Source organism: Lathyrus oleraceus, chromosome 1 (assembly GCF_024323335.1).
Source record: "Lathyrus oleraceus cultivar Zhongwan6 chromosome 1, CAAS_Psat_ZW6_1.0, whole genome shotgun sequence".
Taxonomy (NCBI): Eukaryota; Viridiplantae; Streptophyta; class Magnoliopsida; order Fabales; family Fabaceae; genus Lathyrus; species Lathyrus oleraceus.
The window spans coordinates 27,040,071-27,112,159 of record NC_066579.1 but is presented as its reverse complement, the minus strand read 5'-3'; the positions used below and the strand labels follow the sequence as shown (position 1 = coordinate 27,112,159).

Below are 72,089 nucleotides of genomic sequence, written 5' to 3'. Positions count from 1 at the left end.
ATGCCTAATCATGACAAGACGGTTAATGCCGTGGATGATGACGATCACGTTTCCAATGTGGCGGACTTAACATCTCCTCTCCCGATCATAAAGAGGAATTTATTGCAAGCTGGTTTATTTCCAGGTTGTGCTGAAGATTGCAATCTCTGCATACTCCGGCTCGAGGACTGTTTGAAATTGAAGAATGGTATTCAACGGCTGATGGACGATCGTACAGTTCTCTTCGAAAGGATTCCTAAGGCGGAAAACCCTATTGAAGAAATATCTGTGATTGCTAGGTCCAAAGTTCCAGTGAAGATTACCGCTACCAGGGCGCCTGTGAAGATTACTGCTGAGCCCAGGGTTGCTCCCCTAATCATCACTGCACCTGGCCCGATCCCGTATTCCTCAAGCAAAGCTATTCCGTGGAATTATGGCGGTGATGTTTACGTCCATGGCGTGAAGCAAGTGGATAATGCTGCTAATACTAGTGGCATTGTTGGGACTAGTAGAATTACTCGAAGCGGAAGGATCTTCTCTCCAGAAATCTCACCTCCTGTCCTTGAAACTCGAGGAAAGGAACCAGTCAATCCTTCTCAGTCAGAGACACCGGTCGAAGTTACTCCCGAAGATGTTGCCAAACAAGAAATGGAAGAAGTGCTGAAAATCATCCGCAAGAGTGATTTCGATGTGGTAGAACAGTTGGGCCATACCCCGTCTAAGATCTCGATGTTATCCTTGTTGTTATCTTCAGAACCTCATGCCAATGCATTGATAAAATTCTTGAAGACTGCTCATGTGCCTCAGGAAACATCCGTCGATCAGTTCGAAAATTATGTTGCTCACTTGGCTGTTGACAATGGCCTAGGCTTTTCCGATGCTGACCTGACACCAGCGGGAAAGAATCACAATAAAGCCCTGCATATCTCCATTGAGTGTAGGGGAATCACTTTGTCTCATGTGTTGATCGATAATGGCTCTTCCTTGAATGTGCTGCCAACAGCTGTGCTGGATAAGCTGGACTGTAAAAGCATCGAACTGAAACCTAGTGACATTGTGGTACGTGCTTACGATGGTGCGAAGAGTGTTGTCCATGGCGAAGTAGTCCTTCCTATCAAGATAGGACCTCAAGTCTTCAACACTACCTTCCATGTAATGAACATTCGTCCTGCCTATTCCTGCTTACTGGGACGCCCTTGGATTCATGGGGCAGGCGCTGTAGCCTCGTCTCTCCATCAAAAGTTGAGGTATCCCACAAAGGGCAAAATTGTCACCGTGTGTGGAGAAGAAGAATACATTGTCAGTAGTGTGCATACCTTCAGATACGTCGAGATGGATGGTGAATTCATTGAGACTCCTTGTCAGTCATTTGAAGTAGTTCCTCCGACCAATCCTGTCCTTAAGCCAACTTCCGGTGTGCCCAAGGTTATTCGTGCTCCTCCTGCTATGATTTCTCTGAAGGACGCTCAAGCCGTGGTTGAAGATGGTGGTCGTACTGGCTGGGGTCAATTGATCAACGTACCGTACAAGTCTGACAAATTTGGCCTGGGGTTCAGCTCTGACAAGAGTCAAATTAATGCTGTAGAAGATGCTGACAGCGATTGCGACCTGGATAGCTGGATTTTCCCAACAATTGGTGACGGACTCAATAATTGGAAGGCTGAAGACACTATCCCGATTTCCTTTAGTCAGGAGTAATTGTTATTGTCTATTTTAGTGTTGCAAATTTTTTTTTACAATTGAACTTCTCCAAGCGTTGTGTCTATGCCCGGGGCACAATAGCTAATTTGTTAAGGGTTTTGTCATCTTCATAAGCATATTCATATTCAATAAATCAATGGACTTTTTGCATTCAAATATTGCGCTCTTTATCTTTTCTGTCATCTTCCAAACGAGCTATGTTTTCTTACACACACTCACGTAACGAATTGCAGATCCATACCCACTCTGGATCCTGTTGACAATAGTTCTACTACTGTTCATTATGACTTTGAAAATCCGATCTACCAAGCCGAGGATGGAAGTGAGGAAGATTGTGAAGTACCTGGAGAACTTGCCAGACTGTTACTGCAGGAAGAAAGGACTATACAGCCACACGAGGAGTCAGTTGAGACTGTAAATCTGGGCACTGAAGTAAACAAGAAAGAAGTCAAAATAGGAGCAGGCTTGGAAAACAGTGTCAAGAGAAGGTTGATTCAGATGTTGCATGACTATGTAGAAATTTTTGCTTGGTCTTATGAAGACATGCCAGGACTGGATACCGATATAGTAGTGCATCGACTGCCAACGAGGGAAGAATGTCGTCCTGTTAAGCAAAAGGTTCGTCGCATGCGTCCTGAAATGTCTGAGAAAATCAAAGCCGAGGTGATGAAACAATTTGATGCAGGTTTTCTGGCTGTTACTTCTTATCCTCAATGGGTTGCTAATGTGGTACCAGTGCCAAAGAAGGATGGTAAGGTGCGAATGTGTGTAGATTACCGAGACCTGAATAAAGCGAGTCCCAAGGATGACTTTCCACTCCCGCACATTGATGTTCTGGTAGATAACACCGCTCAACACAAGGTGTTCTCATTCATGGATGGATTCTCAGGTTACAACCAGATTAAGATGGCGCCTGAGGACATGGAGAAAACTACGTTTGTGACGCAATGGGGCACGTTCTGTTATAAAGTAATGCCATTTGGTTTAAAGAATGCAGGGGCAACGTACCAGCGTGCTATGGTGGTTTTGTTCCATGATATGATCCATCATGAAATAGAAGTATATGTGGATGACATGATAGCCAGATCTCATACTGAGGAGGAACATCTCGATCATTTATACAAACTGTTCGAGAGGTTGAAGAAGTACAAGTTGAGATTGAACCCGAACAAATGCACCTTTGGAGTAAGATCCGGTAAACTCTTGGGCTTTATTGTCAGTGGTAAAGGGATTGAGGTTGACCCAGCCAAGGTGAGAGCTATTCAAGAAATGCCAGTTCCCAGTACAGATAAAGAAGTCAGAGGTTTCTTGGGACGCTTGAATTACATTGCCCGATTTATCTCCCATTTGACCGCCACCTGCAAACCCCTCTTCAAGCTACTGAGGAAAAATCAAGAGATGATATGGAATGAGGAATGTCAAGAAGCTTTTGACAAAATCAAGAAGTATCTCCAGGAACCTCCGATCCTGATGCCACCGGTTGAAGGAAGACCTCTAATCATGTATTTGACCGTGTTAGAAAATTCAATGGGGTGTGTGTTGGGGCAACATGACGAGTCTGGTCGAAAAGAGCATGCCATATACTACCTTAGCAAAAAGTTTACCGACTGTGAAACAAGATACTCACTGCTCGAGAGAACTTGCTGTGCTTTGGCCTGGGCTGCTCGCCGACTGAGACAGTATATGTTGAATCACACCACTTTATTGATTTCTAAGATGGATCCTATCAAATACATATTTGAGAAACCCGCTCTCTTCGGAAGAATAGCAAGATGGCAGATGATCTTAACAGAGTATGACATCCAGTATACTACTCAGAAAGCAATCAAAGGAAGCGTGTTAGCTGATCATTTGGCTCATCAAGCGGTGGATGATTACCAATCTATGAATTTTGAGTTCCCAGATGAGGATGTCATGCTTGTTACTGATTATGAAGAACCTGGACCGGATGAAGGACCCGAACTAGGATCCCGATGGACTATGGTTTTCGATGGGTCTTCTAATGCATTGGGCAATGGTGTTGGTGTGGTAATCATTTCTCCCGAGGGTTACCATACGCCTTTCACTGCTAGACTATGTTTTCATTGTACCAATAATATGGCTGAGTATGAAGCATGTATTTTGGGACTCAAGGCTGCTATAGACCGGCGGGTCAAGTTTTTGAGTGTGTACGGAGACTCAGCATTAGTAATCAGTCAGATCAAAGGAGAATGGGACACTAAGCATCCGAATCTCATCCCTTACCGAGAACGGGTGATGACATTAATCCCATACTTTGAAGAGATAACATTCGAACATATCCCACGAGAAGAGAATCAGTTGGCAGACGCATTAGCTACCATGTCATCTATGTTCAGAGTCAGATGGGACAATGAAGCTCCCAGGATCACCATTGAGCGACTAGATGAACCGGCATACTGTTATGAACTTAACACCGAGGGAGTACGGAAAAACCTTGGTTCCACGAAGTAAAAAGATATTTAGAAACTCAGGAGTACCCTGAGGGGGCATCTATCAATGATAGAAAATTCTTGAGGAAGTTCTCTGCTAAATTCTTTTTGAGTAATGGAGTATTATACAAACGTAATCATGACTCAACTTTGCTTCGCTGTGTGGATAAAAAGGAAGCAGAAGAGATTATGGAAGATATGCACGACGGTATTTTCGGGACTCATTCTAGTGGACATACGATGGCCAAGAAGATTCTGAGATCAGGGTATTATTGGTCTACCATGGAAGCTGATTGCCATCATCACTCCAGAACCTGTCACAAGTGCCAGATATATGCGGATAAAGTACATGCACCTCCTGCTCCATTGAACGTGTTGACCGCACCTTGGCCCTTTGCAATGTGGGGCATTGATATGATTGGGGAGATTAAACCTACTGCTTCTAATGGACATCGCTTCATCCTTGTCGCTATTGATTACTTTACAAAGTGGGTAGAGGCCGCCTCATTTGCTTCTGTCACCAAGAATGTGGTGGCACGATTCATCAGGAATAATCTCATTTGTCGGTATGGCATCCCTGAAAGAATTATCACTGACAATGGTACTAATTTGAACAACAAGATGATTACTGAACTCTACACGCAGTTCAACGTAAAGCACCATAACTCTTCTCTGTACCGACCAAAGATGAATGGCGCTGTAGAAGCTGCTAATAAGAATATCAAGAAGATCATACAAAAGATGACGGTGACGTACAAAGACTGGCATGAGATGTTACCGTTTGCTCTTCATGGCTATCGCACTTCAGTACGCACTTCGACAGGAGCAACTCCCTTCTCTTTAGTCTACGGAATGGAAGCCGTTTTACCAGTGGAAGTTCAGATTCCCTCTCTAAGAATCATGAAAGAGGCGGGCTTAGATGAAGAGGAATGGATTCAGACTCGACTCGATCAGATAAACTTGATTGATGAGAAGAGACTTGCGGCTGTTTGTCATGGACAGATATATCAGAAGCGCATGACCCAGGCATTTAACAAAAGAGTCAAGAGACAGGTGTATCAAATTGGCGACTTGGTGGTAAAGCGCATCACTCTACCACAAGGTGATCCCAGAGGCAAATGGATTCCCACGTACGAAGGGCCGTTTGTAGTTAAGAAGGTATTCTCTGGTGGAGCCATGATACTAGCCACAATGGACGGCGAAGACTTCCCACATCCCGTGAACGCAGACATAGTCAAAAAATACTACGCATAAAAGAGACCTGCTAGGTCGACGTACCTAGGCAAAAGTAAGGGCATCCCGGCGAACCAAAAAGTTCGGGCAAAAATTAGGGATAAACATAAAAAATGTGCACCCGGCAAGTCGAAAACCTGAAAAGGCGGCTTGGGCAAAAAGGGGTATCCTGGTGGATTGAAAACCTGAAAAGGCGGTCCAGGCAAAAATTAGGGATTAAAGTGTATGACTATGTCCCGTTCTCAGACAGCTTCATCCAAGTTCAAAGGACTGAACAAGCTAATCACTTCTATCCGACAGCAGGAGATGAGAGGCTTGAAGACATAATGGCAGTAGTGGAATTAAAGTCAATAGGACGTTTTCCACATAGCTTTCTCTTTGTTTTCTTGACAATTTCCTCTTACTAGGATTTTTGTCTCCTTGTACACAAATTGCCTGTTTATAGGCCCTCTTTCAAAATCAATATAATTTTAGTTTCAAAAAAAATGCTCTTGTTTTACTTTCTCTGTTTTGTTTGCATAAACGTCCATTGATTTAATTCGAATTAATATATGCATTTGGATATGATCGGTGTTTACCAAAAATGCGTGCATAAAATAGAAATAGCGATTACTACTAGGCTTCAGGATCGAGGAGAAGGTCTAACCATGCTTTCCAATGAATCTGTTGCTAATTCTATTCCCCAGCAAAGCCAGTTATTCCCCAAAAGCAATTGGCATTACTAGACAAATTGGTCATCCCCAGCCAGGCTTCTGTTAAATATTTCTACCCTCAGACAAAATCAAGTATCCCCAGCTAAGAAAGGATCACCGATACCAGTATCTCCAACCAGAAGATTGAGATTTGTTTTCCCCAGTAGAGTCCTCTGGAAGAACTTTTCAGATGCATAATTCATTCATTACATCATTTCACAGCATACGCATGCATACATCGTTTGCAGTTATTTTCGAAAGCGTAAAGCATCTCATGCATCATGACATGGCATGAAGCTGACTTTATTTTTCAGGTTAATTATCTTCCTGATACAGTCAAAATAGAGAGTCATTCAGACGGACATCTTCATCGATTACGTTCAGATTCAAATACATCTTTCAGATACACTCCATGACAACATTCATCCTGACGTCCTCCTAGTGACGGCATCTATAAGCCCATCCCAGACATTTATTGCAAATACAACGTATACAAATACTATCAGATATAGCCTAGCGTACGGTTCATTCTGATTCAGCTCAACATATGACTCTTTCAACTCAGATGCGATCTAACGTACGATCCATTCCGACCTTCAACAACTCCAATACGGTCCAGCATATGACCCATTTGGACCTTCAAGACCTCAGATGCTACCTAGCGTACGGTACATTCTGAAGTGTAGTCTGGCATATGACTACCCCTTTATTATCAGATGCAGCCTAACGGACGGCTCGTTCTGCTACTCAGAGACGGTCTAGCTTACGACCCGCTTGGATGTTCATCCCCTCAAATGCTACCTAGCGTACGGTACATTCTGAAGTGTAGTCTGGCGTATGACTACCCCCTTCATCACCAGGTACAACCTAACGGACGGCTCAGTCTACAACTCAGATACGATCTAGCATACGATCCATTCTGATCCTTCACCCCCAGTAACGATACAGCCTAACGGACGGCTCGTTCCGCAACTCAGATACGATCTAGCGTACAATCCATTCTGATCCTTTATCCCCAGCAGTGTATGACTCATTCGGATTCTTATCTCATCCTGATTCGGCACAGCATACGACTCCTCCAACAAGTCCGATACGGTCTAGCATACGACCCATTTGGATGTTCTTTCCTCAGATACTACCTAGCATACGGTACATTCCGAGGTGTAGTCTAGCGTACGACTACTTTTCGTCAGATGCAGCCTAACGGACGGCCCATTCTAAATCCCCAGGGAAGTCGACGGCCTAATGAATGACCCACTATACGGTCTAGCATATGACCCAGTGACACCCATGACTTTAGATATCTTCTAACGTACGACGTACTTTGAAGCTCTCATCATCAAACTTCCTAGATGGCATCTTTAAGCCCATCTCCATCAAGACTAATTGACAAGCGCAAATTTTCGGGGCATTCTAGTGTTCAATAATCTTCCACCTCCAGACCACGAATGGTGCACATACCATTCTACTCTATCGGTTCAAGAATATTGAACAGGGGCAGCTGTCATACCCCAAAATTTGCCCATTAATATTTCAAGACATTTTTCAGGGCACTCCGACTCATTTTTATGACACTGATCTCAAAGGAACAAAGACCCAACTCACGAATGGCCCAATCCAGAAAATGGCCCCAAACTGGCCTGTTCGCTACGCGTTCGCTACACGCTCGCCTAGCGAACGTTCGCTACACGTTCGCTACACGCTCGCCTAGCGAACGTTCGCTACACGTTCGCTACACGCTCGCCTAGCGAAGCTGACAGACAACAGAAAATTTCGGGCTTCATTCTGAGCCCATTAGGTCATGAAAAAGAGCATTATAAATACCAGCACTTCAGTAATGAAAAGGGGAGAACGAAAAAGGACGAAAGGAGAACCCTAGCAAGCAAACCCTCGCGCTCACAGACGGAAAACCCTGGAGGCTAACCCTGAGAATTCCGAGAAACCCTGAAGGAAAAGCCGGCGGCAGCAAGGTCACTTCCGCTCAATTCGATCCGGTCGGCCAATTCAAGGTTACAATTGCTATTACTACCTTATGTTCTTAATTTGCATATGGCATTATGATTAAATTTATGAAAATATCTTAAGTTTGTCATGTGAATTGTAGTGTGCACTTGAATACCTTAAATGATTAGCCATATAATTGTTGTAATGAAAGCCATAAGGCATAAAATTGGTTGAAATTGTACTGATATCAAAACCAGAATCCGCAGTCGCTCGCTAGCACGTCGCTAAGCGAGCATGAAGCGAGTATTCGCTAAGCCTTCGCTAGGCGAGGCAGGCGCGAACCTGACAGTAGCCGACTTTTCTATTCTGATTTTTCACTCATGTTTTATCATAGCCAGGCATTGTTTATCTGATCATATTACTGTTGTGATTTCTTTTGCGGTGTAATCCTCGATTGCACCCTGATTTGGTATTCTAACCCGTTTGCTGAATGTTGCAAAGGTTCACACACCCCAGGAAAAGATTGTTGTTTAGGTCTTCCACTTTATTTGTGGGATACCCTTGTGAAGAGCTGCCCTAAATTGCTTAATTAATTTTAATGTATTAATTTTAATGTATTATTTTTAATGTATTGATTTTAATGTGGAGATTCACCCTAATTACCTAATTAACTTTAAAACATGGCCTCTAAATATGTGATCTTGGACCTCTCTTTTGCCCTACGGTATTACGGTATAACGGTCATGTCCCGCGAATGTAGGGATACACTTAGCAACGGCCCTTCGGTTAAATCATCATAAAATAAATCATGGTCCCTCGGATGTTGCCTTCGAAAATACGATTTTGTCCCTCGATGACCCTTCGGTGTAGCCTACGGTTAAATGATGATCGTCCCTTCGAATGCTAAGGTATCCTTACAACTGTTGCCTTCAATGACCTATCGATGACCCTACGATGACCCTTTTACATCCAAAGGATAAAACTACTTACTTCTCAATAGTAAGGACAGTTTTACCCTCATAAGGATAGGAAACGTTCATAACGACCTTAGGAAGGTATAACTCTCAATTGCTGGATCATAACCTAAAACATTTTCCACCCCTCACACTTTGCAAATCCTAGAAAATCACCACTTGGTATACGTTCATACTAGAATCATTACCAAGTTACATTTTTCTAAACCGTTTTCAAAATCAAGCGAGATAAATACTTTGTATACATTCATACGAGAATCATTACAAAGTTAAACTCTCTTTTCGAAACATTTTTAACAATTCACCAACACTTTTCAAACAAAAATATAAGTGATCCAGCAATTAAGAGCCCATGGATAACCATGGATACAAAGGGTGCTAATACCTTCCCTTTGTATAATGTACCTCCCGAACCCAAAATCTATTGAGGTCTTTCCTGTTCTTTTCCACCTTTCCTTATTGGATAAAAGAAAAGTCGGTCGCGACTCTTGCTATCCGCGACATTGCGATAAAAAGCAAAACACACCAAGTCAGTTCACCGTATGACACGTTGTATCCAGATTTTAGCCTTGAGTTAAGAAACCTTAGGCTTGGACTTGTCACTATTTTAATGAACCTATTTGGTAATATAGGTACTAACCATACATCATAGCCTGTACTTCTCATGATTTACAACTTATATTTGTGGTTGTGCATGAAGTGCAAATACATGTTGTTATCTATATGACGTTTTCGAGACCAAGACAACCTGGAAACAACATAGATTTTTATCTAAGTCCATTGATTTAAGATTTAAGAGTTTTGTGGGAGGAAGGTGTTGATGTTGATGATGCGTATTCATGTGAAAAGTTTAAGATATGTGTCGTGTTAGTTTGCATAATGAATGACTTTCCACCCTTGGTAATTTTTATGGATACAACGTCAAGGGACATAAAGCTTATCCTATATATGAATCTAATACATTCTACAACAAACTCCAATATGGAAAAATTCTATTTATCTTGGGCATTAGAAAATTATAAAAACCAATCATTTATATCATAGATTGCATAAGGCTTTTAATGGAGATCAGGAGTTTGATACAACTCCTAAGCCCTTAACTTGGGAGGAATTTTATAAACAACAACATATTAATGTTGTGTTTGGAAATAACCAAAAGGGCCCGTTGAGAAAAATATATGGAAAATTAGGTCAGTGTTCTTTGATCTTCCATATTGGTCTAGTCTCGATGCAAGACATTGTTCTAATGTGATGCATGTAGAGAAGAATGTGTGTGATAGTTTAATTGGAACAATTATAAACATTCAAGAAAGATAAATATGGTAATAATTCCCGTCTAGATATGGTGGTGATGGATATACGACAAGAGTTAGCCCCGAAAAATTAGGAAAAATAACATATTTGCCCCCGACATGTCACATTCTATCTAGAAAAGAAAAAAGTTTTTGCGAGTGTTTTCATGGTATAAAAGTTCCCCAAGGGTAATCGTCAAATGTAAAGGAAATTGTGTCAATGAAAGATCTCAAGTTAATTGGCTTAAAATATCATGATTGTCATGTATTGATGCAACAATTTCTACCAGTGACTTTTCGAGGCATCTTACCAAAAAATATAAGGGGTAACTATAATCTGAATGTGATTACTCTTCAATGATATAAGTAATAAATTCTTTTATATAAACAATTAGATGAGTTGGAAGATGAAAATGCAATATTCTTGTGTCAGTTGGAGATGTATTTCCTCCATCATTTTTTGACATTATGGTTCACTTAATTGTTCATCTAATCAGGGAAATTAGTTTTTGTGGTCTAGTTTATTTAAGGTGGATGTATACAATAAATAAATTAATTAAGATCTTTAAAGAGTATACGAAGAGTCATCACTGTCTAGAAGCTTCAATCATTGAAAGGGACATCACAGAAGAAACTATTGAGTTTTGTTCAAACTATTTGTTAGAAGCAGACTTTATATGAATTCCAAAGTCTCTTCAGGATGGAAGATATGATGATTGAGGTACTCAAGGTTTAAATGTTAAGTAAATGGATCGGGATGTAGTTATTTATGAAAATTTGTATATATTGAATAATATTGATGAAGCTCGACCTTAATTATCCTCTCACAAAAGACTTATCAAGGAAAAATTTCCCCTGATGAGTGACAAGTGATTGTTAAAAGAACATAACAAGAGTTTCATAAATTGATTTAATGAAAGGTTTCTAATTATGGGAGTGCATCCAATATAATTAAATGTCTTTCATACATGCCTAAATTAAATGTAATAACTTGAACTGCATACGACATTAGTAAATTTTCTTATTATAGAAAATAAAAGGATGATCGTAGTACAATGCAAAATAGTGTGGTTATGGTTGAGGTTGTATCTATATACTTCTCTAGTTGCAAAATGAATACTTTTAATAATGGTTATTATTAACAACCGTGGTGATAAAGTAACAGATTTCACCATAATTACTTATCGACCATAGGGAAATGTTCTATAAGCTTGTCTATATAAATGCTCAATGTGTTTATTCACATTTTCAATAAACCTAACACATTATGCCTCCTAACTTCATCTTGTATTCTTGTTGCGTTGTTGTATCACTAACCCTCAAGGTTTAGAATTTGATGATACCAAAATAGTATATTGAAAAACTTGGTTTGGAAATTAGTTCCATGTTTCACTTTATCAAGTAAACGTTGTGCTTGTACCTTGACATTGATCTTCAACACCAAACTTTTCAAGATAGTACAAATGAAAGAAGATATTGTAATATAAAAGTGTCTTAAAAATGAATGAAAAACTAAATTGTATGCATTAGGATTCGAAGAGTGTCCCTGAGAGGGACATTTCCCCACGGTTGGAAAATCTGATCGAGGTGAAATGTGATTTAATTTTGATTTTAAAATTAAAAATGAAAAGCTCGCCATATTTTCCCTTGGTTGTAAAATTTGGTCGTGGTGAAATGTGTCTTGAAAGTAAAGAAAACAAATGCCTAAATGAATAGATTTTACCACGATGGACTATATGGTCGGGGTAAAAGTATGCTATGAAATCTACATTTTGTGATAGTGTATGTTTAGTTCAAAGCGCATTTATTTAAATGCAAGTGGATTGACAGTAACTGGTGTATAAACTAATTAGTAGGATTCACACGGGTTGACCTTTGAAAGGCAGCTTATATGAACAAACTATTCATCATGGCATCCCAAGTAAAACAAGTATTTTATATCACTAATCCTTCTAACAACATAAGGTCAATTGATCTCCAAGGAAAATACATTGCTCATAGTGATGAAAAATAATATTTGACTCTTGATATTACTGAGACCCTCTTCTTTTGCAACACATATTCCTACTTCATATGAAGAGAATAATACATATGATGTGTATGTTATTCGTTATGATAATTAAGAAGACATATGGGAAAACTAAGTAAATATTTTTTATTATTTATTCATAATTTTTTGTTTGCTATGATTTATAAGATTTTTTTACATGTGTGCCTACTGTTGGAAAAGTAACAAAAAAACAAACTTCTACGCGCGGAAGCGTACCTACAAAAAGAAAAAGTGAAAAAATAATTCAAAAAACAAAAACTCATAAAATCATAATTAAACTTATAATCTTTACAAACAAAATTACAAACTCTCATTAAATTGCAATTTTTAAGGAGAAAATTGTAAACCCTTCGAGCTGCAATTTTTGAACGAAAAAATTACAAACCTTTTCTCGATTACAAATTTTGAACGGAAAGATTGTAAAACTTCTCTCAATTACAATTTTTGAACGAAAACAATTGCAAACCCTCTCTAAACAGACAACTACTCAAATCCCCACTACACTCAAAATGCTACATTTTGTGGTTGTGTAGAAAACTAAAACTAACTATCTTTATTTATATTAATACTAAAATTATATTTTCCTTCTACAACTCGATGTAATGAATATACGATTTGACCCAACAAATCCTCCCTTCATCCAAAGGCTCATCTATCTCCACTTTGTCTTCAACTTCATCTTCAAAATAATTATTATAATTATAATGATTCATCACATTTGTAATATTATTATTCTTCAATATTTTTGTCTTCTTCCTCTCTTGAATATAATGATTGTTACTCATCCTTTTTCCTTGATTAAAATTTGTGTTACTCTTCCTTCCTCCCTTGATCAAAACCTTACCTCTGATACCAGTTGTTGAGAAAATAACAAAAAACAAATTTCTACGCACTCGAAAGCATACCCACAAAAAGAAAAAGAGTAAAATAATTCAAAATACAAAAAAAAACTCATAAAATCATAATTAAACCTCTAATCTTTACCAATAGAATTGCAAACTCTTTCATTAAATTGCAATTTTTAAGGAGAAAATTACAAACCCTCCTGTCATACCCCAATTTTGTCTGGGCATTTTAAAAATTTCATAAATTCGATTTTTATTTCAATTTGCATCAGTTGTACAACATAACATGCATTTCATCATAAATAATACCTAAAATATCAGTCAGGATAAATTTATTGAAAATACAGACAAATTGGTTAAATCATTTTTCAAGTACGTGCAAAATCAGCGGGTAAAAAGTTTTGAAATTAAATTTGCAGACGTCAGTATTATTAATCTACGGTTCACGTAGTTTAGGCTGGTGTGCTCGTAATATTTTTCGGCAACTTGTTCAGCTGCATTTTAATCCGTTTGAGTCTTTTAACCGATGAAATTTTATTTCAGAATTTGAAGAAACACTGTATTTTTTCAATAAGTATATTTTATGTTGATCATTTTAGTGTGACCGATTTAATTTTTTGAGCAAATTTTCGCCCGACATTTATCAATTTCTAGTCATTTTATTTTTATTCTTTCGCCAAAATATTCACAAAAAATAAATAGAATTTTCCATGTCTTCATTTTATTTTTATCATATTCATTTTTGAAGTTGTCAATTTTATTGGATTTAATTGATATAAACTATCTAAATCAATTAAATCATCTGAGAGGGGCATTTTGGGCATTTTAAAGGTTGGTTGCAATGTGTGTTTCTTTCAATGGATCTCAACCATTAAATCATAAGTAATCAACGGTCCATGTTAGCTATCCATGTGCATCTTTATTCACCAATAAAAGAATGAATTAATAATAATAGTAATTATAAAAAAAATAAAAAGGAGTAAATAAAAAACGGCTTTCTCTCACTCTCCCTCACGTTTACCACATACTCACTCACTCTCTCTGTACAAAAAACGAAGAAAGAAAGAAAACAAGAAGAGGACTTTTCCTCTTCATCTCCAACGCACCTCCACACAAACACTCATCACTCACATTTCTCTCTTTTCTCCCTCACAGAAAAACCCTTCGTTCCCTCATCCTTCACCGTCCATCAACACCGCCTTCCACCATAACCTTCATCCACCTTGTTCAAACCACCGTCAAAAATCTGAAACCGCCTCCTTCCTCCCAACGGTGCCTTTGCCGTCGCCGACCTTCAAACAATCTCGCCGACAAAAACCCCCTCCTTCATCATCCACCACCGACGAACCCTCATCCGCCGTGAACCAAACTCTCACTGTCCTCCTTTGGCGACCATCACAAACTCTCTCCTCTCACTAAACTCCACCGTATAAAAGACCATAATCATCTGTCCGGTGCAACAACCTTCGTCGGATCTTTGTTGCTCGCCTCCCACGACAACTTCTGCCACGCCGTAAACTCGCTTGTTGCCTTCACAAGTCCACTTGACAACCTCGGCAGCGATTTGGCTTCAACGCAGCTGTTGAGTTTTGCCGGATATCAACTGATACTCGTTCGACAATTATTGATCCAATGTTTCTGAGACTCATCGTCTATTGCAACTTGTTTCCACTTGTGGATTCCATTTTTGCAGGTCATTTTATTTGTTGTAGTTTTGGATCCAAACCCTGTGAGTTGCAAACTTTTTACGGTTGCCGACAACACCGGTTCAAGAGTGCATCATAAGCTCGGTAAAGCTCTCCACACTAGCGAACAAGTCAAGTTGTTACCACGTTCAAATCGAGTTCCAAGTCGGGAACGACGACTCGGTTACGCCGTATTGGTGTTGCACTTTTGATTTCCTATACACAGGTACACCAAACAAGTATAGCAGCAAACCTGTCATGTACATTAACAATACAATAACATTGCGATAACTATTTTTTATCATAATTATATTATGTTGATGTTTGTTTTAGTGTATGAGTTTGTGTGATTTCGTTTAGATCCGGCGATGCTGTTGATGGTTTCCTTCTCTGTTATCGTCAATTTTAATCTATACGAGTCAACATTGTGATTTTTATTTGGCATGTGAACCTTGTGATTTTCTGCATTTGAGAATATTGGTGCATGGTTGTTGTTAGTATTTGATCATACTTCATTTGGCTTTGGATTGTGATATACACTGCAATTTAATCCTGTGTGTTATGATGTGGCTTGAAATGCAGAACATATTATTTTATAAGTTACAGTATTATATATTATTTTATAAGTTACATTGTAGTAAGGAGGTTGAGATAAAGAATTGAATTTTAAAGAGGTTTTCTTGGTTACCGTAGAAAACGTTGTCGGTTACATTTATTTTACAAGTTTCAGTAGTAATGGCTAGAAATGCATGTCAATATTTTATCTTAAAACATATGCTAATACTATGGTTAAAGTGATCACCAAAAACCATAATTAATTTTTGTTGGGTTTTCAATTACTAATTGCTTATGTAGATTATCTTTTGGTGAGATTTGTGACATGCTGAGAGCAATCTTGTAAATAAGATTGGTGTTGGTACTATTTAATTTAATTTTGAATCGGGATTTTAAACCGCGGATCCGGCAATTTCATGTTGGTATATCGCCAAAACCTCAATAAATTAATAGAATATTTTTTACCGCGTTTGGATTTCGCTAATAGCATTAAACGTTGTTATCTCACATAAACCGGTTTGAGCACATTACCACCAATTCAATTCAACCTTTTTAAACCGACATCGTCACCTACTTCTTTCTCTTTTAATTATAATTAATTAATTAAATTTTGTTTAATTAGTTAATTACGATTAATTAATTTTAATTAACTTGATTATTTGATTCAATTAAATAATTTTGATAATTAATCTTAGTTAACTTTAATTAATCATTTTAATCAAGCTTTAATCAATTAATTTTGTTAATTAAAAATTGACCGACTTATTTCATCATCATTTTCCACTATTGTTTCATAATCATTTCCAAAACCATTTCAATTTCATCAATTCCAAACCACTAAAAATCACACAGCTCTTGATTCCAAGTCAAGCCCATTTTCAAACACCTTTGTAAGTCGATCGCTTTTAAAGCATCGTCATCAACCTCACATAGCTTACTCTTGGGCTTTCTTACAATGAGACCTATTCGGTTATTAAATAATCGATTAGATGATTGATTCACTCAATAAAATACAATTTATTCACAAACACCAATTCAAACCTCGATCCAACATCGAGTATTTCTAAAATTAAATTAAAATGCCTAATCACAATTAAATACCATTTGGAAATGAAAAGGGGGATGACTTTGAGTTTTCAACTCCTCTCCTCGATTATTTGAATACGAGTTTTCTTACTCGGTTAGTCAAATGGTCGTCATTTCTAATCCAGTTAAACACAAACAAGTCAAATCCTTTTATAACAAGAAACCAAAAGGGAGATAACTTTGAGTCTTCAATTTTTTCTCCACGACTATTTGAATACAAGTTCTCTTACTTGATTAGTAAAATAATTGTTGTTCCTCTACAAACTTCTAAACCCGATTAAATCGAAATATTTTCACAATAAGCTAAATGAAAAGGGAATTGACTTTGAGTTTTCAATTTCATTCTTCAATTGTTTGAATACGAGTTCTCTTACTCGGTCAGTCGAACAATTGTCATTTTTTTACAAACATACAACTTAATCAAATCATTTTCATAACAAACTGTACGAAAAGGGAGATGGTCTTGAGTTTTCAATTCCTCCTCTCAAATACTTGGATATGAGTTGTCTTACTCAGCCATTCAAGTACTTGTCGTTTATTCTAAAAACATCAACCATATATAACCTTATTTTCATAAATATGCAGATGAAACAGAAAGTGGTCTAGAGTCTTCTATTCCCTTTTCCGATTATTAGGATACGAGTTGTCTTACTCGATTATCCGAGTATTCGCCATCCGTTCAAAATACTTTAATTATTATCAGATCCTTTCTATAATTAAGGATGAAAAAGAAAGTGGTCTAGAGTCTTCTACTCCCTTTCCCGACTGTTAGGATACAAGTTGTCTTACTCGACTATTCAAGTAATCGTCATCCAACCAAAAACATCTCAACCAATCAAAACATCCAACATATCAACTCAATTTGTCACCCCCGTGCGACTGAAACTCTTTTCAAAAAGAACACTATTTAATCCTTTCTAATGCGCATAACAAACCAATGCTTAAGCCTCCGCCGAGAGTAGACAAGCCAACCTTTAGCCTTTAGGATGCGATCTAAGCAGTCGTTCATTAAAAGACACCAACCAACCGTAGTTCCCCGAACTACGAATGCTCTGATTTCCTTATTGCACCATAAGGATACGTAGGCAGGAGATTGCTGTATCTTCCCGAGCACACTAATAAAAAACCTCCCCTTTCCCTTTCTGAGGTTCTCATCCACTTCTATTTTTAATATTTTATAACCCAAAGATAACAAACAAACATAAATTAACACTCAAAATGCAAATTAGAACTAAAAGGTTCCCGTTAAGTACAACGGACGTAAGGGATACTAATACCTTCCCCTTACGTAATCCACTCCCGAACTCGAATATGGTTGCGACGACCATTATTCCACTTCCTAAAGGTTTTATCGATATTTTCCTATTCCTTCATTGGGATAAATAAAGTTCGGGGGCGACTCTGTTCGAACATTAATTTTTCCGCGACCATCGCGAGGAATCGCATTTTTCGAGATGCGACACCTCCGACTGCAATTTCCGTTCAAAAAATTGCAAATCCTATATCGATTATAGTTTTTGAACGAAAAAATTGTAAATCATCTCTTAATTACAATTTTTGAACGGAAAAATTGCAAACACTCTCTCAACTACAATTTTTGGACATAAAAATTGCAAACTCTCTCAATAAACTATTTTTGAATGGAAAAATAGAAAAGTCTCTCAACAAACTATTTTTTAACGAAAAAATAGAAAATCCTTTTAAACAGACAACTACCCAAATCCCCAATACACCCAAAACGCTACATTTTATTATTGTGAAAAAACTAAAACTAATTATCTCTATTTATATTAATACTCAAATTATATTTTCTTCCTGCTACTCGATGTGAGACTTGGATGCATATACTATTTGACCCGACATCAACAAGTGTTATACTAACAAGTATTATTATATTAAATTATATGTGTTTAGAGATAAGACACCAAAAGACGTTTGTTCATGTTATGCATCTTGCTTTCTTTAGAATAATGAATCAAATGTTAGAATAATATATATATTGATCCTATGTTCCTGATAACAAAAGAACAACAAGATCAATAAAACAATATGCGGAAATAGAATTAGAGGTTTTACCTCCATCCATTGTTGCAGTGTTGTGAGTGCACTGCCTTTGATTCTTCCAAGCTCTTGCTCTCTCAATATAGATGGTGTATTTCTTTTGCGATGAGAGAAAGCTTTGGGGACCAAAGATTATTTATAGGCTTGATTCTACCATCAAGAATTTAAAGTCATTAAAACTCATTACCACCCAATTAAATGGTCATATCAATTTACATTAAAACCAAAATAAATCATACCCTTTTCAGAACCAAAATCCCAAAACTATGGACCACATTAAAATTGGTTTTTATTATTAATAATCATTATAATAAAAATAAGAAACTGTTACATTCTCCCACTTGGTCCATATAACTGATTATTGGCATAAATGAGTCATGGAAAACTTACTCAACAAATAAATATGTGAATCATAGAGATAGTCTGTCTTAAAGCGAGTAGTCTCGTCTATGTATTACAACATGTCTATTTTCAAGTATATATTTGTAATGTGGTAACTAACTTGATGAATAAACCAATATTTACTCTTGGTCCAAATGTAACATATTTTCTCAAACTGATGTGTGCATGAAAATGAGAAAACATCACAATATAAGAGTTTTATTAATGAATTTTATGTATACAATCATAAGGAGGACCCAAGTCCCATGTTCTCTACATGATCCTTAAATTTTATTGGTTGCATGCCCTTAGTCAAAGGATCAGTGATCATTAAATTAGTACTAATGTGATTAATAACTACTATTTTATCTTTAACTCTTTCTCTAATGGCTAAATACTTTATGTCGATGTGCTTGCTTCGACTTCCACTTTTATTGTTTTTAGCCATAAAGACAGCTGCTGAATTATCGCAAAAAAATCTTCAGAGGTTTAGAAATAGAATCCATGATTCTAAGCCCAGAAATAAAACTCTTAAGCCATACACCATGAGAAGTAGCCTCAAAACAGGAGACAAACTCGACTTCCATAGTAGAAGTAGCAACCAAGGTTTGCTTAGTACTTCTCCATGAAATAGCTCCATCAGCCATCAAAAAAATATATCCTGATGTTGATTTACGAGAATCAACGCAACCAGCAAAGTCGGAGTCTGAATAGCCGATCACATCAAGATTGTTCGTCTGCCTATACATTAGCATGTAATCATTTGTTCCTTTAAGATATCTCAACACCTTCTTTGCAACTTTCCAGTGATCCATACCTGGATTACTCTGATATCTTCCTAAGATTCCAACAGCAAATGCAATGTTGGGCCTTGTGCATACTTGGGCATACATAAGACTTCCAACAACAGAAGCATATGGAATGTTCTTCATTTGTTCCCGCTCAAAATCATTCTTAGGGCATTGATTCAAATTAAATTTATCGCCCTTGACAATGGGTGCAACACTTGGTGAACAATCTTTCATTCTAAATCTCTCTAAAACTTTATTGATGTAGGTTTCTTGTGATATACCCAAAATTCCTCGAAGTCTATCTCTATGGATCTTAATGCTAATGACATAAGATGCCTCACCTATATCCTTCATATCAAAGTTTTTAGAGAGGAATTGTTTCACCTCATGTAGAAAACCTTTATCATTGGTTGCAAGTAGTATGTCATCCATATACAAAATGAGAAAACAAATTTTACTCCCACTGACCTTCTGGTATATACATTGATCCATGGGGTTTTCAATAAACCCAAATGAAGATATCGCTTCATGGAATTTAAGATACCATTGACAAAAGGCTTGTTTTAAACCATATATGGATCTCTTAAGCTTGCAAACCAAATGCTCACCACTATTAGAAGAGAAACCTTCAGGTTGTTTCATATAACCTCCTCCTCTAAATCACCATTAAGAAAGGTTATTTTCACATCCATTTGATGCAACTCAAGGTCAAAATGTGCAACTAATGCCAAGATGACACGAAGAGAATCTTTCTTAGATACAGGAGAAAAAGTATCAGTGTAATCGGTTCCCTTCTTTTGAGTAAATCCCTTAGCAACGAGTCTGGCCTTGTATCTCTCAATGTTGCCTAATGAATCTTTCTTGGTTTTAAAGACCCATTTCCAACCAATGACCTTTGCCCTATTAGGTAACTCTGTAAGATCCCATACGTTGTTGTTTTTCATGGAATTCATTTCATCATTCATGGCATCATACCACAAATTTGACTCTTTGCAACTCATAGCTTGTCTAAAGCTCTCAGGATCATTCTCAGCTCCAACATTATAGTCATATTCTTGTAGATACACAATGTAATCATTAGGAATAGCTGATTTTCTTGTCCTAGTAGATCTTCTTAATGTTTGATCAACATTTTCTTGTGGATCTTGTTGTTCAACTAATTGTTCATCATCTTGATGACCAACTTGATTTACTGGATCATCAGTAGCTTGTGGAGTCTCGATGATTGGTTGATCAACATCCATTTGAACTTGAGGGATGTTGTAAATAGTAACCAATCTATTACTTGAAGTGGAAGGTTCATACTCTATATGATCATGCACAGAAATTGAGTTTTTGATTTGATCGCTCCCACTAGTCAAATGATTTTCAAGAAACTTTGCATTTCTTGACTCCACAATCCTAGTTGTATGAGATGGACAATAAAATCTATAGCCTTTAGACCTTTCGGCATATCCAATGAAATACCCATTAATGGTCCTAGGATCTAGTTTCTTTTCTTGTGGGTTATAAATCCTCACCTCAGACGGACATCCCCAAACGCGCATATGTCGTAAACTCGACTTCCATCCTTTAAATAAATCAAATGGTATCTTTGGGACAGCCTTGGATGGAACCCGATTTAGAATATACACAATCGTCTTTAGTGCTTCATTCCACAATGATTTAGGAAGATTAGAGTTGCTAAGCATACTCCGCACCATGTTCAATAATGTTCGGTTTCTTCTTTCTGTAACACCATTTTGGTTCGGAGAACCAGGCATGGTGTATTGGGCAACAATCCCATGTTCTTGAATAAACTTAGCAAATGGACCAGGTGCTTGTCCACTCTCAGTGTATTCACCACCCCTATCTGATCTCACTATCTTTATTTGTTTTCCACACTGGTTCTCAACTTCAGCCTTAAAGACTTTGAAGGCATCCAATGCTTCATATTTATTGTTAAGCAAATAAATATTCATATATCGTGAGTAATCATCTGTGAAAGTGATGAAATATTTCTGACCATGTGCATCCATATCAGGACAACATATGTCTGTATGAATTATTTCTAATATACTTGAACTTCTATTGGCACCTTTCTTAGACATGTTGGTCTGCTTTCCCTTAATGCAGTCAGCACAATTTCCAAAGTCAGCAAAATCTAGAGTATTAAGTACCTCATCTTTTACTAACCTTTTAATTCTCTCTATGGAGATATGTCCTAATCTCCGATGCCATAACATAGAAGAATTCTCATTAATATTACATCGCTTAGTGCCAGTTTGAACATGCATTGAACTATAAATGGATGCGATTTGTAAATTAATACGATAAAGACCATCAGACAATATACCATTCCCAACACATTCCGAATTATAAAATAATTCAAACAAGGTGTCTTTAAAATTAAAGGAATATCCAAAAGGTACAAGTCTAGAAACTGAAATCAAGTTTCGTGAGAAACTTGGTACATAAAAGGTCCTTTCTAATTTAAAAAAAAAACCATTATTCAAAATTAAATTGCAAGTTCCAATAGCTTCCACATGTGAGCCCATCCTACTTCCTGATAGGACAGTCCGCTCACTTTTCACTAGCTTCCTTAGGTTTTGCATACCCTGTAAGGAATTTGTTATATGGATTGTTGATCCAGAATCAATCCACCAAGTGTTAATATTAACATCGGTCATATTAGATTCATAACAAACAAATGAGAATAAATTACCTTTCTTCTCAAGTCATTCTTTGAATCCAGGGCATTCCTTCTTCACGTGTCCTCCCTTTTTACAGAAGTAACACTTTGCTTCTTTCTTGATATCACCTTGCGGTGGTATTTTGAATTTCCCTTTCTGATTGGCTTGTGACTTCTCAGTTTTGAAAGCTTTGTTCTTCCCACGAGTGCTTGTCTACAATGCACTCTCACTCTGTTCCATTACAAGCCTTTCTTCTTCCTGAACACACATGGTCATTAATTCATTGATTGACCATTTGTCTTTATGTGTATTGTAGGAGATCTTGAAAGGCTCATACTCAGACGGAAGAGAGTTCAGAATATAGTGCACCAGGAAGGAGTCAGACATATCAACCTCAAGTTTCTTAAGTTGAGCTAAAATGTCACGCATTTTCATTATGTGCTCACGCACACCTTTCACACTGGTGAGTCGGTAGGAGGAAAATTTCATAATTAACGTGCTTGCCAAAGCCTTTTCAGAAGTGACGAACTGATCGTCAATGGCTTTCAGCAAATCATAGACATTCTCATGCTGATTGACAGAACCACGTATTCCACCTGTGACCTTAGTCTTAATGAACATCACACTGAGCCGGTTGGATCTCTCTCACCGCTCATATAGTGCGATTACAATTAGAGTACTTTCATCTATAATTGCAGGTGGTTCGTCTTTCCTAATAGCATAATCTATGTCCATCCATCCTAGATGGAGGAGAATTCTTTCCTTCCACACCTTATAGTTATCTCCTCTGAGCTCGGGAATATCACATTGGATATCAGAAAAGTTAGCAGGTTGAGAAGCTAAAAAGATAAACAAAATTGATGTCAAAATTTGAGGCATAAGTATTATCCAAATTGTATGTATTATCAATATAAACATACCATAAAATAAATCTTGCAACATAAAAATTACCTATGGGATAAATTTTAATGTAATAAGATTTTTTTAAAAAAAATTGCGATAGATTTTTCAAACCTCACTTTACGTGCATGATATAATTTTGTTTTTCTATCCAAAATTAATACTTTATGATAAAACTATCAAATTATGTACCAATTCATAATTCCTGTGGGCAAGTTATGAAAATATTTTGACATTTTATCCTAATTAATCATATAAATATAATAAAAATTCTTTAGGATAAAATTCATTATACCACATATAATTAATTATAATTTTATGTCTAATAATTTATGTGATCTCAAAACTTTAAAAAAATAATCTCAATTAATTTAAGGATGTTGTGGCTAATCCAAATTAATCAAAATTATAACAATCACTAGACATAGTAACTCAATTATATGAGAGAACAAAAATAAATAAATAAGATCTCTTATACAATTGTTTAACAAAATAATAACATTATAAATCAATTTTAATTTATGCACAAATTTAATTCAAAGATTAAATAATAAGGCATAATAATCAGTAAAAATGAAATCATATGGATATGAACAGAATTAAAATACATGTTTAATAAAGTAGCGCATCGGTAATATTCATGAATGCCATGGATCAGGACCTAGGTTTAATACCCAGCCATAGCAAAAACAGGAAAATAATTTTATTATTGTTCGTGCCGTAAGTTTCCAGATGTTCATGCGATTACTCTTCATGCTAAATTATCTAGTCTTTTGATATGTTTTGAAACATAATATTCTAAAATAATATATATATTGATCCTATGTTCCTAATAACAAAAGAACAACAAGATCAATAAAATAATATGCGGAAATAGAATTAGTGGTTTTACCTCCAACCATTGTTAATATATATTGATCCTATGTTCCTAATAACAAAAGAACAACAAGATCAATAAAATAATATGCGGAAATAGAATTAGTGGTTTTACCTCCAACCATTGTTGCAGTGTTGTGATTGCACTGCCTTTGATTCTTCCAAGCTCTTGCTCTTTCAATATAGATGGTGTATTTCTTTTGTGATTAGAGAAAGCTTTGGGGACCAAAAACTATTTATAGGCTTGATTCTACCATCAAGAATTTAAAGTCATTAAAACTCATTACCATCCAATTAAATGGTCATATCAATTTACATTAAAACCAAAATAAATCATACCCTTTTAAGAACCAAAATCCCAAAACTATGGACCACATTAAAATTGATTTTTTATTATTAATAATTATTATAATAAAAATAAGAAACTGTTACCTCAAATACACATTAATTTTGTATGTTGGTTGTTTCCTTGTTTGATGTAATAATGTATAAAATGTATGTCTTTTTAGTTTTGAAGTAATAATATATACTTTTTGTTTATAATGTTTGTCATTTTGATTTTGGTTCATAAATGTTCTGTTCTTGTTTCTAAAGGTGTACATGAGTCGGTTTAGGTAGGGTTTGATCAAACCCAATAGCCAAAACATATAGAGTACTCTGGTTTGAGTGAAGTAAAATAATCATCCATTACACACTTGAGCGGTTTAGACAAGTCCATTAATTTTTTAGTTAGATTAATTGTGTAGTGGATTACACATATAATTTTTCTATTTTTTAATATAAAATAATTAAATGATGAGTCATCATAATATTTTTCATATAAGGTACTCAATATTTTTATTTTTTTATAAAAAAATTGGGTAATTTATTTTTACTATTTTTTAATCTATAAAATAATAAATAATAATATCAAATAATAAAAATCATTATAAAATACTTACAATAAATTAAATTGGCATGACATAAAACCGTATTAGCATAAAAATAATCAAAAAGTGAACCATCCAAAATTAATTAAAGTCAAGACTCATTAAAATAGTAAATGTTCAAGAGACTAAAATGGAAATAACTAAGACAAAATTCATCAAAATCAATAAACTTGTAATAACAAGTATTTGATTATTGTTTTTTTTTTGCACGTGTCGAATTTTACTTGGAACCCGTTTCTTAAGGGATTTTATAAAATTACTTTTGAATACATATCCACGCAATTATCCAACTCAACACATTGTTTTGGATTTATTTAGATGGTTTTGATCGGGTTTTCTAAGTTGACCCAACCCATGTACACCCCTAGTTATTTATGTGGAGAAAAGTAAATCCCTTCTATCTATCGCCTCAAGTTAAATATAACAATTATGGTAGAAAGATGGTGATACACACCATTTAGAAAAGGCCAAAAGGTTGTTGTTGGGGATCAAAGTCATGATGACCTTTTCACTTTTCGCCATAGTTGAAATTTTTAACTATGGTAAAAAGTGACGTGCTATCCAATTTTTCACCTCGATCACTAGCCTGTGGTGGAAAGTAGTGCACTTGCTATCACACCGTTCTTTACCACGGACCACCCTCTATGATAAAATCCTTCTTCTAACAGTGACGATAAATACTTTTTTATAGTAGTATTCATACTTCTCAATGAAGCGCATTTTCTATAAGACAAAGTTGTGACATGTTCTCACACTCAAATTGCACAATACCTCGTTTTCGCAATAGTGCATACTTAAGGTGGATCATTACAAGAGGGATGATGAGAGTTAAATTAAGTTATGCACTAGTTTTATTTGTAATAGAAAGTTTTTTTTTGCATGAAAATATAAAAAATTGTTACTATTATTTGGGGAAATCTATCATCTCTTACCTTTCTCTTTGACTACCCCTCTCATATGGCTGAGAATTGATAAAAATTAATTAGATAAAAAAATATTGTTTTGAAAAGTGAAAAAGAAGATTAAAAAATGGCTAAGATGATGGTTGAATGAGCAACAACAAATAAAGCATTGCAGAGGATCAAAATCCATTACTTAGAAAATAGAATTGTCATAATAAAATTAAAAATGGATTAGTTTTGAATCAGTAAATAAAGAGTTTTTAAATTTAAGTAACTCACTTTTGAAAAAAAATTATTAAGGAGTACAATTTTGATATATCATATTTCATAGTAATGATATGCAGTGATCAAAAGTAAAACTCAAAGAAATCTAAAGAATGTGTTTGGTGAAAAAATGTCATTATAGTCTACTCCTAAAATTATCTTGAAACCCTTAGCTCCCAATCATATCTTATATGTATGTATCTTATCATTCATGTTAGTCTTATTTTCAAAAATTCATTTACATCCCATGGAATTAACCCTCTTAGGTGCTTCCACCAAGGTTCATAGTTGCGTTTATTCATGAAATTCTATTTTATTTCATGGCGTCAAGCCACTTCTAAAATTCAAATAAGATAATTGTCTCGTGGTATGTTATATACTCATTTTGATCTCTGAGAAATGCAACACCTTATTTAGTCACGAGAAATCTATATATCTCATGCAAGTTACATATTTTGATTGTCTTATGTTGGTATTGTGTTATTTTAATAATGGTAATTCCATAGCACCTTGTATATGTTTCTATTATTCCTTGATAGGTGTTTTTCTACAAAGAGATTCTTAAATTTCAAGTTCCAATTCCCTCCCATTAATTTCTTTTAAAATAAATTATCTTTATAGAATACCACAGATAAAATTTTATTGGACTTGAGATCTAACATAGTATAAAATAGTCGTGTCAAATACACTTCATAAACCCAATCTTCAAGCAAGACATGCTGGGTTTTTTTCGATTCATATCACATATTGATTCTTTTTCATTGTTTTGGAAGAAACATGGTTAAGTATGAAAATTGAATTTGATAGAACATGTCTCTTTAAAGAATTTAAAAGCTCAGCACTACTCATCAAGGATCAGACAATGTACAAAGTTCGGTTCCTTCATTTAGAATCTTATTCCCTTGTAGTGTTTTTTAAAGAGCAAATTTAGATAGGATCTCACTCTTGAATGATTTTAACTTTTCGAATGATTGTGATTTGTGTTTCAAAAGATACACTTATTCACATGTATTGTATAATCATCTCTAAATGTTATGAAATAATAAAAACCTCTTATAACTAATATGTTAAGTGGTATGCATACATAATGGAAAAAAGATCAAAGTTTTTTCGCTTTTTTATATGAATGTGTTCTTTGTTATCTTTTCAAATAAACCAGACTGATTGTTGACAAAAGGATCAAAATAGTAAAGGGAACTCATTTACTTTGATTGAATAAAGAAAGTAATAAGCGTGTTGTTACATTGGTGATTAGGAACTTATATATACGGCTAGATAACAAAGCTAATTACAGTTAATAACTAATTACCAAAGAGTAAAAATAACTATGTTAGGCTAACTATAGTAATGTTAATAGCCCTCCTCAAGTTGGATGGTGGATGGAACACAATCCCAACTTGGACACCATGGATGAAAAAGCAGGAGAGTGAAGTGGCTTGGTAAACACATCAGCTAGCTGCGATTTTGAAGGAACAGAAAGAAGAAGAATTAGCTTGGACTGCAACTTTTCCCGAATAATGTGACAATCCAGTTCTATATGCCTGCTACGCTCATGGAGTGTTGGATTGTGAGCAAGGTAAATGGCAGACTTGTTGTCACAATAAACCGAAGCCGGTTGCGAAAAAGAGACCTGAAAATCATTGAACAAATATTGAAGCCATTGTAGCTCACATGTTAAAGATGCCAAAGTACGGTATTCTGCCTCAGTGGAAGAGCGAGAAACCGTATTTTGTTTCTTAGATTTCCAAGAGACCAAGGAAGTGCCAAACAATACGCAGTAGCCAGTAATAGACCGTCGGGTATTGGGGCAGCAAGCCCAATCAGAATCTGTAAAACCATGCAGTTGCAATGGAGTCTGACTGGAGAAGAAAATGCCTTTAGCTGGACAGGATTTCAAGTAACGCAAAATGCGAGTATCAGCATTATAGTGAGGGACTAAGGGCTGGGAAACATACTGACTGAGATGTTGGACAGCAAAAGAGATATCAGGCCTAGTGTAAGTCAAGTAGAGGAGTCTGCTAATTAGGCGTCTATAGCCGGATGGATCTGCATAGGGATCACCATCAGTAGCTGACAGTTTGGTGTGAGGGTCAACTGGGACAGGAGCAGGCTTGGCACCAAGGAACCCAGTGTCTTCAAGGAGCTCAAGAGCATACTTCCGTTGATTTAGAAAAATACCAGAAGAGGAACGAGCAATTTCTAAGCCAAGAAAAAACCTGAGTTGGCCAAGATCTTTGATCTTGAACTGTTGATCAAGAGACTGTTTGACAAACTTCATTTCCTCAAGGGATGTACCTGCCAAGACGATGTCATCAACATAAACAAGTAAAGCTGTAAAGGAAGAACCATGAGACTTTACATAGAGGGAATGGTCAGCTTGAGAGGGTTTGTATCCCATAGACACAAGGGCAATGGAGAGTTTGAAGTACCATTGGCGACTGGCCTGTTTCAAGCCATAGAGTGACTTGTTCAGTTTGCATACCTTCGAAGAATTCGTAGCATAACCAGGGGGAAGGGTCATGTAAACATCCTCATGTAAGTCACCATAAAGAAAGGCGTTGTTCACATCCAATTTTTCTACAAACCATCCTTTAACAGCAACAAGAGCTAATAAAACACGCACAGTAGTCATCTTAGCTACTGGAGAGAAAGTGTCAAAATAATCCACCCCTTCCATTTGTGTATAGCCTTTGGCCACAAGCGAGCTTTGTACCTCTCTATGGATCCATTAGCATGATATTTGATCTTATACACCCATTTGCAACCTATTGGAGTCTTGCCACAAGGAAGATCCACAACAGTCCATGTATTATTTACCTCTAGAGCTGCAATCTCAGCATTCATTGCCTCCTTCCAACAGTCAAACTTGGAAGCTTGGTTGTAATTTTTGGGCTCAATGTTAGAGGAAATAGAGCAGCAAAACAATTTATAAGCAGGAGAACAATGATTATAAGTCAAAACAGATGAAAGAGGATAAGCAATAGAAGTGGAATTTTGATTAGTACATCTAGATATATTATTGCAGTGGTAGTCCTGCAAATAGCTTGGAGGTCTTTTAATACGATTTGAGACTCTAAGAGGGATAGATGTACTAGCTTCAGTACTAGCAAGAGCTAGAATATAGGCTGAGTTGGGTTCAGCTAAAGGTGAGGTAGGGTGAGGACAACCTATAGGTGACTGAAGTGGGGTAGAAGTGTGAACTGGTGCAGAATTAACTGGTGCAGAATTAACGGGTGGAGAGGTGACATGTGACTGGTCTGCTATAGTAGCAGGGATAGAGGTGAGAGGAACCAAATTTTGGTCCACAACGTTTAGGTCTGCAGGGTTTTAGGCTGCATCAGTAGGGTTGACGTTGGCATTATGTAAGGGACCATTGGATAAAGGAGAGATGTCATCAATGTCCAAAGATCCAACAGATATAGGAAAGTGTTGGGACTCTTGGGAAGAAGACTGATTGGATAAAGATTGAAATGGAAGGGTATCCTCATAGAAAATGACATTTCGTGAAAGGAAAATATCATGAGATTGGAGGTCATAGAGGGTATAACCCTTGGTTCCATCTTTGTAGCCAATAAAGGCACATTTTCTTGCTCTGGGATCGAATTTTGACCTGTGAGCTTGAATAGTTGTTGCATAAGCTAAACAACCAAAGACTTTGAGGTGAAGAAGGGTAGGGGTGATTTGTGTAGCAACTCATAAGGGGTTTTAAATTTAAGCAAGGGACTAGGAATTCTGTTTATGATGTGTACAACATGTTGAATACAGAAGCTCCATAAGGAGAGGGGAATATGAGCATGGAAGTATAAGGATCTTGCAACATTTAAAATATGCTGATGTTTACGCTCAACTATGCCATTTTGTTGTGGAGTTTCAATACAAGACCTTTGGTGAATTATACCTTTGGACCTAAGGAAATCAGTTAAGGTGACAAATTCAGTCTCATTGTCGGATTTGAGGCATTTCAAAGAAGTATTGAATTGATTTTCTAGATAAGCCACAAAATTAATGATCCAATTTTTGGTTTCACTTTTGTTTTTAAGGAGAATTATCCATGTGAACCTAGAGTAATCATCCACTAAGGTAAGGAAATACCTATGTCCAGAAATAGAAGTTGTGGCAAAGGGCCCCCACACATCAGCATGCAATATTTGAAAAGGAAATGCAGAATTGGTAATGCTATTTGAGAAAGGTAATTTCTTTTGCTTAGAAAAATGACAACTATCACAGGGTGTCATATTATTTTTACAAGGTATGTAAGGAAACTGCTTAGGGATGATTTGCATACCAGATTCAGAAATGTGACCTAATCTGGAATGCCATTTCTCAAAAGAATTAGAGGAAATAGAATTGCAAGAAGAAAAACTAGTGGCAGTATCTATTACATACAATCCTCTTTGGAGCTTAGTTGTACCAATCGTTTCCAAGGAATGGTTCTGCAAAATTTGACAAGAGTTAGTGGTGAAACTCAAATGACACTTATTTGTGCTTGCTAACTTTGTAACAGAGATTAGGTTCACTTGAAAACAAGGGATGTAGAGGACTTGGTGGATAGTGATAGATGGGGATATAACCACACTACCCGAAATAGAAGCCAAGACTTGTGAGCCATTTGGTAAAGACACAGAAACAGGGATAATATTTTGATATGTAGTAAAAAAGGAAAGATCAAAAGTGATGTGATCAGTAGCACCAGTATCTAATATCCAAAGATTGGAAGGCTTACCAAGTTGGGAAGAAGCAGCAGGAGAATGCATAGCAAAAGGAGCAGTTGTTACAACATTAACTGTTGGTTGGGAACCAAGTTTTGACTGTTGAAGGGCTTCAGGGATGCCTTGATACATTTCCTGAGTAAATTGAAACGTGGACTGTGCAAATGAGCCTTGTGAAGCAAACTCCAAAACAGCAACATTTGAGGTATTGTTGGCTTGAGATGAGGGATTCTTTTGCTTGTGTGTCTTGTACCCAGGAGGATAACCAATCTTCTCAAAGCAGTTATCAACAATGTGGTTGTTCTTACCACAATGAGTGCATGTGTGATTACCCCTTTTGAAAGAACCTTGTCCCTTTCCCTTATAGTAACTCCCTTTGTTATTGGAATTGTTGTGATTAGAGCTAACTTGCATAGCTACGACAGATTCAGATGCAACTTCAGTAGCAGAATTTTGGTTAGAGCTAATCAGTTCTCACTCTTGTTGCAAAACCAATGAAAAAGCTTATTCAATATCAGGGACAGGGTTCATCATCATGATTTGGGATTTGGAGTGCAAGAAATGTTCATTCAAGCCTTTTAGGAATCGAATAACAAAGTCTTGTTCACGATAGGCTCTAACAGATTCAATTGTGCCACAAGAACAAGGAATTGAACACTTACAGTAAGGAAGAGGACGATAATTCTCCAATTCGTCCCAATAAACCTTCAATTGAGTGAAGTAATCTGAAACATCAAGAGTTCCTTGACGAAAGCGATACAGATCCTCTTGCAGATCGGAAATGCGGAAGATGTCACTCTGTGAGAAACGAACGCGCAAATTCTTCCAAACTCCTGCAACAGTGTCAATCCAAAGTACAGAACGAGCAATGGATTCGGAGAGAGAACGATGAAGCCATGACAATACCATCGTATTACATCGGATCCATGGCGCGTACATCGGATCGGAGACGGGAGGCTTCGGAAGAGAGCCATCAACGAACTTATCTTTGTTCTTCGAAATCAGCGCGATATGCATCGAACGTGACCAGGTATGGTAATTCTTGGCGGTTAGCGGCGGCGAAACAAGAATCAACGCCTGATTCTCGTTTGGATGAAGTAGTAAGGGTTTACAGAGTTGGTGGAGAAATCAATGTGGTTCTGGAGCGTCATAGATGCACCTTCAAGGAGAAAGAGGAAAGGGATGAATCGAGAAGAGAAAAAAAAAGAAGCAAGATTCATCCGGAGAAAACGGTTACAACTGGTGGCTACCAGAACTTAGATGAGCTCTGATACCATGTTGACAAAAGGATCAAAATAGTAAAGGGAACTCATTTACTTTGATTGAATAAAGAAAGTAATAAGCGTGCTGTTACATTGGTGATTGGGAGCTTATATATACTGCTAGTAACAAAGCTAATTACAGTAAATAACTAATTACCAAAGAGTAAAAATAACTATGTTAGGCTAACTATAGTAATGTTAATACTGACTGACGTGTTTTAAAATATTTATAATTACTAGACTCAAAGAACTTTTCTTATGGAGTTTAAAAATATAATTATATTTGTATAACCTAGATAATAACATCATAGGTAAGTCGAATTAAACTTATTTAATTTTATCTTTTTAGTATTATTGCTATAGATTGACATTTCGTGATTAAAAACATGAATGGACCAAATAGTTGCAACGCTCCCATGCTCGATTCATAAAGAGGTTCTGGAACTTCAATGGATATATAAATAACAAATAACTTGTTCTCTGTATCAAGTGGTCTTTGCATTGATTTTGACCAAACTAGATAGTTATAACCATTCAAATTGGTGGTAAGTTTATATGAATTTGGACCTTCACTTGGATGAATGTAATAAACGGATTCAATATCTCCATTAAAGACATGAACATGAGGTTAAATTCACGGAGGCATGCTAAATGGGTCGAAGAAAAGATGACCACAATAAAAAATTAAAGAAGATTGTGGAAGATGCAAGGAAGAAGTTGAAATATTAAAGAGAAACAAGGGTGTAATGCGATGATACCATATTATAACGAGAGAGTTCAACAATAGTGAACACAAAAGAATGAAAAGAAAGTAATTTCTCATCGCATTGAATAGTTGTAAGTTACAACATATATCCATGGAAAAGATAGATCACACTATGCTATTATGCATCACATACATCATATAGAAGTTTTTTTTTTGTATAAACTAATTAAATTTCTAATTATATAACTAAAATTCTGTTACTAAAATTCTGTTATTAGTTGATAGTATAATCATTTGTAAATGTGACGAAGTAGTAAAGTCTTTTATAATTAATGTGTTAATTGGTATGCATACATCATTATATATATAACGGATAAAAGATCAATAGTTGTTTCGCCTTTTTTTATTTATAAATGCGGTCTTTGTTATTTTTTCAAATAAATAAGATTGATGTGTCTCAAAAGATTTATAATCATGTGTCAAAAAATATTCTTAAGGAGTTTAAAAATATATTTATTATTTGTATAGTCTAGATAATATCATAGGTAAGTCGAATTAAATTTATTTAATTTTATCCTTTAATATTATTGTTATAGATTGACATTTCGTGATTAAACACACAATCTATTATTTGTTGGTGCAAAGGTAGAATAAATGATGAACGAAAATATTCTATTAAGAGAATGACGGCTACAAAACATGATAAAAGTTACAATGATTGCCACCCTATTTATAAGCTAAAACTAGGGTTACTAGAATAGGATAAAATACTAAAATACCCTCTAAAAAACTTAGGGGCTAAGAAAATAGTACAACTAATAAATATGAATTACTTCTAATACCATCCCTTAATTCATATTCCATCAAAACTTGTAACACTAATTCCATCCCTTAATCTGAGAAATTGATCAGTCTTGATAGCTTTCGTCAGAACATCTGCCAACTGTTTCTGAGTGCTGCAGTGTACAACTTCTAACACTCCCCTCTGAACTTGATGTCTCATAAAATGATACTTGGTCTCAATGTGCTTGCTTCTCCCATGCAACACTGGGTTTCTGGCAAGATTGATTGCAGACTTGTTGTCAATCATCAGCTTTAGAGGTTTGTTTACTTTAATCTTCAGATCCTGCAATAGATTCAGAATCCACACAGCTTGGCATGCAGTAATAGCACCTGCAATGTATTCAGCTTCACAAGTTGACAACGCCACAACAGGTTGCTTCTTGGAACACCAAGAAATGGGACCTCCCAGAAATTTGAATAAGTACCCAGACGTACTTCTTCTGTCAACTCTGTCTCCACACCAATCAGAATCTGAATAACTTAGAAGTTCTGACTCATCCTTTCTTCCAGAAGGAAATAATACTCCATACTTCAGAGTTCCCTTGATATACCTCAGAATCCTGACAGCAGCTTGGTAATGGGACCACTTAGGTTTACTCATGAACCTACTAACCATCCCAACTGAATAGCAAATATCAGGTCTGGTATTGCACAAATACCTCAGAGAACTAACCAACTGTTTGAAGGTTGTAGCGTCCACATCCTTTCCATCAGAGTCAGAATCCAGTTTCTGATTTGTATCAGAAGGTGTGACAGCAATCTTACAATTCTTCAGATTAAATCTCTTCAGAATTTCTAATTCATACTTGAGTTGATGCAAAATAATACCTTTCTCAGAGTATCTGAATTCCATCCCTAGAAAGTATGTCATTTTGCCTAGATCAGTCATTTCGAATTCATTCATCAGAACTTTCTTGAACTTGGCTATCTCCTGTTCAGAACTTCCAGTCAGTAGTATATCATCAACATATAAACATACCAGAGTCATATTTCCTTCAGAAGTATGCTGAACATAGACATCGTACTCCATCTCACATTTCTGAAAGCCTTGCTTCTTGAAAAATGAATCAATCTTCTGATTCCAAGCTCTGGGCGCTTGTTTCAATCCATATAGAGCTTTGTATAATTTGTACACCATCCCTTCCTGATTCTTTTTCACAAATCCAGGAGGTTGTGACACGTAAACTTCTTCTTCTAATGGACCGTTCAGAAATGCAGATTTTACATCTAAATGCATCAGAGGCCAATTCCTGTTAGCAGCTATTGCAATCACCATTCTGATTGTTTCATGTCTTGCTACAGGTGCAAACACTTCAGAGTAATCCAGCCCAGGTTTCTGTAGAAATCCTCTGGCTACCAACCTTGCTTTATGTTTGCCAATTGAACCATCTGGCTTTAACTTCTGCTTAAAAACCCATCTGACGCTGATGGCTTTCTTGTCTTTTGGAAGTTCTGTCAGCTTCCAAGTCTTGTTTCTCTCTATAGCATCAAGTTCTTCTTTCATGGCCTTCAGCCAAAGCTTCTGCTTAAGAGCCTCTTCTGTACTTATGGGTTCAGAGTCTACTAACATGGCACACTGAATAACTTCTCCTTCAGAGTCTACTTCAGTGTCTTGCAGCATGTCAAATTCTTCATATCTTCTGAGGATGTTTCTGATTCTTTGTGGTCTCTGAACTTGTTCAGAGTCTTGAGCTTCAGAGTTTCTAGCTTCAGATGGTTGACTTCCTCCAGAGCTTTGACCATCTTCAGGGGCTGGCATATTTCCAGAGTCTGAATTGCCAACAGAATCTGGATTACCATTAGAGTCTGGGTCATCAGAGTCTGGATCATCAGAGTCACCTTCATCTTCTGAGTCTTCTCCAGAGTCAAAATCACTATCAAAATCAGAATCAACGTCAGAGTTTACTTCAACTTCAGAAATTCTAAACTCTGACCTTTCTTCAGAAGTTCTAACATCAGAATCAGATTGAGACTTATCCCAATTCCAAAATTCTGATTCCTTCACAATCACATCTCTGCTGAATTCAATTTTGTTGGTTTCTGTACAATAGAGCTTGTATGCACCTGTATTGTGGTACCCTATCAGAATCATCACTTTGCTTCTATCATCCAGCTTCTGTCTTCTGGCTTCTGGGACATGTTTATAGCAAACAGAACCAAACACCTTCAGATGACTAACACTTTGCTTATCTCCAGTCCACTTCTGTATTGGAACTATTTCCTTCAACTTCTTCGTAGGACATCGGTTGAGTACATACGTTGCAGTGGCAACAGCTTCTCCCCAGAGTTTCTGAGGAAGTTTCTTCTCCTTTAGCATGTTTCTCACCATATCAAGCAAAATGTGGTTTCTTCTTTTAGCAAGACCATTGTGTTGAGGGGTATAAGGAGCAGTAACCTCATGCTCAATTCCATTCTCCTCACAGAACTTCTGGAACTCTTTGGAGTTATACTCACCTCCACCGTCAGTTCTAAGAATCTTCAACTTCTGACCACTCTGATTCTCAGCCTTCATTCTGAACTTCTTGAATTCATCAAACACCTCGTGTTTAAACTTAATAAGGGATACCCATGTCATTCTTATGAATTCATCAACAAATAACACAAATTATTTATTCCCTCCAATCGATGCTACTGGAAATGGACCACACACATCAGAATGTACAACTCCCAAGGCATGTTTTGCTCTTGGAGCAGTTTCTGACGCAAATGGCAATCGTGGTTGTTTTCCTTCCATGCAAACTTTGCATGACTTTTCAGGCCTCTTAATTGCAGGAATTCCATGTACCAACTTCTTTGAATTCAGATGTTTTAAGCTTCTGAAATTCAAATGACCAAATCTTCTGTGCCACAACTCACTCTCCTTCTCAGCACTTGTTGCACTAAAACATTCTGAGTCTGCAGTTCTGACATTCACCTTGAATGTTCTATTCCTTCCCTGTTCTGACTCCATAATCAACTTTTGATTGTAGTCATACAGCTTCAGAAGATTGTCCTTCATGGTAACTGAAAAACCTTTCTCAATTAATTGTCCCACACTCATCAGATTGCTTCTGATGCCAGGTACATACCACACGTTCTGAATCAATGTTGTTTTCCCATTGTTCAGAATCACTCTGACATTTCCCATACCTTCTGCATTAAGATATTTGTCATCAGCACATCTGATCTTTGTCCTCTTTTCAGAGTCAAAGTCAACCAACCATTTCTTGTTTTCAGTAAGATGATTTGAACAGCCAGTGTCCATATACCACCAGTCTATCAGATCCATATCATCAGATTCAGAGGCCATCAATAGCACAGATTCGTCATTAGAACTTCTGGCTATATTTGCTTCTTCTGATTTTCTCTCCTTGTTTGACCAACAGTCTCTAGCAAAGTGACCAAACTTCTTACAACAGTAACATTGGATCTTCTTCTTGTCATACTTCTCTTTTCCCTTCTGAGCATTCTTTTGTCTATCAGAGGTTGAGCTTTCTGACTTCTGACCATCATCAGATCTTCTCCTGGCTTCTGACTGCTTCTGATACCTCCTATCAGAAGTTGCTTTCAGAGCCTGCTGCTCTACTTCCCTTTCAGAAATTCTCTCAGTCAAACGCAACTCTTACGTGTAAGGGCAAAGTGTCAGACAACATACGATCGCAAGTTTCGATGATGACAAATGACCACCATGCATGTCTACAAACAAATGCAACACATCACCTATCATATCCTTTCCTATGCTTATCTAAATCTGTTATAATTCTTAAAAACATATGTGGACAAAGTGTGATCATGACGAAATGCATGAAAATCACAAAATACGAATTTTTGCAGGTTTGCAGGCTTTGAGTCGACCGCAAGGGTCAGCGCATAAGCCTCGGGTCAGCGCATGATGCTTTGAGTCAACCACAGGTCAGCTCATGGAACCTTTGAGTCGACCATAAGGGTCAGCTCAAAGCTCACGGGTCAGCGCATGATGCTTTGAGTCAACCACATGTCAGCTCATGGAAGCTTTGAGTCGACCATAAGGGTCAGCTCAAAGCTCACGGGTCAGCGCATGATGCTTTGAGTCAACCACAGGTCAGCTCATGGAAGCTTTGAGTCGACCATAAGGGTCAGCTCAAAGCTCACGGCTCAGCACACGCCGACCTATGGTCGACCGCTCGCGCGTAAACTCAGTTTTCTGAGTTATTTCCACTGTTTGAAATTCTGTTATGTTTGATTGGTTTTGTCAGTTACTATATATACAAGTCAAAACACTTGTATCAACCAACATTTGCCAATTTGAGTTCAAGTGTTCAAGGAAACAAGAAAGAGTGAAAAAGGTGTCCAAGACTCATCATCTTCATCTTCAACATTTCACAACATATCAACTGCACACAATTACTTTTGATGTGGTTTGTGATCGAGTGAAGGTGATAAGGTGCGAAGCTGTGATCGAAGAATCCAGTTCGGGTTGAAGCTTGTGGCAGGTTCTTTCTTGAATAAAACCATTAGGGTTTTGTCCTCCAATACGGGTTGTGTTTGGGGGTTTTTGCACGAATCGCTTCATCAATATTCAGCCGAGCGAAGGTGATTGAGAAGAGGAAGTCTTCATCAGTCTAGTAGCGGATTCGGTGGCATTGAAGTGAAGGATTCGGGTTCGACTCGTTGTGTTTGAGATCAGCCGGGCCGAGGGTTTGAAGAACGGAAGATTCTTCAACAAAGGGGCTGGAATCGGAGGTCTAGCATCAACGATCGAAGGTCTTGATTCATCTTGAATCAAGGAGCAAGGATAGGAAGCATCATTCAACACATTGGAAGTTCTGTTGTTTACATGCTTTGCAATCCTTGTATAAACGATTAAATTTCACAGGTGATATCTAATTAATCATCTCAATTCTATTTTTAGAATTGAGGGCAGACGTACCCCGAAGCGAGGACGGCGGGGGAACTGCCTCATCAAATCTCTGTCTTCTTTAATTTTCTGCATAATCTGTTTTTCAGCTTAAAAAATTAAGTGATTTTAGTTTAAGCAATTTTACCAAACGTTGATATAAGTTGAGTAAGAGATTAAAACTGTTGTTTGAATACAAAGTACAATAGTGTATTGTACTAGATAAATTTGAATTACTTACTCAACTCAAATATCTCTTGGAGTGTATGCACACCAAGTGTTTGTGAATTTGCATAAGCCAAAGTTGTCTTAAGTTTACATTCAGTTTAATTTGGTATTTTGTATCATTGGAACTAGGCTTGCTAGTTAGTGAAATATATCAATTGAGTGTGCAAATAGTGTAGTAATTAGTATTTCATTTTATCTCTACTCCATTAGCTTAACGCATATCCGGTTTTCCAATAACGGTTCGTTTTAGACTAAAATTTTCCTCGGCTGCTTCCGCACTTAAAACAATTTTTAAAACCAATTTTCTTTTAAATTGGTAGCGCCGACTCAAGTTTTTAATTGGGATCTATTCAACCCCCCCCCCCCCCCTTCTAGATCCGTGCCATAGTCTAACAAGTGGTATCAGGAGCTCCGGTTCACTCCGTGCTTCAAAATACAACGTTGATAGAAAATGGCTAACGAACCTAAAGGGGCTTACAATAGAGCTCCCGTTTTCAATGGTGAAAATTATAGTTATTGGAAAGACTGTATGCGGGTGCACATAAATTCCATAGATAGAAAAATATGGAATGTTATTCTCAATGGTCCAATTCAAATAACCATGACCAATGAGAACAACGAAGTTGTGCCTAAGCCCGAAGCACAATGGACCGATGATGATGAAAAGAAATACAATTATGATTGGAAAGCCAAAAACATCCTTATCTCCTCATTAGGTGTAGATGAATACTATCGTGTATCCCATTGTCCTACTGCTAAGGCCATGTGGGATTCACTACAAATTGCCCATGAGGGGACAAATGATGTTAAATTGGCTAGAATCAATACACTAACACAAGAGTTTGATCTCTTTTTCATGGAGCAAGGGGAAACCATTGCCGACATGCAAAAGAGATTCACTCATCTCATCAATCGATTACATTCACTTGGTAGGCCTGTTTCCAATGATATTGCTACTAATAAGATCTTAAGATGTCTTAACAGGGAATGGCAGCCGAAAGTGACCGCCATAAAAGAGGCAAATGATCTTACCACATTGGACTTGACAACATTGTTCGGTAAACTACAAGAGCACGAACAAGTTCTCTTAAGCCTGGAACAACACGAAAAGAAAGACAAGAAAGACAAAGCAAAGGTGAGTGAAAAGAAATCAATAGCTCTAAAGACTTCCTCCTCAAAGTCTCAAGCAAAAGAGCAAAGTGATTATTCATCAAGTGACGAAGAAGAAGAGGACAAGAGTGAAGATATGGGGCTGTTCGTCAAACGCTACAACCGTTACGTGAGAAAGAACGGCATCCAACATTCCGAGAAGAACTTAGTAAACTTCCGGAAGCAATCTAGGTTCTCCAAGAATGATGACTCAAAAGGAAAAACAACTAGAGGGTCGTGCTATAAGTGTGGAAAGCCGGGTCACTACAAACCGGACTGTCCGATGAACAAAAAGACAAAAGAAAAAGACTCATACAAATCACACAAGAAACCATCAAAGCCAAGGAGAGCATACATCGCTTGGGAAAGCGATAGCGACTCCTCTGATGATGAAAGCTCTAGTGATGAAGATGAAAATGCAAATTTATGTCTCTCTGCTCATCAAAAGAACAAAAAGAAACAGGTACGACATGCTAAATATGAAAAATCCTCTAGTATGTCTCATCATGAATTGCAAACTGTTTTTGAAACTTTACACTGTGAAGCGAAAGAGGCCTTTAAAAGGCTTGCCTCAAATAAGAAAATTTTTTCTCATTTAGAATAAAAAATTCAAGAATCCGAAAGGAAACTTGAGGCACTTAAGGCTTCTATAGTGGAAAGCACAAAAACAAGTTATGAGGACCTTAAAAGTAGAATGATGAACTTTGGGTGTGATACTTGTTACATTTGGCAAAGTGAAGTAAGAAACCTAAAAGCCAAACTTGACAAGGCTCTTGAGCCCAAGATTACTTTTGCTATCGACAAATCAAATTTTCGAAAAAGTATGGTTAATCCATATCAAAAATATAAATATGTTATAAAAGATGAAGATAGCAAAAGCAATCCAAATGCAACTTTCTCTTGTCTTTTTTGTTGCAAGAAAGGTCATTCCATTGCTAAATGTAGATTTAGGAGGTTTTTAGTTCCTAAAGGCATTTATCAATGGATGCCCAAATGCAACCATTTTGTTCCTCACCACTCAGGACCCAATAAGCCATTGGGTACCTTCTCTTGTTAATTATCTTGTCACAGGTACAATGCCTCGAGACTACCGAGAGAAGATGGGTTCTCGACAGTGGATGCTCAAGGCACATGTCAGGTGACATATCTCTCTTCATTGACTTTGTGGCTAAGAAGAAGGGATATGTAACTTATGGTGACAACAACCGTGGAGCAATACTTGGGAAAGGTAGTGTAGGTAATCCCTCCTCTACTACTATTTCTGATGTTTTGCTTGTCGAAGGTCTTAAACACAATCTACTTAGCATCAGTCAATTATGTGACAAAGGATACAATGTATCGTTTTCAAAAGATTGTTGCAAAATTGTACATAATGATGATAAGAAGAGCATGTTTAATGGTCTTCGTGTGAACAATGTCTATATGCTTGACTTAAATGAAGTATCGTTAACAAGTGATAAATGCCTTGTAACAATGAGTGAAGATTCATGGTTATGGCATAGGCGTTTAGCACATGTTAACTTTGACTTACTTAACAAAGTAGTCTCAAAAGATCTAGTCCTAGGTCTCCCCAAAATTAAGTTCACCAAGGATCACCTTTGTGATGCTTGTCAAAAGGGGAAGCAAACGAGGATCTCTTTTAAATAAAAAAATATCGTTTCAACAACGAGACCTCTCGAGCTTCTCCATATGGATTTATTTGGGCCATCTAGGATTAAAAGTCTAGGAGGAAACCATTACGGTTTCGTAATAGTGGACGACTTTTCTCGATTTTGTTGGACTATTTTCTTAGTAAGTAAGAGCGACACGTTCGCCGCCTTTGAACGATTTGCTAAGCTTTCCCAAAATAAACTAAATACAAACATTGTTGCAATTAGAAGCGATCATGGAGGTGAATTTGAAAATCACTTATTTGAAGAATATTGCGGTAACCATGGTATTGATCATAACTTCTCCGCTCCACGTACTCCTCAACAAAATGGGGTTGTGGAGCGTAAAAATCGAATTTTGGAAGAATTGGGAAGAACAATGATCAATGAAAGTGGCTTACCAAATATTTTTGGGCTGACGCCATTAGTACGGCTTGTTACGTTTTGAATAGGGTGCTCATTCGCCCCATTCTAAACAAAACACCGTATGAACTTTTAAAAGGGCGAAAGCCAAATGTTTCTCACTTACATGTCTTTGGTTGCAAATGTTTTGTATTGAACAATGGAAAGGAAAACTTAGGGAAATTCGATTCCAAGGCCGACGAAGGTATCTTCCTCGGATACTCTCAATCTAGCAAAGCATATAGAATTTACAACAAACGATTACTTACTGTAGAAGAGTCTGTACATGTCACTTTTGATGAATCCAATCCGAGAAACGTCGGAAAGGGTAGTGTTTTTCATGGTGCAGGTACATCTACCGAAGACATACTCAAAGGTGGCGAGCGGGGATTGATCAACCCGACTTAGTCAAAATTGAGGAGGACAAAGATGTACAACATGAGGAAACCGAGGCAGTTCATCCGCCTTTAAACGATGATCTCCCTCAAGCTTGGAAGTCTTCCAAAGACCATCCAATCGACAACATTCTCGGGGACATCTCAAAGGGTGTAACAACTCGATCTAAGCTAAATAATTTCTGTTATCACTTCGCTTTCGTTTCGCAGATGGAACCTAAAAACCCTAAAGAAGCCCTACTCGATGAACACTGGTTTTTATCAATGCAGGAGGAACTTAATCAGTTCACCAGAAATGAGGTTTGGGACCTTGTCCCTCCTCCGCGAGATCATCGAGTAATCGGCACCCGATGGGTGTTTAGGAACAAGCTGGACGAAAACGGGGTAATAACCCGTAATAAGGCGCGTTTAGTCGCGCAAGGGTATAACCAAGAGGAAGGCATCGACTATGAGGAAACTTATGCGCCGGTTGCCCGACTCGAGGCTATACGCCTTCTCCTTGCTTTCGCTTGTGCGAAAGATTTTAAGCTATTCCAAATGGATGTCAAGAGTGCGTTCCTTAACGGTCACATAAATGAAGAGGTTTATGTCGCACAACCTCCGGGTTTCGAATCTCATGAGTATCCTGATCATGTTTATAAACTAAAAAGGGCTTTGTATGGCCTCAAACAAGCTCCTAGAGCTTGGTATGAGCGACTAAGCAAATTTCTACTCGATCAAGGTTACTCAAGAGGAAAGGTTGACACAACCCTCTTCATTAAACGTCAAGGAAAGCACTTGATATTAGTGCAAATTTATGTAGATGATATCATATTTGGATCTACTAACATGAATCTTGTGAGAGAGTTTTCTGACCTTATGCAGGGTGAATTCGAGATGAGTATGATGGGGGAGCTCACATACTTTCTCGGTCTGCAAATCAAACAGCTCAAAGAAGGAACTTTCGTGAGCCAGACAAAGTACTGTTTGGACCTTATCAAGAGATTTGACATGGCAAAAGCAAAGGCCATAGACACCCCCATGCCTACGTGTACAAACTTGAACAAAGATGAAGACGGTAAGGAAGTAGATGTAAAACGGTATAGAGGTATGATTGGTTCACTCCTTTATCTTACTGCTTCTCGTCCCGATATTATGTTTAGCGTATGCATGTGCGCAAGATATCAATCATGTCCCAAGGAATCCCATTTAAAAGCCGTCAAACGAATACTTCGATACCTATCCGGTACTCCGAAGTATGGACTGTGGTATTCCAAAGGTAATGATTGTTCTTTGGTAGGTTTTTCCGATTCCGACTTTGCCGGTTGCAAATCGGATAGGAAGAGCACCAGTGGCACTTGTCACTTATTTTCAAACTCTTTGGTCAGTTGGCATAGCAAGAAACAGGTTTCTGTTGCTTTGTCAACCGCCGAAGCGGAATACGTTGCCGCCGGTGGTTGTTGTGCCCAAATCCTATGGATTAAGCAACAACTATTGGATTTTAACCTCAAACTTGAACGTATTCCCATTTTTTGTGACAATACAAGTGCCATTAACCTAACCAAGAATCCTGTGCTACATTCTCGCACCAAACATATCGAAATACGACACCACTTTCTTCGGGATCATGTAGAGAAAGGTGACATTGTTTTCGAACATATTAATACTGAAAATCAACTAGCGGACATTTTCACAAAGCCGTTAGCTACTGAACCTTTCTTTCATATCCGCCGAGAACTTGGTATTCTCGATATTTCGGAACGGGCACTATAATCTGCTGTTTTACCTTATTCCACTTAAGACTATAATCTTGTACTTCTAACAAGTTGATGTTGTTGCAAGCACAAGTTTAGTGTTCACCAAGTCACTCCGGCATCAAGGTGATATTGTTCCCTTCTCTCTCTCTTTCTGCAGAGTTTCATGATTAACATAGCTATACCACATAATTATATTGTATATATATGCATGATGTATCTCCTTGGATGTTTACTATCGTATGGCATTCTATCTATGCATCAAACTTGTCAACATATGTGCAGAAAATATAAAACTGAAATCTTTGCTTATTGTTTGATTGTATTCATTTCTCTGTTATGCTTGTTTGTGCTCAATCTATTTTAATGATTAATGTTCTTTAATTAATGATTATCATTCAGTAATGATATTGGTGTGATATTATTATCTGTTTGTGTTATTTCCTGTGAATTTTTGTTATGTTGAATAATTGTTCCTTGTCTCTTTTTGATGTTGTCAAAGGGGGAGAAGAGTACAAGCAGTGCAGCCAAAATGTTCGACACAATTAACAGTCGGTTTTGCAGATAGCGTTAGATTACAAAAGAAAGGGGGAGTGTGCACAATGTGTGTAAATACTGCATATACAGCCAAAATGTTCGACACAATTAACAGTCGGTTTTGCAGATAGCGTTAGATTACAAAAGAAAGAGGGAGTGTGCACAATGTGTGTAAATACTGCATATACTGCATGTTGTTTGCTCTTTGCTGTGCACAGGTTGTCATCATAAAAAAGGGGGAGTATGTAAGGGCAAAGTGTCAGACAACATACGATCGCAAGTTTCGATGATGACAAATGACCACCATGCATGTCTACAAACAAATGCAACACATCACCTATCATATCCTTTCCTATGCTTATCTAAATCTGTTATAATTCTTAAAAACATATGTGGACAAAGTGTGATCATGACGAAATGCATGAAAATCACAAAATACGAATTTTTGCAGGTTTGCAGGCTTTGAGTCGACCGCAAGGGTCAGCGCATAAGCCTCGGGTCAGCGCATGATGCTTTGAGTCAACCACAGGTCAGCTCATGGAACCTTTGAGTCGACCATAAGGGTCAGCTCAAAGCTCACGGGTCAGCGCATGATGCTTTGAGTCAACCACATGTCAGCTCATGGAAGCTTTGAGTCGACCATAAGGGTCAGCTCAAAGCTCACGGGTCAGCGCATGATGCTTTGAGTCAACCACAGGTCAGCTCATGGAAGCTTTGAGTCGACCATAAGGGTCAGCTCAAAGCTCACGGCTCAGCACACGCCGACCTATGGTCGACCGCTCGCGCGTAAACTCAGTTTTCTGAGTTATTTCCACTGTTTGAAATTCTGTTATGTTTGATTGGTTTTGTCAGTTACTATATATACAAGTCAAAACACTTGTATCAACCAACATTTGCCAATTTGAGTTCAAGTGTTCAAGGAAACAAGAAAGAGTGAAAAAGGTGTCCAAGACTCATCATCTTCATCTTCAACATTTCACAACACATCAACTGCACACAATTACTTTTGATGTGGTTTGTGATCGAGTGAAGGTGATAAGGTTCGAAGCTGTGATCGAAGAATCCAGTTCGGGTTGAAGCTTGTGGCAGGTTCTTTCTTGAATAAAACCATTAGGGTTTTGTCCTCCAATACGGGTTGTGTTTGGGGGTTTTGCACGAATCGCTTCATCAATATTCAGCCGAGCGAAGGTGATTGAGAAGAGGAAGTCTTCATCAGTCTAGTAGCGGATTCGGTGGCATTGAAGTGAAGGATTCGGGTTCGACTCGTTGTGTTTGAGATCAGCCGGGCCGAGGGTTTGAAGAACGGAAGATTCTTCAACAAAGGGGCTGGAATCGGAGGTCTAGCATCAACGATCGAAGGTCTTGATTCATCTTGAATCAAGGAGCAAGGATAGGAAGCATCATTCAACACATTGGAAGTTCTGTTGTTTACATGCTTTGCAATCCTTGTATAAACGATTAAATTTCACAGGTGATATCTAATTAATCATCTCAATTCTATTTTTAGAATTGAGGGCAGACGTACCCCGAAGCGAGGACGGCGGGGGAACTGCCTCATCAAATCTCTGTCTTCTTTAATTTTCTGCATAATCTGTTTTTCAGCTTAAAAAATTAAGTGATTTTAGTTTAAGCAATTTTACCAAACGTTGATATAAGTTGAGTAAGAGATTAAAACTGTTGTTTGAATACAAAGTACAATAGTGTATTGTACTAGATAAATTTGAATTACTTACTCAACTCAAATATCTCTTGGAGTGTATGCACACCAAGTGTTTGTGAATTTGCATAAGCCAAAGTTGTCTTAAGTTTACATTCAGTTTAATTTGGTATTTTGTATCATTGGAACTAGGCTTGCTAGTTAGTGAAATATATCAATTGAGTGTGCAAATAGTGTAGTAATTAGTATTTCATTTTATCTCTACTCCATTAGCTTAACGCATATCCGGTTTTCCAATAACGGTTCGTTTTAGACTAAAATTTTCCTCGGCTGCTTCCGCACTTAAAACAATTTTTAAAACCAATTTTCTTTTAAATTGGTAGCGCCGACTCAAGTTTTTAATTGGGATCTATTCAACCCCCCCCCCCCCCCCCCTTCTAGATCCGTGCCATAGTCTAACAAGTGGTATCAGGAGCTCCGGTTCACTCCGTGCTTCAAAATACAACGTTGATAGAAAATGGCTAACGAACCTAAAGGGGCTTACAATAGAGCTCCCGTTTTCAATGGTGAAAATTATAGTTATTGGAAAGACTGTATGCGGGTGCACATAAATTCCATAGATAGAAAAATATGGAATGTTATTCTCAATGGTCCAATTCAAATAACCATGACCAATGAGAACAACGAAGTTGTGCCTAAGCCCGAAGCACAATGGACCGATGATGATGAAAAGAAATACAATTATGATTGGAAAGCCAAAAACATCCTTATCTCCTCATTAGGTGTAGATGAATACTATCGTGTATCCCATTGTCCTACTGCTAAGGCCATGTGGGATTCACTACAAATTGCCCATGAGGGGACAAATGATGTTAAATTGGCTAGAATCAATACACTAACACAAGAGTTTGATCTCTTTTTCATGGAGCAAGGGGAAACCATTGCCGACATGCAAAAGAGATTCACTCATCTCATCAATCGATTACATTCACTTGGTAGGCCTGTTTCCAATGATATTGCTACTAATAAGATCTTAAGATGTCTTAACAGGGAATGGCAGCCGAAAGTGACCGCCATAAAAGAGGCAAATGATCTTACCACATTGGACTTGACAACATTGTTCGGTAAACTACAAGAGCACGAACAAGTTCTCTTAAGCCTGGAACAACACGAAAAGAAAGACAAGAAAGACAAAGCAAAGGTGAGTGAAAAGAAATCAATAGCTCTAAAGACTTCCTCCTCAAAGTCTCAAGCAAAAGAGCAAAGTGATTATTCATCAAGTGACGAAGAAGAAGAGGACAAGAGTGAAGATATGGGGCTGTTCGTCAAACGCTACAACCGTTACGTGAGAAAGAACGGCATCCAACATTCCGAGAAGAACTTAGTAAACTTCCGGAAGCAATCTAGGTTCTCCAAGAATGATGACTCAAAAGGAAAAACAACTAGAGGGTCGTGCTATAAGTGTGGAAAGCCGGGTCACTACAAACCGGACTGTCCGATGAACAAAAAGACAAAAGAAAAAGACTCATACAAATCACACAAGAAACCATCAAAGCCAAGGAGAGCATACATCGCTTGGGAAAGCGATAGCGACTCCTCTGATGATGAAAGCTCTAGTGATGAAGATGAAAATGCAAATTTATGTCTCTCTGCTCATCAAAAGAACAAAAAGAAACAGGTACGACATGCTAAATATGAAAAATCCTCTAGTATGTCTCATCATGAATTGCAAACTGTTTTTGAAACTTTACACTGTGAAGCGAAAGAGGCCTTTAAAAGGCTTGCCTCAAATAAGAAAAATTTTTCTCATTTAGAATAAAAATTCAAGAATCCGAAAGGAAACTTGAGGCACTTAAGGCTTCTATAGTGGAAAGCACAAAAACAAGTTATGAGGACCTTAAAAGTAGAATGATGAACTTTGGGTGTGATACTTGTTACATTTGGCAAAGTGAAGTAAGAAACCTAAAAGCCAAACTTGACAAGGCTCTTGAGCCCAAGATTACTTTTGCTATCGACAAATCAAATTTTCGAAAAAGTATGGTTAATCCATATCAAAAATATAAATATGTTATAAAAGATGAAGATAGCAAAAGCAATCCAAATGCAACTTTCTCTTGTCTTTTTGTTGCAAGAAAGGTCATTCCATTGCTAAATGTAGATTTAGGAGGTTTTTAGTTCCTAAAGGCATTTATCAATGGATGCCCAAATGCAACCATTTTGTTCCTCACCACTCAGGACCCAATAAGCCATTGGGTACCTTCTCTTGTTAATTATCTTGTCACAGGTACAATGCCTCGAGACTACCGAGAGAAGATGGGTTCTCGACAGTGGATGCTCAAGGCACATGTCAGGTGACATATCTCTCTTCATTGACTTTGTGGCTAAGAAGAAGGGATATGTAACTTATGGTGACAACAACCGTGGAGCAATACTTGGGAAAGGTAGTGTAGGTAATCCCTCCTCTACTACTATTTCTGATGTTTTGCTTGTCGAAGGTCTTAAACACAATCTACTTAGCATCAGTCAATTATGTGACAAAGGATACAATGTATCGTTTTCAAAAGATTGTTGCAAAATTGTACATAATGATGATAAGAAGAGCATGTTTAATGGTCTTCGTGTGAACAATGTCTATATGCTTGACTTAAATGAAGTATCGTTAACAAGTGATAAATGCCTTGTAACAATGAGTGAAGATTCATGGTTATGGCATAGGCGTTTAGCACATGTTAACTTTGACTTACTTAACAAAGTAGTCTCAAAAGATCTAGTCCTAGGTCTCCCCAAAATTAAGTTCACCAAGGATCACCTTTGTGATGCTTGTCAAAAGGGGAAGCAAACGAGGATCTCTTTTAAATAAAAAAATATCGTTTCAACAACGAGACCTCTCGAGCTTCTCCATATGGATTTATTTGGGCCATCTAGGATTAAAAGTCTAGGAGGAAACCATTACGGTTTCGTAATAGTGGACGACTTTTCTCGATTTTGTTGGACTATTTTCTTAGTAAGTAAGAGCGACACGTTCGCCGCCTTTGAACGATTTGCTAAGCTTTCCCAAAATAAACTAAATACAAACATTGTTGCAATTAGAAGCGATCATGGAGGTGAATTTGAAAATCACTTATTTGAAGAATATTGCGGTAACCATGGTATTGATCATAACTTCTCCGCTCCACGTACTCCTCAACAAAATGGGGTTGTGGAGCGTAAAAATCGAATTTTGGAAGAATTGGGAAGAACAATGATCAATGAAAGTGGCTTACCAAAATATTTTTGGGCTGACGCCATTAGTACGGCTTGTTACGTTTTGAATAGGGTGCTCATTCGCCCCATTCTAAACAAAACACCGTATGAACTTTTAAAAGGGCGAAAGCCAAATGTTTCTCACTTACATGTCTTTGGTTGCAAATGTTTTGTATTGAACAATGGAAAGGAAAACTTAGGGAAATTCGATTCCAAGGCCGACGAAGGTATCTTCCTCGGATACTCTCAATCTAGCAAAGCATATAGAATTTACAACAAACGATTACTTACTGTAGAAGAGTCTGTACATGTCACTTTTGATGAATCCAATCCGAGAAACGTCGGAAAGGGTAGTGTTTTTCATGGTGCAGGTACATCTACCGAAGACATACTCAAAGGTGGCGAGCCGGGGATTGATCAACCCGACTTAGTCAAAATTGAGGAGGACAAAGATGTACAACATGAGGAAACCGAGGCAGTTCATCCGCCTTTAAACGATGATCTCCCTCAAGCTTGGAAGTCTTCCAAAGACCATCCAATCGACAACATTCTCGGGGACATCTCAAAGGGTGTAACAACTCGATCTAAGCTAAATAATTTCTGTTATCACTTCGCTTTCGTTTCGCAGATGGAACCTAAAAACCCTAAAGAAGCCCTACTCGATGAACACTGGTTTTTATCAATGCAGGAGGAACTTAATCAGTTCACCAGAAATGAGGTTTGGGACCTTGTCCCTCCTCCGCGAGATCATCGAGTAATCGGCACCCGATGGGTGTTTAGGAACAAGCTGGACGAAAACGGGGTAATAACCCGTAATAAGGCGCGTTTAGTCGCGCAAGGGTATAACCAAGAGGAAGGCATCGACTATGAGGAAACTTATGCGCCGGTTGCCCGACTCGAGGCTATACGCCTTCTCCTTGCTTTTGCTTGTGCGAAAGATTTTAAGCTATTCCAAATGGATGTCAAGAGTGCGTTCCTTAACGGTCACATAAATGAAGAGGTTTATGTCGCACAACCTCCGGGTTTCGAATCTCATGAGTATCCTGATCATGTTTATAAACTAAAAAGGGCTTTGTATGGCCTCAAACAAGCTCCTAGAGCTTGGTATGAGCGACTAAGCAAATTTCTACTCGATCAAGGTTACTCAAGAGGAAAGGTTGACACAACCCTCTTCATTAAACGTCAAGGAAAGCACTTGATATTAGTGCAAATTTATGTAGATGATATCATATTTGGATCTACTAACATGAATCTTGTGAGAGAGTTTTCTGACCTTATGCAGGGTGAATTCGAGATGAGTATGATGGGGGAGCTCACATACTTTCTCGGTCTGCAAATCAAACAGCTCAAAGAAGGAACTTTCGTGAGCCAGACAAAGTACTGTTTGGACCTTATCAAGAGATTTGACATGGCAAAAGCAAAGGCCATAGACACCCCCATGCCTACGTGTACAAACTTGAACAAAGATGAAGACGGTAAGGAAGTAGATGTAAAACGGTATAGAGGTATGATTGGTTCACTCCTTTATCTTACTGCTTCTCGTCCCGATATTATGTTTAGCGTATGCATGTGCGCAAGATATCAATCATGTCCCAAGGAATCCCATTTAAAAGCCGTCAAACGAATACTTCGATACCTATCCGGTACTCCGAAGTATGGACTGTGGTATTCCAAAGGTAATGATTGTTCTTTGGTAGGTTTTTCCGATTCCGACTTTGCCGGTTGCAAATCGGATAGGAAGAGCACCAGTGGCACTTGTCACTTATTTTCAAACTCTTTGGTCAGTTGGCATAGCAAGAAACAGGTTTCTGTTGCTTTGTCAACCGCCGAAGCGGAATACGTTGCCGCCGGTGGTTGTTGTGCCCAAATCCTATGGATTAAGCAACAACTATTGGATTTTAACCTCAAACTTGAACGTATTCCCATTTTTTGTGACAATACAAGTGCCATTAACCTAACCAAGAATCCTGTGCTACATTCTCGCACCAAACATATCGAAATACGACACCACTTTCTTCGGGATCATGTAGAGAAAGGTGACATTGTTTTCGAACATATTAATACTGAAAATCAACTAGCGGACATTTTCACAAAGCCGTTAGCTACTGAACCTTTCTTTCATATCCGCCGAGAACTTGGTATTCTCGATATTTCGGAACGGGCACTATAATCTGCTGTTTTACCTTATTCCACTTAAGACTATAATCTTGTACTTCTAACAAGTTGATGTTGTTGCAAGCACAAGTTTAGTGTTCACCAAGTCACTCCGGCATCAAGGTGATATTGTTCCCTTCTCTCTCTCTTTCTGCAGAGTTTCATGATTAACATAGCTATACCACATAATTATATTGTATATATATGCATGATGTATCTCCTTGGATGTTTACTATCGTATGGCATTCTATCTATGCATCAAACTTGTCAACATATGTGCAGAAAAATATAAAACTGAAATCTTTGCTTATTGTTTGATTGTATTCATTTCTCTGTTATGCTTGTTTGTGCTCAATCTATTTTAATGATTAATGTTCTTTTAATTAATGATTATCATTCAGTAATGATATTGGTGTGATATTATTATCTGTTTGTGTTATTTCCTGTGAATTTTTTGTTATGTTGAATAATTGTTCCTTGTCTCTTTTTGATGTTGTCAAAGGGGGAGAAGAGTACAAGCAGTGCAGCCAAAATGTTCGACACAATTAACAGTCGGTTTTGCAGATAGCGTTAGATTACAAAAGAAAGGGGGAGTGTGCACAATGTGTGTAAATACTGCATATACAGCCAAAATGTTCGACACAATTAACAGTCGGTTTTGCAGATAGCGTTAGATTACAAAAGAAAGAGGGAGTGTGCACAATGTGTGTAAATACTGCATATACTGCATGTTGTTTGCTCTTTGGCTGTGCACAGGTTGTCATCATAAAAAAGGGGGAGTATGTAAGGGCAAAGTGTCAGACAACATACGATCGCAAGTTTCGATGATGACAAATGACCACCATGCATGTCTACAAACAAATGCAACACATCACCTATCATATCCTTTCCTATGCTTATCTAAATCTGTTATAATTCTTAAAAACATATGTGGACAAAGTGTGATCATGACGAAATGCATGAAAATCACAAAATACGAATTTTTGCAGGTTTGCAGGCTTTGAGTCGACCGCAAGGGTCAGCGCATAAGCCTCGGGTCAGCGCATGATGCTTTGAGTCAACCACAGGTCAGCTCATGGAACCTTTGAGTCGACCATAAGGGTCAGCTCAAAGCTCACGGGTCAGCGCATGATGCTTTGAGTCAACCACATGTCAGCTCATGGAAGCTTTGAGTCGACCATAAGGGTCAGCTCAAAGCTCACGGGTCAGCGCATGATGCTTTGAGTCAACCACAGGTCAGCTCATGGAAGCTTTGAGTCGACCATAAGGGTCAGCTCAAAGCTCACGGCTCAGCACACGCCGACCTATGGTCGACCGCTCGCGCGTAAACTCAGTTTTCTGAGTTATTTCCACTGTTTGAAATTCTGTTATGTTTGATTGGTTTTGTCAGTTACTATATATACAAGTCAAAACACTTGTATCAACCAACATTTGCCAATTTGAGTTCAAGTGTTCAAGGAAACAAGAAAGAGTGAAAAAGGTGTCCAAGACTCATCATCTTCATCTTCAACATTTCACAACACATCAACTGCACACAATTACTTTTGATGTGGTTTGTGATCGAGTGAAGGTGATAAGGTTCGAAGCTGTGATCGAAGAATCCAGTTCGGGTTGAAGCTTGTGGCAGGTTCTTTCTTGAATAAAACCATTAGGGTTTTGTCCTCCAATACGGGTTGTGTTTGGGGGTTTTTGCACGAATCGCTTCATCAATATTCAGCCGAGCGAAGGTGATTGAGAAGAGGAAGTCTTCATCAGTCTAGTAGCGGATTCGGTGGCATTGAAGTGAAGGATTCGGGTTCGACTCGTTGTGTTTGAGATCAGCCGGGCCGAGGGTTTGAAGAACGGAAGATTCTTCAACAAAGGGGCTGGAATCGGAGGTCTAGCATCAACGATCGAAGGTCTTGATTCATCTTGAATCAAGGAGCAAGGATAGGAAGCATCATTCAACACATTGGAAGTTCTGTTGTTTACATGCTTTGCAATCCTTGTATAAACGATTAAATTTCACAGGTGATATCTAATTAATCATCTCAATTCTATTTTTAGAATTGAGGGCAGACGTACCCCGAAGCGAGGACGGCGGGGGAACTGCCTCATCAAATCTCTGTCTTCTTTAATTTTCTGCATAATCTGTTTTTCAGCTTAAAAAATTAAGTGATTTTAGTTTAAGCAATTTTACCAAACGTTGATATAAGTTGAGTAAGAGATTAAAATTGTTGTTTGAATACAAAGTACAATAGTGTATTGTACTAGATAAATTTGAATTACTTACTCAACTCAAATATCTCTTGGAGTGTATGCACACCAAGTGTTTGTGAATTTGCATAAGCCAAAGTTGTCTTAAGTTTACATTCAGTTTAATTTGGTATTTTGTATCATTGGAACTAGGCTTGCTAGTTAGTGAAATATATCAATTGAGTGTGCAAATAGTGTAGTAATTAGTATTTCATTTTATCTCTACTCCATTAGCTTAACGCATATCCGGTTTTCCAATAACGGTTCGTTTTAGACTAAAATTTTCCTCGGCTGCTTCCGCACTTAAAACAATTTTTAAAACCAATTTTCTTTTAAATTGGTAGCGCCGACTCAAGTTTTTAATTGGGATCTATTCAACCCCCCCCCCCCTTCTAGATCCGTGCCATAGTCTAACATTACGCTTCTAGACTGCTCTGCAGCTCTTCAATTCTCATGGTGCTCAGATCTTTGGAATGTTCTATTGCTACCACAATGTAATCAAATTGAAAGGTAAGGGATCTCAATACCTTCTCCATGATTGTTTCTTCAGAAAGAGTTTCTCCACACGCTTTCATCTCATTAGTGATCAGAATCACTCTGGAGATGTATTCAGAAACTTTCTCATTATTCTTCATGTTGAGATTCTCATATTGCTTTCTCAAGGACCGAAGCTTCACCTTCTTCACTGATGCGTCACCACCATAACATCTAATCAGTGTGTCCCACGCAGCCTTTGCTGTCATTGAATCTGCAATCTTCTCAAACACATTTACATCAACACATTGATGAATGAAGAACAATGCTTTCTGATCCTTCTTCCTTACTTCCTTCTGTGCGTTTTTCTGTTCATCCGTCGCATCTGCTGCTACCGGAACATAACCATCAGTGACAAGATCTAGAACATCTTGAGCACCGAACAGTACACGCATTTGGATCATCCAACGATTCCAGTTTTTACCGTCAAATACTGGAAGTTTGGTGTTCATGTTGCCGTTTCCGTTCATCTTTCTACCTTGCACAGTACACTCAGATTTCTCACAGTGTTTCCCAACCCACAGAATTAAAATTCTGATCAGATTTTGTTCAAGATTCAACACGAATCTAAGAATCAAAATCAAACGCATAAGACCTCACGTTCACTCGTGTTTCCCGTGTTTCCCAATGAATCCGAACCGGAACTCTAGATACCAATTGTTGGTGCAAAGGTAGAATAAATGATGAACGAAAATATTCTATTAAGAGAATGACGGCTACAAAACATGATAAAAGTTACAATGATTGTCACCCTATTTATAAGCTAAAACTAGGGTTACTAGAATAGGATAAAATACTAAAATACCCTCTAACAAACTTAGAGGCTAAGAAAATAATACAACTAATAAATATGAATTACTTCTAATATTATTGATGTGTTTACTAGCATAAAAATTATCATATAAAAAAATTTATCTATTCTTTATTACAAGTGAAAAATTAAGCTTTTCCAATTCTAAAATGTAAATATTTCATATTTAAAATACATTTTCATACCACTCTTTCAGAAATATTTTCCCACAGAAAAAATACTCAATAAAATTATTATTACAACAGATTTAAGGTACCACATTTTCCTTTAACCATCATAATAAAATATTATTAAATTAAATTTTAAATATATGTAAAAAATTATCATTTTTGTTTATTTATTATGTAAATAGTTTAAATTAAACAATATAATGTAGTTCTTGCAAGATATATTGAATATGCTATTGTAGCTGTGGAAATATCTTAGTTGCTGATTAAGTTACAAGCTTAGAATTAACAATGACCTAGTTTTCAATATTTCTACATGCAGAAACAATGACCTATGTGGCAAGTTGCATTCATAGGAGTGGGGCACCAATAATTTGGAGAACAATCAGAATCAGAAATGCAGAATTCAAAAAATGCTGTTATATGTAGAACAAGAATAAATTAATGTCAATGAAATTGGATAAAAGATTGTGTATAAGATAAATAAGAATATTATAAAGAAAAATAGCCTTACCCTTGACTTCAGTTGTAATAGCAAAAAGAACGAGAAAGACAGCTATAGCATACGCAAACTTCAAAATCTTAACCATATTCTTTTAGAAGTGCATATTACAAACAAAATTATTTGGTCATTTTATAATGTAAATTTGTATGCTATGTCTACTTCAATTAAATTAAAACATAAATAAAATAGTTTTGGACAATTAAATTGTTTCAAAAAACACTTTTACATAATAGAATTTTGTTTCTCTCTTTAGTTCATTAGATTGATCATATAACTTTTTTCTCACTTAAAAATATTGTTGGCAAGTTTTGTTTTTAAACAATATTAATGCATCTTTTTATTTCTTTTTATACCAATCTTTCATTAGTATTTTTATTTTCTTTTTAATTTTTAGTTTTGTTGTGAATATAATCTAAGTTAGTTACTTGATTAGGTCTAAATCTAAAAGTTAATTAGGATTGAATATGTATATAAATAGATATAACTTGTAATTCAATTGTGTACTATTCTACTCATTCAATAATAATTCTATTTTTTTTATTCTTCTCTTTCTCTTTTCGACACAAACTTTTCTCTCACACAAGTGTCTCATGCATAATAAATTGGTATCTAGAGCTCCAGTTTTCTTGATCGTGTTTTCGAGAATTACACGTTGGTGATCGTGTTTCCGGGATTGTGGGGTGTTAATTGATCGCTGCAAAGATAAACGACAACAATGGTGGTATTCCAAACTCTCTTTCGATTCTTGACGGCAAGAATTCGATTTGGTGGAATAAACAAATGTAATCGTTGTTTGGCTTCCATGAAACCCTTGAAGTGGTTACTAATGGTGTTCTTGTGCTTGTTGCAAATGGAATTGATGGTTAGATCGTCAGCTGCAAGGATGCTAAGAAGAAAGATTGCAAGGTATTGTTCTGCATTCAATCGGCGGTAGACTCGGCGAATTTTGATCAGATTTCTCATGATGAATCAGCAAAGAAGGCATGGGATGTTCTGGTGAAGTATTACGAAGGCGGTGAGAAGGTTAAAGGCGTCAAGTTGCAGGTTCTTCGACGGAATTACAAATTACTGCAAATAGGAGAAGACAAAAAGATTGCAGGTTATGTTGCTAAGGTGCAGAATATTATTCATCTCATGAAAGGTTGTGGTGAAACCATAATTGATAAGATGATATTTGAGAAGGTAATATGTATGTTAACCTCTCACTTTGATCACGTTGTCGTTGCTATTTAAGAATCCAACAATCTTGAAACACTAAAGTTGGAAGATTTGACTGGTTCGTTGTATGCGGATGAGTTGAGAATTGTTGAAAGAAAGGGCGTTCGAGATTCGATACAGGCACTACATGCTTAAACATGGAAGAAGCATGATGGTTGTAACAAGTTCAGAGGCAAGACTCGGAGTAAGAAGTCTTGGTCGAACCCTCAGAAGCATAAGGTTAATTATGAATTCTCCAAAATAGGAGAAGAAACTTTGACTAATAAAGAAGAAAGGAAAGGTGTGCAGTGTTACAACTGTGAAAAATGGGGTCACTTGGCCAAGCATTGTTGGTCTAGAAAAGACAAGGGAGAGACAAAAGGCAAGGACGAAGGAGAAAACCTTGCACGTCAAGATTCAGATAATTATGAAGATTTGGTGTTTATGGCTGCAGTTGTAGATGAACATGTCGACTCAAAGATATGGTTCCTAGACACAGGTTGTTCGAACCACATGACTGGTCGAAGAAAGTGGTTAGTAGACTTCGAAGAATCAAAGAAGAGAAAGATAAAACTTGCAGATAATAGCTCATTGCAAGTAGAAGGTACGGGCGACATAGTTATTCAGAGCAGCAATAGTGGATAAGCTATGATCAAAGATGTACTCTACGTACTTGGAATAAAGTGCAATTTTCTTAGTGTTGGACAACTGGGCAAAAAAGGTTTATCAGTCGTGATGCAAAATGGAGCCTTAGAACTGTTTGACACAAATAATGATTTGGTCTTAAAGTCTCACTGTCGAAGAATATGACATTTAAGATCAAGATCTACTCGATAGAGATGTAATGCTTGAAGACAGTTGTCGACAACAAGGATAGTTGGTTATGGCATTTGAGGTTTGACCATTTTAATTTTAGGTCACTCAATCAACTGATTACTCAAGAGATGGTAAATGGCATACCAAGTCTTGTGATGCCCGACAAGCTCTGTGAATGATGCTTAGTAGGGAAGTAATCCATAAACTCTTTTGCTCCGGCTGTCACAATGAGATCCTCTTGCATACTAGAAGTAGTACATTCAGATGTATGTGGCCCGTTCGAGGAGTATATCATTGGTGGAAACATGTATTTTGTTTCATTTGTTGATGAGTATAGTCGAAAGTTGTGGATATATGTGATCAAGCGAAAGGATGAAGTATTTGAAATCTTTAAGAGATTCAAGAAGGTTGTCGAAAACCAGAGTGAAAAGAAGATCAAGGTTTTGGGTACAGATGGAGGTGGTGAATACACATCCAAGATGTTTGAAAAGTTTTGTGTAGAATATCTTATTGATCATGAGGTAACTTCTCCTTACACGCCTCAACATAATGGAATAACAGAAAGAAGAAATAGAACAATATTGTATATGGCAAGATGCATACTGAAAGAATTTTCCAAAATCCTTATGGGGTGAAGCAATCACCACTGCTGTTTACATTCTGAACAGGTGCCCTACCAAGAAGTTAAAGAAAAAGGTTCCTAAAGAAGTATGGAGTGGAAAACAACAGTTAGTGAGTCATCTAAAGGTGTTTGGCTCTATTTGCTACAAGCATATTCCTGATGTGAAGATAAGGAAGCTTGATGATATGAGTGAACCTATGATACTGGTAGGATATCATAAAACTGGTGTGTACAGGATGTTCAATCCAATAAATGAGAAGATCATAATGAGTCGAGATATTGTGATTGATGAAAATTCTGTCCGAGATTGGAATTCTGGTGAAGCAACTAACAAGCCACTGATGGGTTATGGCGTCGACGAAGAAACTAATGAGGTCGAAGCCAAAGACGTTGCTGGTATTCCATATATAGTCGACGTCGAAGCAAACAGTCGAGAGGGTGTAGTTGATACAAGCCAAATACCATAAAGTACTGGAGTTCTTCCAGCAAGGCTTCAAGACTATGAAGTTGTTGGGGATGATGAAGTCACAACAGATGGCGAATTAGTTTATTTTGCATTACATGCAGGTGTTGAACCAATTAACTATAATGAAGCCTTAAAGAATAAATCGTGGAAGTCATTTATGGTCGAAGAGTTGCAAGCAATTGAAAGGAATAACACATGGGAGTTAGTCCAATTTCCAGCACATACAAAAGCTATCAAAGTAAAGTGGGTGTTCAAGTTGAAGCACAATGATGATGGGTCAATAGCAAGACATAAAGCAAAATTGGTAGCTCGAGGATTTCTTCAGAGAGAAGGACTCGACTATTCTGAAGTATATGCCCCAGTAGTAAGATTGGAAACTGTCGGATTGGTGGTAGCCTTGGCATACAAGCAAGATTGGTCGATATTTCACTTAGATGTGAAATCATCATTTTTTAATGGTCCCTTAGACAAAGTTGTATATGTCACACAACCTCCTGGGTTTGTAATTCAAGAGGAAGAAAGGAAAGTATACATGCTGCACAAAGTGCTATATGGTCTTAAACAAGCACCTAGAGCATATAACAAGAAGATCGACACTTACTTAGTCGAATTGGGATTTGTTAAATAAAGGTCGGAGTATGGTGTCTACGTACAGGTCGAGACACAAAATATAACCATAATCTGTTTGTATGTCGATGACTTGCTAGTAACAGGAAATATCATGGAGAACTTGTTGAAGTTCAAATACTTGATGATGAGAGAATTTGAAATGTCGGATCTGAGAAATTTGTCATATTTCCTATGCATGGAATTTCAAAATACCAAGCAAGGGATGGTGTTGCATCAAAGAAAGTATATCAAAGAAATACACAAGAAATTCAGGATGGATGAGTCGAATCAGGTATCCCCGCCTGTCGAAACAAACCTGAAACTGGAAAAACATGGAAAATAAGATAGAGTCGACACAACTTTGTTCAAATAAATAGTCGGATCTCTGAGGTATGTATGCAAAAGTCGACATGATATAGGTTTCTCAGTTGGATTAGTGAGCAGATACATGAGTGAACCAAGAGTGTCACACATGAAGGTTGCAAGAAGAATCCTGAGATACCTGAAAGGATCAATAAATTGTGGATTTCTGTTTCAGCGACATTCTGAAAGAAAAGAAGTTGTTGTTAATTGTTATTCAGATGTTGACTGGTGTGGAGATATATATATATATATATATATATATATATATATATATATATATATATATATATATATATATATATATATATATATATATATATATATATCACTACGCCAAATAAGGGATAAGAGGGCGCTTATTTTGGCCTATAACAGCGCTTTTAAGCGCCCTCTAAAGTGGCGCTGGCATAGGTAAAGACAGCGCTTTGTTTTCCTGGATAAAGCGCTGTCTAAAGTGGCCACATTATAGTGCGCTTTCAGAAAAAAGCGCCCTCTGGAGTGGTCCATAAAGGGACACCTTAGAGGGCGCTTTCTGGAAAAAGCGCCCTCTAAAGTTGTCAATGTAAAGTGCTTAGAGGGCGCTTTCTGGAAAAAGCGCCCTCTAAAGTTGTCAATGTAAAGTGTTTAGAGGGCGCTTTCAGGAAAAAGCGCCCTCTAAAGTTGTCAATGTAAAGTGTTTAGAGGGCGCTTTCAGGAAAAAGCGCCCTCTAAAGTTGTCAATGTAAAGTGTTTAGAGGGCGCTTTCAGGAAAAAGCGCCCTCTAAAGTGTTAGTTATTTTAAAAAATTTTGTTTGAAAAACAGTGGATATTTAATTGGTAACCTGTTCGCATGCTGCAAAAGTGTAAAATTCATATTGATTTCATCCTTTAATCCAATGTTATACACCATTAATCCACTGATATATACAACATGAATCCATTTATATACAACATTAATCCTCCATATATACAACATTAATATATGATTCTTTGATCAACAATATACAACAACATATTCATGATTTAGTAAAAGTACAACAACAATATACACTATTAGTCTCGAAAGATCCATAGCAACCAACACCCAGTGACCACTGTATCCAAAAGCTGTCTAGTAGTTCTAACCAATACTAAAAAAAATAACGCCCATCCACCCATGATGAATAATAGCAAGTGTGCATAATAGGCAGGAGGAACTGCATACAAGATAACATTTTTGTTAAACTAAAGTTTTGTATAGCCTAAAACAAAAACAAGCAAAGGGAATCGAGTAACAAACCTATTGAGACAGATCGAGTACACCTCGCATAACTGAATGGAAAAAAATAGTATCAGAAGGCTTCTAAAATTAAATGAGAACAGTACAAGTTTAGAAAACATTAATTAAGATTAAAAAAGAAAATCATATCATTACGTGTAGCACAAGTTATTGGTCAAACTCTGTAGCTGGTCTGCAGTGAATTTATTTTCATCATACAGCACATGATAATGCGTTGGTCGACTAGTCCCCTGCAAAAAGAACACGTCCAAATGCAAATAACACAGAACTGTCAAAAGGCGATTGAGCAACAAATAGTAAACAATGGCATAAAGTTAAATGACATAGCTAATATTACCTGAATTCCTGCATGGCTGTTAAGGTAAAAATCAAATTCCCTAGGGTGACAAATGCTGGTGTCTACCACGGTTCCTTTGACAATTTAGAACAACAAAATCAGCAAAAAAGTGATAAATTCAAATGATAATATATACCAGCTGCGTTGAGAAATATATTGAAAAAACCTGGCATAATATTTCCACTTCTATCGGTCTCTTTGGGGTTGACAGGAAAGAGACGGGTGTGATGTCTCTTTTGGACCACTACAAAAGTAACTTTAGGTAGATACCCATCCTCTATTGAGACACAAGCCTGATGAAAAAAAATTAGTTGGTCTTCAGCACTCCAATGTACTTCAAATTTTACACCCTTGTCTCTTGCACAAATGATTGACTTCATAATAGCCATTTTACCTGTAATAAAGAAAACAATTAAAATCAGATGACAAATGTAAAAACAATTAAAATCATAAAAGTCATTTTACCTGTAATAAAGAAAACAATTAAAATCATTTGACATGTACCTTTTTCACTAAGTTCTCTTTCTTTTCTTGGTTGGAATATGTTCTACATGTCTCTTAACAACACGGACGGTTGGATTGATCCAAATACCCTCATTATGATCATTTCTAATATATGAATCATTTGATATAATATTCTCATCTTGATCATTTCTGGTAAACGATTCAATCTCAACATCAATATCACCTTGATCTCCAGTGTTTTCATCAATTACTTTGTTGGAAAAAAGAACTATAGACCATTTCGTACTTTTCGGATCATTGACATAGAACACTTGTCTAGCTTGAGAGGCTAGAATAAAAGACTCATCTTTGTATCCCACCCTATTAAGATCCACTTGCAAAAATCCTGACTTATCCATTCGAATGCCGTTATTATTTTCAACCCACTTGCAACCAAATATAGGAATCTGAAACTTCTCATAATCAAACACCCAAATGCGCTCGATAACACCAAAATACGACAGATTTGCAAATTTGGGGTTTAAGTCCTTCACACTTGATATGTGCATTGCTTCAGCTACCACGGTGACACCACTATTCTGCATAGTACTTTTATCATCTTGTTCTTTGGTATAAAATGTGTATCCATTAATCGCGTATGCGCTATAAGAAAAAACATGGAAACTTGGACCATATGCTAAGCATCTCAACCTTTCTGTTATTGAAGCGGGATCTGAATAATACTTTGAATAAATATGATCCTTAAACCAAGGTATAAAACATCGATTGTGCTCTCGTACTATCCAATTTTCATTTCTATTGGGATTTAAACCTCGGAGAACATCCTTGTGAATTTCAACATACGGCTCAACCTCATTCTCATTGTGCAGAACATACAAATGCACTTGATCCCGTTCGACCCTTGATACTGCCACGATTTCAAGCTCACACAAAGTAATAACGATTTCTTTTTGCAACATTGGTAAGATCGCAGGATTGATCACCTTACTGCAAATTGACTTGAAGAAAGAACACAACTTAGTTATAGAGCTTCTTACTTTTTCTGGAAGAATAGAACGTATACCTATTGGAAGAAAATGTTCCATTATAACATGGCAATCATGGGTCTTTAAACTCTTTAACTTGAGGTCTTTCATAGACACAAGTCTTCTAATATCTGAAGAGTACCCTTCTGGAACTTTAACTTCACTTAGAAACTTACACAATGTTTTTTTCTCCTTTCTAGATAGAGTATAAGCAGCAGGAGGTAGATATGTTCGTTTTCCTTTCTTCAAGGGTCCTAATTCAGTTCTTATTCCCATCGCTATCAAGTCCTTTCTTGCCTTAAGGCCATCCTTAGACTTTCCTTGTATATTGAGTAACGTGCCAATAACACTTTCAAATACATTTTTTTCAATATGCATAACATCAAGAAAATGTCTCACATACAAGGACTTCTGTTAGATGCCCAAAAGTGCTTATTTGAGCTATCATATGTGGGCATCTTTCACTCTTATACCTTGCTAATGTGGTCAAAACCACATTCATTTTACATGGAATGCATTACATTGATAAACAAGCTTGGTGCCTTTGATGTGTGTGATTATTGTGCAGGAAAGGCATGAATTAATTGATAAGGAAGACACAACAAAATTGGCAAAGGAACCAAAGCAAACGAGCATTCTATCTGCCAGCTCGCTAGGCGAGGATGTGGCGAAGCAAAACCTTCGCTAGGCGAGCTCCTGGCGAAAGGCTCCAGTAAATTGGTTAATTAATTCGCTAGGCGAACTGAAGGCGAAGTGGCAGCGAATTCAGTCTGTTTTGGTGAAAAGAGCAGCCAGCACTAGCTCGCTAGGCGAGGCTCTAGCGAGTCCCCAGCGAGCATTCCAGTAGCAAAACCTTTCAACCTCGCTGGGGCGAAGGTTGAAGCGAGTTCTTCGCTAGGCGAAGGTCTGTTCGCTAGGCGAACATGACAGTTCCACAGGCCCAGTTTTCTCTGGGCGCAGGGGCATTTTGTGCCCATTTTTGGCCTTCGCTAGGCGAGCCATTCTGCTCGCCTAGCGAACGTGACAGTTCTGCACTTGTCTATAAGTAGCAGGTGCCACTTTTTGAGCCCAGACCACTAGATACCACTTTTTACCAACTTTTCCATTTTTTGTACTTTCTCTTAGATATTTTACAGCATTGTTTGGAGGGATTTTTTATGCCCTAATTTCATTTCTCTTCATCTAGCAACCATCTTCCACAAAAAGACGGTGGATTCCCATCCAACTTCGATCGTTCGACTTGGATGTTGATCAACCCTCTTTTCTTACTTGCCGACCAAGCTACCATGAAAATGAGTAGCTAAGTCTCCATTTGTCAAGGTTAGATGTAGGTGATTTCCAAGCTTTGTGTGTAAATGTAAGGATCCTCATATGTAAACTCTTTAACGGTAAATATATGATGAAAACTTTGTTTCTAATTAAAACTCTTTGTGTTGGTATTTGATCGAGAGATGTTTACCGATTCTTGACCTAGGTTTTCATCCAAACTTGTTTGTTAGCTAGAGATAGTAACGAATGATTTTGTTCACCATAAGGTTGAACCAAAACGTTGTCTTTTTGATAGATTGTGTTCGAGAGAAACAATGGATCAAAATGACAAAACTCACAATGGGTGTTCGAGAGAAACGCATTGAGAGGACTTTGTGAAATTATTTATCATCTAAAGGAGTTTATAATATTGTTGACCGTGCAAAAACATGCAAAGCAAATGTAATCATTGAAACCTAACTCTGACAATATTTCTCATATTAATCAAAACGTAACTTTTACCGCAATTAATTACTTTGTATGCAAGATAACTTGATTAAAACCCAAAACCCTAGTGTTACTTTAAGTTAACATTAATTCAACCATTGAACGGCAGTGATATCTTACAATCTCTGTGGATACGATAACAAAACCCGACACTTAAAAACTGTCATTCAACAAAATGGCGCCGTTGCCGGGGATTGTAAATTGATATTGCGAGCATCGCATTGGTTGTTTAAGTTTTAGCTTGTGAATTTTTGACTTGTGCTTGTAATTCGTTTGGTTTAGTGTGCAGCTTACGTTTTATGCGAGGGAAAATCCCTGTGGACGAACTTCTTTTTGATCCTGAGATCGAGAGAACCGCAAGGAGGCTCAATAGCAAAACAAGACGTAGGAGGCAACAGGCTAGGCAACGCCAAGAGCAAGGAGAAAGTTCTTCAATCACAAATCCACACCCATTCGTACCAAACATGGAGCCACAACCACCACCACCGATCTCTACTCCATGTATTAATAGTCCAAGGAACACCGCTCAGTTTGCCAACCAAACTGGAAGGCAAGCTGAGATGAAGACGGGAACTCTGAATTTATTGTATGGGAGTCCATTCACCGGAATGGACCATGAAGACCCATTTGCTTTTCTCACAAAATTCTATGAGATAGCATTGGCTGCCGGAGTGGATCAGGCTCAGGAGCTTCCGTTGTTCAGACGTTTATTTCCTCACGCTTTGCTCGGTAAAGCAAAGGATTGGTATCTCGATCAAACACCTGCCGTAATGACAGATTGGAATGTGTTAGAGGAGAAATTCATTGAAAGATTTTTCTCCCATAACCGATTCATGGAATCAAAGACGGCCATCTCGGTGTTTTCTCAAGGAACCAGTGAATCGTTGAATGAAGCGTGGGAGAGATTCAAGTCCATGCTTAGGAAATGCAAAGGGCATGGATTTGATGAATTAACTCAAATCCATATCTTCCGAAATGGACTTCAACCAAACTGTAAGACGTTGTTGGATGCCACCTCGGGTGGCTCGTTGATGTCAAAGAGTGCCGAAGAAGCCACCAACATTATCAACCGTATGGCTTTGAATGATCTTCAAAGTCAAAGTCGTGGAAATTCTTTGAAGAAGGCGGGAGTGCTTGAGTTAGGGACGAATGATGCCATACTTGCCCAAAACAAGCTCATCTCACAACAAGTGGAACTTTTAACGCAACAAATCAAAGAGTTAAGAGAACCGTCAAAAGCTAAACAAATAGCTTGTTGTGAACTTTGCAAAGGTGAACATGACACCGGATTTTGTCCACCTCCCGGCTTTGACGAAGTGAACTATATGGCCAATCAACGGGACTATCAACCAAGACAACAACAACCTTATCAACCGCACCCTCAACAACAACAACAACAACAACAATTCCAAGGGAACCAAGGGTTCCAACCTAGAAGCAACTATTATCATAACCAAGGTTATGGAGGTGGTTCTTCTAGCCGTCAAAATCCTCCCCAAAATCCGTATCAATCTCAACAACCGCCGGTAGTAAATTCTAAATTGGAAGAGACATTGACGCAATTCATGCAAATGTCAATGGCAAATCAAAAGAGTAATGACGCGGCCATAAAAAATCTTGAAACTCAAGTGGGGCAACTTGCCAAGCAACTAGCTGAACAACAAACCGGTCCTTCTTTCTCGGCCAATACGCAAACAAATCCTAAGGAGCATTGTAAGGCGATTGTGACGAGAAGTGGAAGGGAGTTGGGTAGTGAAAACGAAAAAAGAATGGCGAGTGAAAAAAGAGAGAAAGAGAAGGAGATTGAGGAGGAAATAGTGGAAGAAAATGTTGATGGTGAAGTAGGAGTGTGGAGTGATGAGGAAGTAGTTGAAAAGAATAAAAATAATGGTGAAGTTGAAAATGAAAAAAATGTGGAAATTGAGGAGAATAAAAATGATGAGGTAATAAGGGAGGTAGTGAAGAAGCCGAGATGGAAAAGCGCTAGAATAGCGAAAGGGAAGGAGGTAGTGAGCGCTACTCCTGTCCAAAACCTTCCTTACCCTCACGCCCCGTCAAAAAGGGAGAATGAACGGCATTACGCCCGGTTCATGGATATTTTTAAGCAATTACAAATAAACATTCCGTTTGCTGAAGCTTTGGAACAAATGCCAAAGTATGCCAAGTTCATGAAGGACATACTAACCAAAAAGCGGAGGTATACGGAACCGGAGACCATCGTCCTTGATGCGAGCTGTAGTGCCATCATTCAAAGGACGCTTCCTAAGAAAGAGGTTGATCCGGGAAGAGTTACATTGCCGGTTAAAATTGGTGATGTGTATGTCGGAAAGGGACTTATTGACTTGGGGTCGAGCATAAATCTTATACCTTTGTCAATTATCAAGAGGCTTGGCAACATCGAGATTAAGTCCATCCGAATGACATTACAATTGGCGGATAAGTCGACGACCCATCCTCATGGCGTAGCCCAAGATGTGTTGGTGAAGGTCGACAAATTCTTCTTCCCGGTGGATTTCATTGTAATTGATATGGAGGAAGATGATGATGCTCCGCTCATATTGGGCCGACCATTCATGAAGACCGCAAGAATGATGATTGATGTTGATGACGGTTTAATGAAGGTGCGTGTTCAAAATGAGGAGGTCACCTTTGATCTATTCGAGGCGATGAAGCATTCCAAGGATAGACATGATAGCTTTCGAATCGATGTGATCGAAGACGCTATTATGGAAGTTTCCAAGCATATTCACGAGATATCTCCTATGGAGTTAGCTCTCGACGACTCATTGGAGGTTTTCACTGTTGAAGAGGAGCTAGCTCTTGAGGAATGCTTGAAGGAACTTGATAGCTTGGAAGACCTACAACCGTGGGAAATAGAGGAAGAAAATTTGAAGAAGGAGGTAATTGATGAGAAAGCGCCAATTGAATTAAAAGAGTTACCTTCGACTTTGAAATATGTATTTTTAGATGATACCGAGGACAAGCCGGTTATCATAAGCAACCTTTTGACAATTGAAGAAGAAGCCCGTCTCATATTTGTGCTAAAGACAAATCAAGAAGCTATGGGTTGGACTCTTTCCGATCTTAAAGGAATTAGTCCATCCTATTGTATGCACAAGATTTTGATGGAGGAGGATTTCAAGCCGGTGGCTCAACCACAACGCCGCTTAAATCCTACGATGAAAGAGGTTGTAAGAAAGGAAGTGGTGAAGCTTTTGGATGCGGGAATGATTTACCCGATCTCGGATAGTCCGTGGGTTAGTCCCGTGCACGTGGTTCCGAAGAAGGGTGGAATGACCGTAATTCGTAATGACAAAGACGAATTGATCCCGACTAAAGTTGCCACGGGATGGAGAATGTGTATAGATTATAGACGGTTGAATACCGCGACTCGTAAGGACCATTTTCCACTCCCATTTATGGATCAAATGCTTGAAAGACTATCGGGCCAACAATACTACTGTTTTTTAGACGGCTACTCCGGGTACAACCAAATTGCGGTTGACCCGGTTGATCATGAGAAGACGGCTTTCACGTGTCCGTTTGGAGTGTTCGCATACAGAAAAATGCCTTTTGGGCTTTGCAATGCGCCGGCGACATTCCAACGATGTGTCCAAGCTATTTTTGCCGATCTAATAGAGAAAACAATGGAAGTCTTCATGGATGACTTCTCGGTGTTTGGTGGGACGTTTAGTCTATGCTTGGCAAATTTGAAGACGGTGTTGGAAAGGTGTGTGAAGACTAATTTGGTGCTAAATTGGGAGAAGTGTCACTTTATGGTGACCGAGGGGATTGTGCTAGGCCACAAAGTCTCTAAAAGGGGGCTTGAAGTGGATAGAGCTAAAGTTGACGTAATTGAAAAATTACCCCCTCCGGTCAATGTGAAGGGCATCCGTAGTTTTTTGGGGCACGCGGGGTTCTACCGGCGCTTCATCAAGGACTTCTCAAAGGTGGCTAAACCTTTGAGCAATTTACTCGCCAAAGATCAGGGTAGTGGTGCACATGCTTTGATGACACGGGAGCAGTTTCTGACTAATGCAAATTGGCCCGTGGACGTGCCAGTCTATTCTGAGGGGGTGGGAGCTGATGATGATGATGAGGATGATGATGAGGCGACCGGTTCTGAGGCCGGTAGTGAGGAGGAGTCTTGAGCCCTTTGTAGGTTAAGTTTTTGTTTTTGTATTTCAGTTTTTATTATGGCATTTTTATTTGTACTTTTGAATTTTGTATTTTGACCAATGGGTTGTACTATTGGGGTGTTTTGTCCCCCACGAACAAAATTTTATTTTTTCAGTTAATGTTATTTATGTTTGTTGTTAATTTTGTGTGTTTAATAAAATTTTGGTTGAATGAGTGGCAAACCCTTCTAGATTGGTTGCTCCTCAAGAAGTACCCAATGAAGGTGCATCCGAGCTTGGATGGCAATGATAAGAATAACAAGTGAATGAAGCTAAGGTACATGGTTACCGTCGGCTAGAATTTTAGAATGCATTAGGAACTTTACTCTTTTTGGTAAATAGAATATTGTCTTTTTGCAACATAATTGAATGAATGTTTCATCTAGAACTTAGAACCATATATGGTGAGGAAACCTCCATTGTACACTTAAATGCTGGAGTCTAATAAGTTTTGTTGATTCATTTGATTCATTATTTGTCTGTTATTATTGTGAAATTGTGGAAGCAATTAGAAATGATCAAGGCACTTGTTTTCTTTCGAGCACAACTACATCCAAAAACAACTTACCTGTGAGCAGAGAGAGTATTTGTTAACCCCTTTGAGCCTGAACAGTTGAATCTCGGCTTGAAATAAAGCGAGATCTCAAAAATGTTTTTTTTACAACCCGAAAAATCTTGATTATTGTTCTTTTGCCGTAAAAAGTTAAGAGCATTCACTTAGGGTGTGGGAGAAATAAGCTGGGGAGAACGAAAAAGAATTGGTAAGTACCACAGCTTTTGAAAATGAAAAGAAAAACCGAGCAAGCATAGAAAAATATATGTATAGAAAATGTAGAAAATAAACATCTGTTTTGTATATTTGATGTGAAAGAAAAGAACAAAAATAGAAAGAATGAAAAAAAAAAAAATGAATGCTTGCTTGGAAGAAAAAAAATTGTAGTGAGAAATAAGAATTGAGTTGTGGAATATGTGTTGTGAAGGTTACAAATAAGAAACAAAGGAAACAAAGTCGAGTAGTGTGAATATTACTGTGAATGTCTCTTTTGCATCGGCACTTTCGTTTCAATGGCCTTAGAAATGACCCTTGTTTGTTAACCCGACCAAGCTTCAACCGAAAAGCCCTTAGTGATCTTTTTGCTTCCACAGTACCATTTTTAATTGATTAGACATTGTATGAATCTGTTTGATATCTTCATTATTTGTTAGTGAGTGAGATTAGTCCCGCGGTTGCAAACGCGCAAAATCTTCATTCCTTATTCGAAGAGGAGAGATAGGATGATTCATTCAGAATAGCATTGTTGTAGATAGATATATATTTTGCATTGCTATTTAAGTTTTAGTTCCTAGGTATTATTTTATTCAAAACCGTTGGAAACGTGTATTTGCGGATTTCGCTTGTGTTTGAGCCGTTTATCCAACTTCGGAAAAACCGTTTTCTTAAAAGCAAATCCTCTTGTTCTTCAAAGAGGCATACTTTGCTTGAGGACAAGCAAGAATCTAGTTGGGGAGAGTTGTTAGATGCCCAAAAGTGCTTATTTGAGCTATCATATGTGGGCATCTTTCACTCTTATACCTTGCTAATGTGGTCAAAACCACATTCATTTTACATGGAATGCATTACATTGATAAACAAGCTTGGTGCCTTTGATGTGTGTGATTATTGTGCAGGAAAGGCATGAATTAATTGATAAGGAAGACACAACAAAATTGGCAAAGGAACCAAAGCAAACGAGCATTCTATCTGCCAGCTCGCTAGGCGAGGATGTGGCGAAGCAAAACCTTCGCTAGGCGAGCTCCTGGCGAAAGGCTCCAGTAAATTGGTTAATTAATTCGCTAGGCGAACTGAAGGCGAAGTGGCAGCGAATTCAGTCTGTTTTGGTGAAAAGAGCAGCCAGCACTAGCTCGCTAGGCGAGGCTCTAGCGAGTCCCCAGCGAGCATTCCAGTAGCAAAACCTTTCAACCTCGCTGGGGCGAAGGTTGAAGCGAGTTCTTCGCTAGGCGAAGGTCTGTTCGCTAGGCGAACATGACAGTTCCACAGGCCCAGTTTTCTCTGGGCGCAGGGGCATTTTGTGCCCATTTTTGGCCTTCGCTAGGCGAGCCATTCTGCTCGCCTAGCGAACGTGACAGTTCTGCACTTGTCTATAAGTAGCAGGTGCCACTTTTTGAGCCCAGACCACTAGATACCACTTTTTACCAACTTTTCCATTTTTTGTACTTTCTCTTAGATATTTTACAGCATTGTTTGGAGGGATTTTTTATGCCCTAATTTCATTTCTCTTCATCTAGCAACCATCTTCCACAAAAAGACGGTGGATTCCCATCCAACTTCGATCGTTCGACTTGGATGTTGATCAACCCTCTTTTCTTACTTGCCGACCAAGCTACCATGAAAATGAGTAGCTAAGTCTCCATTTGTCAAGGTTAGATGTAGGTGATTTCCAAGCTTTGTGTGTAAATGTAAGGATCCTCATATGTAAACTCTTTAACGGTAAATATATGATGAAAACTTTGTTTCTAATTAAAACTCTTTGTGTTGGTATTTGATCGAGAGATGTTTACCGATTCTTGACCTAGGTTTTCATCCAAACTTGTTTGTTAGCTAGAGATAGTAACGAATGATTTTGTTCACCATAAGGTTGAACCAAAACGTTGTCTTTTTGATAGATTGTGTTCGAGAGAAACAATGGATCAAAATGACAAAACTCACAATGGGTGTTCGAGAGAAACGCATTGAGAGGACTTTGTGAAATTATTTATCATCTAAAGGAGTTTATAATATTGTTGACCGTGCAAAAACATGCAAAGCAAATGTAATCATTGAAACCTAACTCTGACAATATTTCTCATATTAATCAAAACGTAACTTTTACCGCAATTAATTACTTTGTATGCAAGATAACTTGATTAAAACCCAAAACCCTAGTGTTACTTTAAGTTAAGATTAATTCAACCATTGAACGGC

The 72,089-nt window shown here is 37.6% G+C and overlaps 1 protein-coding gene across 1 annotated transcript; it reads left to right on the top strand.

Moving 5' to 3' along the window:
* Positions 1-56,751: 56,751 nt before the first annotated feature.
* Positions 56,752-57,878, top strand: LOC127088300 (uncharacterized). The gene is made up of 3 exons (XM_051029231.1): positions 56,752-56,757; positions 56,904-57,218; positions 57,399-57,878. Exons 1-3 carry the CDS (start codon positions 56,752-56,754, stop codon positions 57,876-57,878), a joined length of 801 nt encoding a protein of 266 aa, XP_050885188.1.
* The last annotated feature ends 14,211 nt before the right edge of the window (positions 57,879-72,089 follow it).

Coding starts and splice junctions, on each gene's coding strand:
- LOC127088300 (XM_051029231.1), top strand. Junction 57,219..57,398: donor ATAAGATGATATTTGAGAAG/GTAATATGTATG, acceptor TAAACATGGAAG/AAGCATGATGGTTGTAACAA.